Source organism: Miscanthus floridulus, chromosome 2 (genome assembly GCF_019320115.1).
Source record: "Miscanthus floridulus cultivar M001 chromosome 2, ASM1932011v1, whole genome shotgun sequence".
Classification (NCBI taxonomy): Eukaryota; Viridiplantae; Streptophyta; class Magnoliopsida; order Poales; family Poaceae; genus Miscanthus; species Miscanthus floridulus.
Genome location: NC_089581.1, coordinates 15,735,467 through 15,807,555, shown reverse-complemented (window position 1 = coordinate 15,807,555; position 72,089 = coordinate 15,735,467). Strand labels below are relative to the sequence as shown.

The window sequence follows — 72,089 nt, the reverse complement described above, 5'->3', positions numbered from 1 at the left end:
TATTTGAAATGAAGACCGGGCGGAGGCTTGCCAGTTTGTAGTGACTCCGTCTGTGTCGCTTAAGGACTGAATCTTGGAGCCTTTCCTGTTCATGTTGAATGCATGCCTCTCTCTTAGTTGGATGTGTCTGAAGACCGACCACGAAGCCGAGTAGCTCACCTCAGGCCGGGAGTCGATAAGTATAAAGTGTGCCTCGGAAGGGAGCCGTAGGCGTGAGTCCAAGGGCAGGTGATTTAAAAGTCCTGATCGTCCTGGTAGAAGGGTAATCCCTGAGAGTGCTGGCGCTGATCGAACCCGCGAATTTGGTTCCTGAGTTGTCCCAAAGGTGACCCATGGCTACCCTTGCAAAGTATGCCAGGGTGAGAGTTAGGAATACCCCCTCAGCTAAGTTGAAATTCGATTCGAGTCACCGTCTCTCACCGGTTAGTGAGAACTTGACGGGCTTATCTCCAAAGTAGATACACTAAATAACATAATGGTTCAGAAATGATGATATGATGATGACAGCCTTATTATACCTGCTATGGTTAATATTGTTTGCTCCTAATAAGTGAGTGCTCTAGTACAGGTGCTAATCTAGTGGACAGATAAATGATGATAAACTTGATGCTAAGTTTATATTGGTCACTATATTCATAAGCTCTTTTATGCAACTGTGTCAAGCTATCCCACCTCATAAGCCTTGCATGACCCTTGGTGTTATTTGTTTTGGTTTCCGACGAGTAAGTCTATGGCAGAACCTCCTAAATTATAGGGCCCACATGCACCTGTCACTGTCCGACGACCTTTGACATCTGTGCATATGTATCCGGTAACTTAAGAAGACTATCGGGTGTCCTCGGGGAACCCCAAATCATCCACGATTTCTGAGTAGGATCATGTTACAGAGTCATTGCAGTATTACAACATTTATTCAAATATCAATACCAGAGTAAAAACAGCGGAAGTCTTACAATAACATAATTTACAAAACAGTAGTTTCAAACCTCGCAACTAAGTTTGATGTTTATTACAAAACAAAATAGTGGAGTGGCATTATAATATAATATAAAACACACAAAGAAATTGCCCTGCCCAAGGGCCACACATTTACTTCACATCGTCATCACAAGGAACAACTATCATGCAGCACGATCCAAAACATATCTGCTCATGAGGCTCACCTGCAACAAGGGTCAACGAACCCTGAGTACAAAAGTACTCAACAAGACTTAACCGAAATAATAACTGATAAACTTAGGAATGCAGGCTCAGGGATTCAAGGTATGGCTTTAACAATAATCAAAGTTCTTTTGCGTAAAAGCTCTTTAACAAAATTCTTTACTTCAAAGGTAAAACTTTATAAGTACCACATATGAATCTGCCATGATCCGTAATGAGATCATGAACTTCATATCAATCTCTTTCGCAGACCTTTCTCAAGTTCCAGTTATTAATCTATGATGATGAACGGTGAGTTGAGTTTCCATAATTGAGGAGCAACGACGATTCGAACCGATTAAAACCCCAGCTGGGAATTCTAGACCACACGACATATGTAGGTCCCCGACCTACATATACCAACCTACACTCAGATCCTCTAAAACAAGAACGGGTCTGCGCCACCCGAGAATACAGTACTCCACCAATCCAGCCCATGGCCACATGGGTACACGCTATTCCCGCCATCTCTCCACTCCCAGTGCGCGAGTAGCCATTCTCATAATAGAATAGCCGAGTAAAGGCTTACCGGAGTATGTGGTTAGTACTACAAATTCTCACCTCATGCAATTCAATAATGGACGTGCCTTAATCGACACAGGCGGAAAGAACCCGCTCACAAGACCTCCATGTTTTGTGGCTCACACACACCGAGTCCGCCCGGTCTAGATTTATTACTCCACATTCCCATATCACATGATAACATAAGTAACCAAGGTTCCATTAAAAACTTGCAGGTGGTAGGTAATCACCCGACTTTCATCGTTCTAAGCATAGTTAAGCAAAACTAGGCATATACGAATTTAAAACTGGTAATATGGTAAATATGGAATAACAAGGTTGGTAATGTACCAATTTGGCTTGTACTTGACTCCTAATTACTTAATGCAGTAAAAAGAAGCAAAAGCGAAATCAATTTGTAAAATACAAGGTAGGGTTGTATGCATCCGGGGCTTGCCTTCGTTGACGAAAAAGTCTGGTTCCTACGACGTTTCACAAGTATTCGATCTGACCTCAACAGACGGAATAACTTCCTCCGCAACTTGATTAACTACTACGTGTTCACCTTCGTTCACTACACGTAGTAACAATGCCATGTTTAACATGATGCGGAATACGAAACATGATGCTCTATGATGGATGCAAAAATTAACAATTCGAATACAACTTTCCTTCGCGGTACAGTTGCAAGTCAAACTAACCAAATCTTTTTAGTACTACTTACATCAATTTCCAAGGATCATTATCGACAAATGACCCAAGGTTATCACTCAATCCAAAATTTCAAACAAAACCTAAATCATTAAAGGTTACTATTTGCTTTTATGAATTAATTATTTAATTCAAAATTATGAAATAAATCAACTTATTCTAATTGAGCTCAAAATTTTAGTAAATGTTCATTACATGATAAGTAAGTGGCAAAACAAATTTCATAATTTTTGGACAATTAAATAAGCCTAGAAAAATCATGAAAATCCATTTATTAATAAATTGAGCAATTTTTATCACATTCAAAAAGTACTGAAAAACATTATTTCATATTTTTCTTAAATACTATACATCACAGAGAAGTCACACAAAAATTTTCATAATTTTTGGAGCTCTAAATAAATCTACACAAAAATAACAAATTACATCACTATTCATTCAAATCTGAAAATAGAAAAATTCCATTTGAACGTTGAGTCACTGACAACCCGACCCCACCTGTCATCCCTAACCTCGCGCGCTGACCACGGCAACGACAGCGCTGACCGGCGATATATCGACAACGGCGAGACCAACGGTGACGACCAAGGTACCAAAACACTACCCTCGACTAGGCGCATCGATCTAGGGCATAAGCTGGACTAGCTACGAACTGGACCGAGCACTACGCCGGCCATGGCGGCCACGACGGCGCGGCTACGCTACGCTAGCGACGTGAGACCTATAAAGCTTAAACCGATGGCCTAGGAAGCATCAGCAGCTCACCCCAAACGCGACTGAGTAGAGCACAAGGCCAGAGGAGCAACGGAGAGGTGGGTCGACGTTCAGCGCAAGCATGGCGGAGCAAAACATCGTCGGCGATGGTGTACCGGCGACTGCAGTGGTCAAAATGAGCAACCAACTATGGATTAAGTACCACAGCATCGAGACGAAACGGAATCAACCAAAACCAAGGACGAAGATGCACCGTGGAGCTCTGGCCGCGGCGAATCGTGCTCGGCGGAGGGGTTGCCGACCGCGAGGAAGAAGACGATGCAACTCGAGTTCTCGATGAAGACAAGCCGAATTGGTGGGTCGGCTAGATGCATAAGGAGTAAGCGAAGTTGGAACTAGCTTATCAGCGACGGTGGAGCACAACAACGACGGCACGGGCTCAATGGAGCTGCGGCAATGGCGCGAGGAAAATAGAGGAAGGGAAACGGCGAAGAACGGCGACGGCTTAGGCCTAGTGTAACACCTCGGGTGTTTAAATACTAAAACAGGACATGTCATCATATGCATTGCAAAGCATTTGGTCATATGGAAAACTTTGATATGCATTCACTAAAACAAGTTTACATTTATGTTATGAGTGTTGCCTTGTATGGTTTGAATTGAGTTAAAAATTTGGTTTGGATTTTTAATTTTCAAGAAAACCTTGATTTTTCAGTATTTAAAGCCTACCCTGAAAAACTCATTTCAAAATCTAAGCATATTTTGGGGTTGAGCCTAAAAGCAAAAGTGTAGAGCTTGTCAAGTTATACAAAGTTTGTTTTTGGAGTTTTCAAAGTTATTTAGAAAAATTTGAAGTAATTTGAAAAGGCGAGATTCTTTAAATGTTCCCTTTTTGAATTCAAATTTGCATTTCAAAATGTAGACCGAATTTGGGTATGGTTAGAAAAGCAAAGTTGTAGAACTTTAAATTTGGAACAACTTTTATTTTTGGAGATTTTTGAGTTGTTACATAAATTTGGGAGTAATTTGGATTTTTAAATCGAATGGCAGTTTGGTAATTCTGATGAACAGTAACCGCGGAAGCCAACTCACCGTCTACGATCTTCCTTCTGCTTCCAGACGCGATGGTGGCCACCCTTGGCTTCGCGTTGGCACGGGAAAGGCTCCTGCGTGGCTTCTCCTTGCTTCTGAGCCACTCTATAAGGACTTCACCGTCGCCGTTTTTCGCCACTCTCCTCCTCTGTTTTCCAGTCGCCATCGTCGCTGCTCTATCGTGCGTTTACTGTCACCGTAGTGCCTCCACCATTTTGGCAAAGCTTGTTCTAGCTCCGCCTACTCCTTGCGCACCTAGCCAACTGAGTCTTGGTGTTTGATTCCACTAGGAACCCGCTGTGCACGCCTTTCTTCCTCGCGGCCGGCAACCTCACCGTCGTGCTTGCGCCGTCGTGGCCAGCGCTCTCCGGTGAGCCGTTGCTCTTGCTCAATGTATCTCCAGCTTTGCCTTGATGCCGTGGTGCTTAATACATTGTTGCTTGATAGTTTTGTCCACCGCAGTCACCGGAGCACCGCCACCGTCGACGTTTTGCTCCGCCGTGGTTGCTTGGATCGTCGACCTGCTTCACTGTTGCTTCTCCGGCCCTGTTCTTTGCTCTATCAAGTTCAGGGTAAGCTACTGGTGCTTCCTGTGCACGTCGAACCACTCATTCATTGTTCTTTCGATCTAGCTTTATGCTCTAGTGCGTTCGGGGTGAGCTCCAGGTTCTTTTCCGAGTTGTTTTTGTGAGCTCCAGGTTCTTTTCCGAGTTGTTTTTGTGAGCTCCAGGTTCTTTTCCGAGTTGTTTTTGTGAGCTCCAGGTTCTTTTCCGAGTTGTTTTTATGAGCTCCAGGTTCTTTTCCGAGTTGTTTTTATGAGCTCCAGGTTCTTTTCCGAGTTGTTTTTGTGAGCTCCAGGTTCTTTTCCGAGTTGTTTTTGTGAGCTCCAAGTTCTTTTCCGAGTTGTTTTTATGAGCTCCAGGTTCTTTTCCGAGTTGTTTTTGTGAGCTCCAGGTTCTTTTCTGAGTTGTTTTTGTGAGCTCCAGGTTCTTTTCGGAGTTGTTTTTGTGAGCTCCAGGTTCTTTTCCGAGTTGTTTTTATGAGCTCCAGGTTCTTTTCCGAGTTGTTTTTGTGAGCTCCAGGTTCTTTTCCGAGTTGTTTTTGTGAGCTCCAGGTTCTTTTCCGAGTTGTTTGTATGAGCTCTAGGTTCTTTTCTGAGTTGTTTGTGTGACTCCTGGTTCTTTCCGAGTTGTTTGTGTGATCGGGTGAGTTCAAATTGGAATTTTTCCTTTTTTCAGAAATGATTGAATAGTGCTGTAATTTGTTATTTTTGTGTAGATTTATTTAGAGCTCCAAAAATTATGAAAATTTTTGTGTGACCTCTCTGTGATGTATATTATTTAGGAAAAATATTAAATGTTACTTTTCAGTAATTTTTGAATGTGAAAAAAATTGCTCAATTAATTAATAAATAAGTTTCCATGATTTTTCTAGGCTTAATTAATTATCCAAAAATTATGAAAATTGTTTTGCCACTTAGTTATCATGTGATGAACCTTTACAGAAATTTTGAGTTCAATTGAAATAAGTTTTATGAATATGTTTAATTAGTTGTTAATTGGCATCCATCATCGAGCATCATATTTTGTATCTCGCATCATGTTAAACATGGCATTGTTACTACGTGTAGTGAACGAAGGTGAACACGTGGTAGTTAATCAAGTTGTGGAGGAGGTTAATCCGTCTGTTGAGGTCATATCGAATACGTGTGAAACGTCGCAGGAGCCAGACTTTTCCATCAACGAAGGCAAGCACCGGATGCATACAACCCTACCTTGTGTTTTACAAATTAATTTTGCTTTTGCTTTCCGTTATTGCATTAAGTGATTAGGAGTTAAGTAAAAGCCTAATTGGTGCATTACCACCCTTGTTATTCCATATTTACCATATTACCAGTTTTAAATTCGTATATGCCTAGTTTTGCTTAGCTATGCGTAGAACGATGAAAGTCAGGTGACTACCTGCCACCTGCAAGTTTTAAATGGAACATTGGTTAATTGGAACATTGGTTAATTATGTTAGTATGTGATATGGGAATGTGGAGTAATAAATCTAGACCGGGCGGACTTGGTGAGTGTGAGCCACAAGACATGGAGGTCTTGTGAGCGGGTTCTTTCCGCCTGTGTCGATTAAGGCACGTCCGTTGTTGAATTGCATGAGGTGAGAATTTGTAGTACTAACCACATACTCCGGTAAGCCTAAACTTGGCAATTCTATTACGAGAATGGCTACTCGCGCACTGAGAGTAGAGAGATGGCGGGAATAGCATGTACCCACGTGGCCATGGGCTGGAATGGTGGAGTACTGTATTCTCGGGTGACGCGGACCCGTTCTTGCTTTAGAGGATCCGAGGGTAGGTTGATATATGTGAGTCGGGGACCTGCATATGTCATGTGGTCTAGAATCCCCAGCTGGGTTTTAATCGGTTCGAATCGTCATTGCTCTTCGGTTATGGAGACTCAACTCACTGTTCATCATCGTAGTACTAATAACTGGAACTCAAATAAGGTTTGAGAAAGTGTTGGATACGAAGTTTCATGATCTCAATACGGATCATGTCAGCTTTGTATATGATCTTATGAAGTTTTAAATGTTGACATAAAGAATTTTGTTAAAGAGCTTTTACGCAAAAGAACTTTGATTATTGCTAAAGCCATACCTTGAATCCCTGAGCCTGCATTCCTGAGTCTTATCAGTGTTATTTCGGTTAAGTCTTATTGAGTACTTTTGTACTTAGGGTTCGTTGACCCTTGTTGCAGGTGAGCCTCATGAGCAGATCTGTTTTGGATCGTGCTGCATGACAGTTGTACCTTGTGATGACGATGAGAAGTAAATGTGTGGCCCTTGGGCAGGGCAATCTCCTTGTATGTTTTGTATTATATTATAATGCCACTCCACTATTTCGTTTGTAATAAACATCGAACCTAGTTGTGAGGTTTGAAACTACTGTTTTGTAAATTATGTTATTGTAAGACTTCCGCTGTTTTTACTCTGGTGTCGATATTTGAATAAGTGTTGTATTACTGCAATGACTCTGTAACGTGATCCTGCTCGGAAATCGTGGATGATTCGGGGTTCCCCGAGGACACCCGACAGTCTTTTTAAGTTAATGGAAACATATGCATAAATGTCAAAGGTCGTCGGACAGTGACAGGTGCATGTGGGCCCTATAACTTAGGAGGTTCTGCCACAGAATGGTATCAGAGCGATCGTTACAAGGTTTTTGTTGTATTGTTTTACAAAAACTTCAAAATAATTTGGATGACTAAATTTAACTTGCTAATTTGGTCCAAATTGCTTCTGACTTATCTTATTTCTTTCTCACCATTCCTTATTTGATTAAGGGGTCTTGTGTGGTGGAGTAGTAATCTTACTATGCCCTATATAAAAATAAATGTTGTTTATGTGCATTATAAACTTTGATGTTTTTGTTCGTAAGAACGATTCATGCATCATTATTAATTCACTCGTTACTTCCTTCACCTCTTAGTCTGGAGTGAGTAGTGAGACTGGTTTGAGTAATGTAATCCATCATAGCTGCTCTTTAGACTTTGATCAAATGGTCTTACTTGGATTAAATTAGTTTCCTACAGTATGGCTCATGCCAAGATGACGCCCCGTAAGTCCACTGGACCTAAAAGAGTTCCTCGTCACCAACTTGCCCCTAGAAACGATGGTGCTAGCAGTAGCAGTTCTAGGCCTGATCCCCAGGCGGAGATACAGAGAATTTCTGCAGAGTTAGCACAAGCTACTAGAGATAGGGCTTTGGATGCTATACAGGTAGGAGAATTACAGGATCAATTGAGGCGTCTCACCACCGCACATAGGAACTACGAAAGCATGTTAGTTCATACGGTGGAGGGACAAAATGAGGCTTGGCGTAGGGAAAATGTAGCTAGAGCTAGAACTCATGAGCTAGAATTCTATGTAGAAGATTTAGAAGAACATAATACCTATCTACATGAGGAAGTTCATAGGCTTAGCAATCTACTAAACCCGAATCATGAGCCTCAAGCTGATGCCATGGACCCAGGTGTCATCCTTGCCGATGAAAGTGAATCAAAAGAGGAAGAAGAAGAAGATCCTGAAGAAGTAGTAATGATAGATGAAAGTGATAATGAAGGCGGTAATATTTCCGGAATGGATACCGAGCCTGAAGTTTGAAGTGCTCAGGGAAAGGAGTAGAGTTGTGTAATAGAAGATCTAGTTAAGCTAGTAGTCTTGTTTAGATGTGTTCTTGTGTTTAAATAGGTGGCATCGATGTAATGCGGGTAGTAAGCTCTTTGATCTTTGAATAAAGACTTGTGAATAAAGCTTGATTTGTTATGAGCAGATGCGTCATACGCGGGGATCGCATATTCCTGGTACTTCACAAGATAATGATGATATCCCCAACCCGCCACCAATGCCGACCAATCTGGCTGATGCTATCGCTGCATTAGTCAATGTAACTGTGGAAAATTCTCGTTTGCTTCATGAGATGGCTCAAAGTAATCAGAATCAGATGCATGGAAACCGTGGCCGCAATCATAACAGGCATGAGGCTACCTATGTGGATTTCACGGATACAAAACCCCCGGTGTTCACCAAGGCAGATGAACCACTAGAGGCTGATGACTGGCTTAGGACCATGGAGCAGAAATTTGATCTTATTCACTGCACAGAGTTTCAGAAACCGGTGTTTGCTGCCCAGCAACTTAGAGGTGCAGCTGGTGCTTGGTATGCAAATCTGATGGCCATGCAACCCACAGGCGTTCCGTTAACTTGGACAGAATTTCGCACTGCTTTCAGAGCCCATTATATCCCAGAAGGAGTGATGGCTATGAAGCTGGATGAATTCCTTGCTTTGAGGCAAGGGGATCAAACAGTGATGCAGTATGTGGGAAGATTCAATCATCTGTCGCAGTATGCATCTGAACATGTCAATACGGATGCCAAGAAAAAGAAATGGTTCATGAGAGGTCTAAATACCAAACTACAGACAATGATGACAGCCTGTACCAATATCACTTATCATGAGGCAGTAAATATTGCAATTGCTTCAGAGGCAAAGTATCGGCAGCATAAGGAGCTCAAGAAGAAAAAGAATGTGCCGTCTGGACCTTTTGGTGGAAACCAAAAGAGGCAGAGAGTGATTTATCATCCAGTAAACCATTATCGTCCTCCTTATCGTCCGCCGCAGTTCCAAGCCGGGCAACAGTCAAATGTCCATCCTGCTATAACCTATCCGAACTCATAGTCAACCAATGCTCCTGGTGGTAATGCTCCAACGTCACAGGGTCACAACTATCCGTGTTACAATTATGGAAGGACTGGTCATTTCTCCAGGGAATGTCCATATCCTAGGCAGGCTAATCAAAATTATCAGAAGACCCCTGCCAATCAACAACAGGGTCAGGCACCAAACAAGAACCCCAATCAGAATGCTCAGAAGGGCAAAGATGAGAGGAAGACCGGACGGGTGTTCTATATTCAAGCTAGAGAAATTCCAGAGGGGGAGCCAGTGATGATGGGTATGTTTCCTGTTGCCAATCACCCTGTAGTTATACTTTTTGATTCTGGCGCATCGCATTCATTCATCAATAGAACATTTGTCATGAAGCATGAAATTTCAATTGGGGCAACAAAGGAAAGTTTCTTTATACAGTCGCCCGGGGGACGTCTATGTACTAAGGAAATGGTATACCAGGTACCCGTAAACCTGGGTGGGCATATTTTTCCCACTACCATGATTATCCTTAAGGATCAGGATATAGATGTAATCTTGGGAATGAATTGGATGTATCAGCATAAGGCTGTTATAGATGCTTTGAATAGGACTTTAAGAGTAAGTTTGTCTGATAGTAATTCTCAACTTCTCATCCAACTTCCAACCCTAAGAAGATCAGTGGGCAAGATTTGTGCAACTACTGTCAAAGAGATTAGAGATATTCCGGTAGTGTGTGAATTTCCGGATGTGTTTCCTGAAGATTTACCCGGTCTACCACCTGATAGGGATGTACAGTTTAACATAGAGTTACAACCTAGAATAGCTCCGATTTCTTGGAGAGCTTATAGAATGCCACCTAAGGAATTGGCCGAGTTGAAGGCTCAGTTACAAGAATTAATTAAGAAGGGGTTTATCCAACCTAGTTCCTCACCTTGGGGATGTCCGGCAATTTTTGTGAAAAAGAAAGATGAGACCCTAAGGTTATGTGTTGACTATCGTCCGTTGAATGAAGTGACCATCAAGAATAAGTATCCATTACCTCGGATAGATTTGCTTTTGATCAGTTGGCCGGAGCCAAAGTTTTCTCCAAGATAGATTTAAGATCAGGGTATCACCAAATTAAGATAAAGCCTGAAGATATTCCCAAAATGGCATTTACCACAAGATATGGATTATATGAATACTTGGTGATGTCTTTTGGTTTGACAAATGCTCCCGCTCATTTCATGTATCTGATGAACTCAGTATTCATGCCTGAGCTAGACAAGTTTGTAGTGGTATTTATAGATGATATACTAGTATATTCCAAGAATAAGACAGAACATGCAGAACACCTCAGAATTGTTCTGACTCGTTTGAGAGAACATCAATTGTATGCCAAGTTCAGCAAGTGTGATTTTTGGCTTAAGGAAGTGCAATTTCTTGGACATGTCTTGTCAGCCGAAGGAGTTGCAGTTGATCCTAGCAAAGTGAAGGATGTGCTTGATTGGAAACCGCCAGCCACAGTTCATCAAGTTCGGAGTTTTCTGGGATTGGCGGGGTATTACCGTCGGTTTATTCCAGATTTCTCAAAAATATCAAAGTCCGTAACTGAATTGTTGAAGAACCAAGTCAAGTTTGTCTAGTCATCAGATTGTGAAGAGGCTTTCCAGACTTTGAAAAGGATGTTGACTACTGCACCAGTGTTAGCTCAACCTGATATCGAGAAGCCATTTGACGTCTACTGTGATGCTTCAGGTATTGGTATTGGATGTGTGTTGATGCAAGAAGGCCGAGTCATTGCCTATGCATCTAGGCAACTTAAGCAACATGAAGAACACTATCCTACTCATGATTTGGAGTTAGCAGCTGTGGTTCATGCTCTGAAGATTTGGCGGCATTACCTGCTTGGTAATACGTGCCATATATATACCGACCACAAGAGCTTAAAGTATATCTTCACTCAGTCAAAATTAAACATGCGACAAAGAAGATGGTTAGAACTAATTAAGGATTATGATTTGGAAGTACATTATCACCCGGGTAAAGCAAATGTGGTTGCAGATGCCCTTAGTCGCAAAAGTTATTGCAATTGTCTGGCAGTGAAAATAATGGGTTTGACTTTATGTCAAGAAATGGAAAAGTTGAATGTAGAAGTAATTCAACAAGGAAGTTTGACCAATATAATTGTAGAAGCCACTATTCGAGATCAAGTTATTGCTGCTCAGAAGGAAAACAAGGGTATAGCCCATATCAAGAAAAGAGTCAAGAATGGGAAAGCAGAATGCTTCAGCATAGATGATGAAGATGTGTTGTGGTTCAAGGATCGCCTGGTGGTACCAAAGGTTCTTGAGTTGCGACAGTCAATTCTAGATGAGGCACATGCTACTAGGTTATCTATCCATCCGGGAAGCAACAAGATGTACCATGATTTGAAGCAAAGATTCTGGTGGACTAAAATGAAAATAGAGATTGCTAGATATATAGCAAAGTGTGATACTTGTCAAAAGGTGAAAGCTATACATTTGAGGTCTGCTGGTGAATTACAACCATTACCTATTCCATCTTGGAAGTGGGAGGACATAAGTATGGACTTTATTGTTGGTCTACCCAAGACATCAAAGGGATTTGACTCAGTATGGGTTATTGTAGATCAACTCACTAAGTCAGCACATTTTCTTCCGGTCAAGACAATATATCCTATGATCCAATATGCCAAAATGTACTTAGCAAGAATCATGAGTCTCCATGGAGTACCCAAGACTATAGTGTCAGATAGGGGTACACAGTTTGTCTCCAGCTTTTGGAAACACTTACATGCTTCGTTAGGTACCAAACTTCTGTATAGTACAGCTTATCATCCGCAGACTGATGGACAGACTGAAAGAGTTAATCAAGTACTTGAAGACATGTTAAGATGTTGTGTCCTTAACTATTCCAATAAGTGGGATGAGTGCTTACCTTTGGCCGAGTTCTCATACAACAATAGTTATCAGGAAAGCATTAGAATGGCTCCATTTGAAGCACTCTATGGTCGTAGATGCAGAACATCATTGAGTTGGTCTGAGCCAGGAGAGAGAAGATTCTTTGGAGTTGACCTTGTAAAAGAAACAGAAGACAATGTTAGGCAAATACAGAATAATCTGAAGATAGCTCAGTCCCGCCAAAAGAGTTATGCGGATAGACGACGGAGACCATTGGTATTCAACAAAGGAGATTTTGTATATCTGAAAGTATCACCAATGAAGGGAGTTAACCGTTTTGGTGTTAAAGGAAAGTTGGCACCCCGATACATTGGACCATATCAAATTTTGGAGAGGTATGGAAAAGTGGCATATCGCTTGAAATTACCTGAACATCTCACAGCTGTGCATGATGTGTTCCATGTTTCTCAATTGAAGAAGTGTCTCCGAGTGTCTGAACAGAATGTTGAAGTTGAAGGAGTGGAACTAGAATCGGATTTAACTTACTCCGAATATCCTATCCGAGTGCTGGATCAGAAAGATCGTGTTACTCGAAGACGGACAATCAAGTTCTATAAAATACAATGGAATCAACATTCAGAAGAGGAAGCTACTTGGGAATCAGAAGATTACTTGTTAGAAAAGTTTCCAGAGTTTCTAGCGTCAATATAGAATAGAGTAATGTTAGTTGAGTTCGGTTGTACAAGTTGTGTTTTGAATAAGAACCTCAGTTGTTTTATGGAAAAGTTCTGGATGTTTTTGGATTGACACATTTCCTTTTCCATTACTTACTGGCTTTGAATCTCGGGACGAGATTTCTTTTAGGGGGAAGGATTGTAACACCTCGGGTGTTTAAATACTAAAACAGGACATGTCATCATATGCATTGCAAAGCATTTGGTCATATGGAAAACTTTGATATGCATTCACTAAAACAAGTTTACATTTATGTTATGAGTGTTGCCTTGTATGGTTTGAATTGAGTTAAAATTTGGTTTGGATTTTTAATTTTCAAGAAAACCTTGATTTTTCAGTATTTAAAGCCTACCCTGAAAAACTCATTTCAAAATCTAAGCATATTTTGGGGTTGAGCCTAAAAGCAAAAGTGTAGAGCTTGTCAAGTTATACAAAGTTTGTTTTTGGAGTTTTCAAAGTTATTTAGAAAAATTTGAAGTAATTTGAAAAGGCGAGATTCTTTAAATGTTTCCTTTTTGAATTCAAATTTGCATTTCAAAATGTAGACCGAATTTGGGTATGGTTAGAAAAGCAAAGTTGTAGAACTTTAAATTTGGAACAACTTTTATTTTTGGAGATTTTTGAGTTGTTACATAAATTTGGGAGTAATTTGGATTTTTAAATCGAATGGCAGTTTGGTAATTCTGATGAACAGTAACCGCGGAAGCCAACTCACCGTCTACGATCTTCCTTCTGCTTCTAGACGCGATGGTGGCCACCCTTGGCTTCGCGTTGGCACGGGAAAGGCTCCTGCGTGGCTTCTCCTTGCTTCTGAGCCACTCTATAAGGACTTCACCGTCGCCGTTTTTCGCCACTCTCCTCCTCTGTTTTTCAGTCGCCATCGTCGCTGCTCTGTCGTGCGTTTACTGTCACCGTAGTGCCTCCACCATTTTGGCAAAGCTTGTTCCAGCTCCGCCTACTCCTTGCGCACCTAGCCAACTGAGTCTTGGTGTCTGATTCCACTGGGAACCCGCTGTGCACGCCTTTCTTCCTCGCGGCCGGCAACCTCACCGTCGTGCTTGCGCCGTCGTGGCCAGCGCTCTCCGGTGAGCCGTTGCTCTTGCTCAATGTATCTCCAGCTTTGCCTTGATGCCGTGGTGCTTAATACATTGTTGCTTGATAGTTTTGTCCACCGCAGTCGCCGGAGCACCGCCACCGTCGACGTTTTGCTCCGCCGTGGTTGCTTGGATCGTCGACCTGCTTCACTGTTGCTTCTCCGGCCCTGTTCTTTGCTCTATCAAGTTCAGGGTAAGCTACTGGTGCTTCCTATGCACGTCGAACCACTCATTCATTGTTCTTTCGATCTAGCTTTATGCTCTAGTGCGTTCGGGGTGAGCTCCAGGTTCTTTTCCGAGTTGTTTTTGTGAGCTCCAGGTTCTTTTCCGAGTTGTTTTTGTGAGCTCCAGGTTCTTTTCCGAGTTGTTTTTGTGAGCTCCAGGTTCTTTTCCGAGTTGTTTTTATGAGCTCCAGGTTCTTTTCCGAGTTGTTTTTATGAGCTCCAGGTTCTTTTCCGAGTTGTTTTTGTGAGCTCCAGGTTCTTTTCCGAGTTGTTTTTGTGAGCTCCAGGTTCTTTTCCGAGTTGTTTTTATGAGCTCCAGGTTCTTTTCCGAGTTGTTTTTGTGAGCTCCAGGTTCTTTTCCGAGTTGTTTTTGTGAGCTCCAGGTTCTTTTCCGAGTTGTTTTTGTGAGCTCCAGGTTCTTTTCCGAGTTGTTTTTATGAGCTCCAGGTTCTTTTCCGAGTTGTTTTTGTGAGCTCCAGGTTCTTTTTCGAGTTGTTTTTGTGAGCTCCAGGTTCTTTTCCGAGTTGTTTGTATGAGCTCTAGGTTCTTTTCCGAGTTGTTTGTGTGACTCCTGGTTCTTTCCGAGTTGTTTGTGTGATCGGGTGAGTTCAAATTGGAATTTTTCCTTTTTTCAGAAATGATTGAATAGTGCTGTAATTTGTTATTTTTGTGTAGATTTATTTAGAGCTCCAAAAATTATGAAAATTTTTGTGTGACCTCTCTGTGATGTATATTATTTAGGAAAAATATTAAATGTTACTTTTCAGTAATTTTTGAATGTGAAAAAAATTGCTCAATTAATTAATAAATAAGTTTCCATGATTTTTCTAGGCTTAATTAATTATCCAAAAATTATGAAAATTGTTTTGCCACTTAGTTATCATGTGATGAACCTTTACAGAAATTTTGAGTTCAATTGAAATAAGTTTTATGAATATGTTTAATTAGTTGTTAATTGGCATCCATCATCGAGCATCATATTTTGTATCTCGCATCATGTTAAACATGGTATTGTTACTACGTGTAGTGAACGAAGGTGAACACGTGGTAGTTAATCAAGTTGTGGAGGAGGTTAATCCGTCTGTTGAGGTCATATCGAATACGTGTGAAACGTCGCAGGAGCCAGACTTTTCCGTCAACGAAGGCAAGCCCTGGATGCATACAACCCTACCTTGTGTTTTACAAATTAATTTTGCTTTTGCTTTCCGTTATTGCATTAAGTGATTAGGAGTTAAGTAAAAGCCTAATTGGTGCATTACCACCCTTGTTATTCCATATTTACCATATTACCAGTTTTAAATTCGTATATGCCTAGTTTTGCTTAGCTATGCGTAGAACGATGAAAGTCAGGTGACTACCTGCCACCTGCAAGTTTTAAATAGAACATTGGTTAATTATGTTAGTATGTGATATGGGAATGTGGAGTAATAAATCTAGACCGGGCGGACTCGGTGAGTGTGAGCCACAAGACATGGAGGTCTTGTGAGCGGGTTCTTTCCGCCTGTGTCGATTAAGGCACGTCCGTTGTTGAATTGCATGAGGTGAGAATTTGTAGTACTTACCACATACTCCGGTAAGCCTGAACTTGGCAATTCTATTACGAGAATGGCTACTCGCGCACTGGGAGTGGAGAGATGGCGGGAATAGCGTGTACCCACGTGGCCATGGGCTGGAATGGTGGAGTACTGTATTCTCGGGTGGCGCGGACCCGTTCTTGCTTTAGAGGATCCGAGGGTAGGTTGATATATGTGAGTCGGGGACCTGCATATGTCGTGTGGTCTGGAATCCCCAGCTGGGTTTTAATCGGTTCGAATCGTCGTTGCTCCTCGGTTATGGAGACTCAACTCACTGTTCATCATCGTAGTACTAATAACTGGAACTCAAATAAGGTTTGAGAAAGTGTTGGATACGAAGTTTCATGATCTCAATACGGATCGTGTCAGCTTTGTATATGATCTTATGAAGTTTTAAATGTTGACATAAAGAATTTTGTTAAAGAGCTTTTACGCAAAAGAACTTTGATTATTGCTAAAGCCATACCTTGAATCCCTGAGCCTGCATTCCTGAGTCTTATCAGTGTTATTTCGGTTAAGTCTTGTTGAGTACTTTTGTACTCAGGGTTCGTTGACCCTTGTTGCAGGTGAGCCTCATGAGCAGATCTGTTTTGGATCGTGCTGCATGACAGTTGTACCTTGTGATGACGATGAGAAGTAAATGTGTGGCCCTTGGGCAGGGCAATCTCCTTGTATGTTTTGTATTATATTATAATGCCACTCCACTATTTCGTTTGTAATAAACATCGAACCTAGTTGCGAGGTTTGAAACTACTGTTTTGTAAATTATGTTATTGTAAGACTTCCGCTGTTTTTACTCTGGTGTCGATATTTGAATAAGTGTTGTATTACTGCAATGACTCTGTAACGTGATCTTGCTCGGAAATCGTGGATGATTCGGGGTTCCCTGAGGACACCCGACAGTCTTTTTAAGTTAATGGAAACATATGCATAAATGTCAAAGGTCGTCGGACAGTGACAGGTGCATGTGGGCCCTATAACTTAGGAGGTTCTGCCACATTAAGGAGCGGCCAGAAGCGCAAGGAAGCCACGTAGGAGCCTTTCCCACGCTAGCGCGAAGCCGAGGACGTCCACGCGCGTGCTTGGAAGCGAACCGAAGGTCGCCGACGGTGTAGCTACGGCGGTGAACATTGTTCATAGTATTTACAAGTTTGCCATTCGCCAAAATTCATAAATTACTCTCAAATTTTCATAACAATTCAAAAATCTCCAAAAACAAAAGTTGTTCAAAATCAAAAGTTCTACAACTTTGCTTTTATAACCAACTCCTAATTCAGTCTAGATTTTGAAATGAACTTTTGAATTCGAATAGGGAAATTTAACGAATTACGCCTTTTTGAATTACTCCAAATTTTTCTAAACAACTTGAAAAACTCCAAAAACAAACTTTGTTTAACTTGTCAAGCTCTACACTTTTTCTTTTGGGATCAACCCCAAAATATGCTTAGATTTTGAAATGAGTTTTCAGGGTAGGATTTAAATATTAAAAATCAGGATTTTCGAAATTTCAAATTAATACAAAAATTTCAAACTTGATTCAAACAATACCAAGCAATACTTATAACATAAATATAAACTTGTTTGAGTGAATGCATATCAAAGTTTGCAATATGACCAATGCCTTGCAATGCATATGATGACATGTCCAGTTTTTAATACTTAAACACCCGGGGTGTTACAATCCTTCCCCCTAAAAGAAATCTCACCCCGAGATTCAAAGCCATAGAGTAAGTAATGGAAAAGGAAATGTGTCAGTCCAAAAACATCCAAAACTTGTCCATAAAACAACTGAGGTTCCTTTACAAAACACAATTTGTAGCAACCGAGCTCAACTAACATTACTTTATTCTATATTGACGCTAGAAACTCTAGAAACTTTTCTAACAAGTAATCTTCTGATTCCCAAGTAGCTTCCTCTTCTGAATGTTGATTCCATTGTATTTTATAGAACTTGATTGTCCATCTTCGAGTAACACGATCTTTCTGATCCAACACTCGGATAGGATATTCGGAATAAGTCAAATCCGGTTCAAGTTCCACTCCTTCAACTTCAACATTCTGTTCAGGCACTCGGAGACACTTCTTCAATTGAGAAACATGGAACACATCATGTACAGCGGCGAGATGTTCAGGTAATTTCAAGCGATATGCCACTTTTCCATATCTCTCCAAAATTTAATATGGTCCAATATATCGAGGTGCCAACTTGCCTTTAACACCAAAACGGGTAACTTCCTTCATTGGTGATACTTTCAGATATACAAAATCTCCTTTGTTAAATATCAATGGTCTCCATCTTTTATCCGCATAACTCTTTTGGCGGGACTGAGCTATCTTCAAATTACTCTGTATTTGCCTAACCTTGTCTTCTGTTTCTTTCACAAGGTCAACTCTAAAGAATCTCCTTTCTCCAGGCTCAGACCAACTCAACGATGTTCTGCATCTACGACCATAGAGTGCTTCAAATGGAGCCATTCTAATGCTTTCCTGATAACTATTGTTGTATGAGAACTCGGCCAAAGGTAAGCATTCATCTCACTTTTTGGAATAGTTAAGAACACAACATCTTAATATATCTTCAAGTACTTGATTAACTCTTTCAGTCTGACCATCAGTCTGGGGATGATAAGCTGTACTGTACAGAAGTTTGGTACCTAACGAAGCATGCAAGTGTTTCCAAAAGCTGGAGACAAACTGTGTACCCCTATCTGACACTAAGGTCTTTGGCACTCCATGTAAGCTCATGATTCTTGCTAAGTACATCTTGGCATATTGGATCGTAGGATATATAGTCTTGACAGGAAGAAAATGTGCTGACTTTGTGAGTCGATCTACAATAACCCATACTGAGTCAAATCCCTTTGATGTCTTGGGTAGACCAACAATAAAATCCATACTTATGTCCTCCCACTTCCAAGATGGAATAGGTAATGGTTGTAATGCACCAGCAGACCTCAAATGTATCGCTTTCACCTTCTGACAAGTATAACACTTTGCTATATATCTAGCAATCTCTATTTTCATTTTAGTCCACCAGAATCTTTGCTTCAAGTCATGGTACATCTTGTTACTTCCCGGATGGATAGATAACCTAGTAGCATGTGCCTCTTCTAGAATTGACTACCGCAACTCAGGAACTTTTGGTACCACCAGATGATCCTTGAACCATAACACATCTTTATCATCTATACTAAAGCATTCCGCTTTTCCATTTCTGACTCTTTCCTTGATATGGGCTATACCCTTGTTTTCCTTCTGAGCAGCAATAACTTGATCATGAATAGTGGCTTCAACAATTATGTTGGTCAAACCTCCTTGTTGAATTACTTCTACATTCAACTTCTCTATTTCTTGACATAAATTCAAACCCATTGTTCTCACTGTCAAACAATTGCAATAACTTTTGCGACTGAGGGCATCTGCAACTACATTTGCTTTACCGGGGTGATAATGTACTTCCAAGTCATAATCCTTAATCAGTTCTAACCATCTTCTTTGTCGCATGTTCAACTCTGACTGAGTAAAGATATACTTTAAGCTCTTGTGGTCTGTATACATATGGCACGTATTACCAAGCAGGTAATGCCACCAAATCTTCAAAGCATGAACCACAGCTGCTAACTCCAGATCATGAGTCGGATAGTGTTCTTTGTGTTGCTTAAGTTGCCTGGATGCATAGGCAATGACTCGGCCTTCTTGCATCAACACACATCCAATACCAATACCTGAAGCATCACAATAAACATCAAACGGCTTCTCGATATCAGGTTGGGCTAATACTGGTGCAGTGGTCAACAGTCTTTTCAAAGTCTGGAAAGCCTCTTCACAATCAGATGACCAGACAAACTTGACTTGGTTTTTCAATAGTTCAGTTATGGACTTTGATATTTTAGAGAAATCTAGAATAAACCGACGGTAATACCCTGCCAAACCCAGAAAACTCCGAACTTGATGAACTGTGGTTGACGGTTTCCAATCAAGCACATCCTTCACTTTGCTGGGATCAACTGCAACTCCTTCGGCTGACAAGACATGTCCAAGAAATTACACTTCCTTAAGCCAAAAATCACACTTGCTGAACTTGGCATATAGTTGATGTTCTCTCAAGCGGGTCAGAACAATTCTGAGATGTTCCGCATGTTCTTTCTTATTCTTGAAATATACTAAAATGTCATCAATAAACACCACTACAAACTTGTCTAGCTCAGGCATGAATACTGAGTTCATCAGATACATAAAATGAGCTGGAGCATTTGTCAAACCAAAAGACATTACCAAGTATTCATATAATCCGTATCTTGTGGTAAATGCTGTTTTGGGAATATCTTCAGGCTTTATCTTAATTTGGTGATATCCTGACCTCAAATCTATCTTGGAGAAAACTTTGGCTCCGGCCAATTGATCAAAAAGCAAATCTATCCGAGGTAATGGATACTTATTCTTGATGGTCACTTCATTCAACGGACGATAGTCAATACATAACCTCAGGGTCTCATCTTTCTTTTTCACAAAAATTGCCGGACATCCCCAAGGTGAGGAACTAGGTTGGATAAACCCCTTCTCAATCAATTCTTGTAACTGAGTCTTCAACTCAGCTAATTCCTTAGGTGGCATCCTATAAGCTCTCCGAGAAATCGGAGCTGTTCTAGGTTGCAGCTCTATGTTAAACTGTACATCCCTATCAGGTGATAGACCGGGTAAATCTTCAGGAAACACGTCCGGAAATTCACACACTACCAGAATATCTCTAATCTCTTTGATAGCAGTTGCACAAACCTTGCCCACTGATCTTCTTAGGGTTGGAAGTTGGATGAGAAGTTGAGAATTACTATCAGGCAAACTCACTCTTAATATCCTATTCAAAGCATCTATAACAGCCTTATGCTGATACATCCAATTCATTCCCAAGATTACATCTATATCATGATCCTTAAGGATAATCATGGTAGTGGGAAAAATATGCCCACCCAGGTTTACGGGTACCTGGTATATCATTTTCTTAGTACATAGACGTCCCCTGGACGACTGTATAAAGAAACTTTCCTTTGTTGCCCCAATTGAAATTTCATACTTCACAACAAATGTTCTATTGATGAATGAATGCGATGCGCCAGAATCAAAAAGTATAACTGCAGGGTGATTGGCAACAGGAAACATACCCATCATCACTGGCTCCCCTTCTAGAATTTCTCCAGCTTGAATATAGAACACCCGTCCTATCTTCCTCTCATCCTTGCCCTTCTGAGCATTCAGATTGGGGTTCTTATTTGGTGTCTGACCCTGTTGTTGATTGGCAGGGGCCTTCTAATAATTTTGATTAGCATGCCTAGGATATGGACATTCCCTGAAGAAATGACCAGTCCTTCCACAATTGTAACATGAATAGTTGTGACCCTAGGACGTTGGAGCATTGCCACCAGGAGCATTGATTGACTGTGAGTTCGGATAGGTTATAGCAGAACAGACATTTGACTATTGCCCAGCTTGGAACTGTGGCGGACGGTAAGGAGGACGATTATGATGTACTGGATGATAAATCACCCTCTGCCTCTTATGATTTCCCCCAAAGGATCTAGATGGCATACTCTTTTTTTAGCTCCTTGTGCTGCCGATACTTTGACTCTGAAGCAATTGCAATATTTACGGCCTCATGATAAGTGACATTGGTGCAAGTTGTCATCATTGTTTGCAGCTTGGTATTCAAACCTCTCATAAACCACCTCTTCTTCTTGGCATCAGTATTGACATGTTCAGATGCATATTGTGACAGGTGATTGAATCTTCCCACATACTATATCACAGTTTGATCTCCTTGCTTCAAAGCAAGGAATTCATCTAGCTTCATTGCCATCACTCCTTCAGGGATATAATGGGCTCTGAAGGCAGTACAGAACTTAGCCCAGGTTATTGGAATGCCAGCTGATTACATAGCCACTAAGTTTGCCCACCAAGCACTTGCTGCTCCTCTAAGTTGCTGAGCGGCAAACGCAGGTTTCTGATACTCCGTGCATGGAATAAGATCAAATTTCTGCTCCATGATTCGAAGCCAGTCATCAGCCTCCAATGGTTCATCTGCCTTGGTGAACACCGGTGGTCTTGTGTCTGTAAAATCAACATATGTAGCCTCCTGTCTGTTGTGGTGGAGACCACGGTTTCCGTGCATCTGATTCTGATTACTCTGAGCTATCTCATGAAGCAACCAAGAATTTTTGGCCGTCACATTGACAAGTGCGGTTATAGCATCAGCCAGATTTGTTGGAACTGGTGGCGGATCTGGAATACCATCCTCATCTTGTGAAGTTCTAGGAATATACGAACCCTGCGTACAACGCATCTGCTCATAACAAACCAAACTTTATTCACAAGCCTTTATTGAATTGCACAAAAGCTTACTCCAGACACATTACATAGGGTTCACTAATATAAACACCAGAACCTGTAAGTACCAAAACAAGACTACATAACTTAACTATAACTAACTATTATACAACTCTACTCTTTTCCGTGATTACTTCAAACTTCAAGTTCGGTATCCATTCCGGAATTATTACCGCCTTCATCATCACTTTCATTGATCATTACTAATTCTTCAGGATCTTCTTCTTCTTCCTCTCCCGATTCATCATCATCGGCAAGGATGACACCGGGGTCCATGGCATCAGCTTGGGGCTCATGATTGGGATTTAGTAGATTGCTAAGCCTATGAACTTCCTCATGTAGATAGGTATTATGTTCTTCTAAATCTTCTACATAGAATTCTAGCTCATAAGTTCTAGCTCTAGCTACATTTTCCCTGTGCCAAGCTTCATTTCTTCCCTCCACCGTACGAACTAACATGCTTTCGCAGTTCCGGTGCGCGGTGGTGAGACGCCTCAATTGATCCTGTAATTCTCCTACCTGAATAGCATCCAAAGCCCTATCTCTAGTAGCTTGTGCTAACTCTACAGAAATCCTCTGTATCTCTGCTTGGGGATCAGGCCTAGAACTGCTACTACTAGCACCGTCATTTCTAGAGGCAAGTTGGTGATGAGGAACTCCTTTGGGTCCAGTGGACTTACGGGGTGTCATCTTGGCACAAGCCATACTGTAGGAAGCCAATTTAATCCAAGTAAGACCATTTGATCAAAGTCTAAAGAGTAGCTAAGATGGATTACATTACTCAAACTAGACTCACTACTCAACTCCAGACAAAGAGGTGAAGGAAGTAACGAGTGAATTAATCATGATGCATGAATCGTTCTTACGAACAAAAACATCAAAGTTTATAATGCACATAAACAACATTTATTTTTATATAGGGCATAGTAAGATTACTACTCCACCACATGCAACCTTTTTAATCAATTAAGGAATGGTGAGAAAGAATTAAGATAAGTCAGAAGCAATTTGGACCAAATTAACAAGTTAAGTTTAGTCATCCCAAATCATTTTGAAGTTTTTGTAAACCAATACGACAAAGACTTTGTAACAATTGCTCTGATATCATTCTGTGGCAGAACCTCCTAAATTATAGGGCCCACATGCACCTGTCACTGTCCGACGACCTTTGACATCTGTGCATATGTTTTCGGTAACTTAAGAAGACTGTCGGGTGTCCTCGGGGAACCCCGAATCATCCACGATTTCCGAGCAGGATCACGTTACAGAGTCATTATAGTATTACAACATTTATTCAAACATCAATACCAGAGTAAAAATAGCGGAAGTCTTACAATAACATAATTTATAAAACAGTAGTTTCAAACCTCGCAACTAAGTTCGATGTTTATTACAAAACGAAATAGTAGAGTGGCATTATAATATAATATAAAACACACAAAGAAATTGCCCTGCCCAAGGGCCACACATTTACTTCACATCGTCATCACAAGGAACAACTGTCATGCAGCACGATCCAAAACAGATCTGCTCATGAGGCTCACCTGCAACAAGGGTCAACGAACCCTAAGTACAAAAGTACTCAACAAGACTTAACCGAAATAATAACTGATAAACTTAGGAATGCAGGCTCAGGGATTCAAGGTATGGCTTTAACAATAATCAAAGTTCTTTTGCGTAAAAGCTCTATAACAAAATTCTTTACTTCAAAGGTAAAACTTTATAAGTACCACATATGAATCTGCCATGATCCGTAATGAGATCATGAACTTCATATCAATCTCTTTCGCAAACCTTTCTCAAGTTCCAGTTATTAATCTACGATGATGAACAATGAGTTGAGTCTCCATAATCGAGGAGCAACGACGATTCGAACCGATTAAAAACCTAGCTAGGAATTCCAGACCGCATGACATATGCAGGTCCCCGACCTACATATACCAACCTACACTCAGATCCTTTAAAACAAGAACGGGTCCACGCCACCCGAGAATACAGTACTCCACCAATCCAGCCCATGGCCACGTAGGTACACGCTATTCCCGCCATCTCTCAACTCCCAGTGCGCGAGTAGCCATTCTCATAATAGAATAGCCGAGTAAAGGCTTACCAGAGTATGTGGTTAGTACTACAAATTCTCACCTCATGCAATTCAACAACGGACGTGCCTTAATCGACACAGGCGGAAAGAACCCGCTCACAAGACCTCCATGTCTTGTGGCTCACACACACCGAGTCCGCTCGGTCTAGATTTATTACTCCACATTCCCATATCACATGATAACATAAGTAACCAAGGTTCCATTAAAAACTTGTAGGTGGCAGGTAATCACCCGACTTTCATCGTTCTAAGCATAGTTAAGCAAAACTAGGCATATACGAATTTAAAACTGGTAATATGGTAAATATGGAATAACAAGGTTGGTAATGTATCAATTTGGCTTGTACTTGACTCCTAATTACTTAATGCAGTAAAAATAAGCAAAAGCGAAATCAATTTGTAAAATACAAGGTAGGGTTGTATGTATCCGGGGCTTGCCTTCGTTGACGGAAAAGTCCGGTTCCTGCGACGTTTTACAAGTATTCGATCCGACCTCAACAGACGGAATAACTTCCTCCGCAACTTGATTAACTACTACGTGTTCACCTTCGTTCACTACACGTAGTAACAATGCCATGTTTAACATGATGCAGAATACGAAACATGATGCTCTATGATGGATGCAAAAATTAACAATTCGAATACAACTTTCCTTCGCGGTACAGTTGCAAGTCAAACTAACTAAATCTTTTTAGTACTACTTACATCAATTGCCAAGGATCATTATTGACAAATGACCCAAGGTCATCACTCAATCCAAAATTTCAAACAAAACCTAAATCATTAAAGGTTACTATTTGCTTTTATGAATTAATTATTTAATTCAAAATTATGAAATAAATCAACTTATTCTAATTGAGCTCAAAATTTTAGTAAATGTTCATTACATGATAAGTAAGTGGCAAAACAAATTTCATAATTTTTGGACAATTAAATAAGCCTAGAAAAATCATGGAAATCCATTTATTAATAAATTGAGCAATTTTTATCACATTCAAAAAGTACTGAAAATATTATTTCATATTTTTCTTAAATACTATACATCACAGAGAAGTCACACAAAAATTTTCATAATTTTTGGAGCTCTAAATAAATCTACACAAAAATAACAAATTACATCACTATTCATTCAAATCTGAAAATAGAAAAATTCCATTTGAACGTTGAGTCACTGACAACCCGACCCCACCTGTCATCCCTAACCTCGCGCGCTGACCACGGCAACGACGGCGCTGACCGGCGATATCTCGACGACGGCGAGACCAACGGTGACGACCAAGGTACCAAAACACTACCCTCGACTAGGCGCATCGATCTAGGGCATAAGCTGGACTAGCTACGGACTGGACCGAGCACTACGCCGGCCATGGCGGCCACGACGGCGCGGCTACGCTACGCTGGCGACGTGAGACCTGTAAAGCTTAAACCGATGGCCCAGGAAGCATCAGCAGCTCACCCCAAACGCGACTGAGTAGAGCACAAGGCCGGAGGAGCAACGGAGAGGTGGGTCGACGTTCAGCGCAAGCACGGTGGAGCAAAACGTCGTCGGCGATGGTGTACCGGTGACTGCAGTGGTCAAAATGAGCAACCAACTATGGATTAAGTACCACAGCATCGAGATGAAACGGAATCAACCAAAACCAAGGACAGAGATGCACCGTGGAGCTCTGGCCGCGGCGAATCGTGCTCGGCGGAGGGGTTGCCGGCCGCGAGGAAGAAGACGATGCAACTCGAGTTCCCAACAAAGACAAGCCGAATTGGTGGGTCGGCTGGATGCGCAAGGAGTAAGCGAAGTTGGAACTAGCTTATCAGCGACGGTGGAGCACAACAACGACGGCGCGGGCTCAACGGAGCTGCAGCAATGGCGCCGGGAAAACAGAGGAAGGGAAACGGCGAAGAACGGCGACGACTTAGGCCTTAAGGAGCGGCCAGAAGCGCAAGGAAGCCACGCAGGAGCCTTTCCCACGCCAGCGCGAAGCCGAGGACGTCCACGCGCGCGTCTGGAAGCGAACCGAAGGTCGCCGGCGGTGTAGCTACGGCGGCGAACACTGTTCACAGTATTTACAAGTTTGCCATTCGTCAAAATTCACAAATTACTCTCAAATTTTCATAACAACTCAAAAATCTCCAAAAACAAAAGTTGTTCAAAATCAAAATTTCTACAACTTTGCTTTTATAACCAACTCCTAATTCGGTCTAGATTTTGAAATGAACTTTTGAATTCGAATAGGGAAATTTAACGAATGACGCCTTTTTGAATTACTCCAAATTTTTCTAAACAACTTGAAAAACTCCAAAAACAAACTTTGTTTAAATTGTCAAGCTCTACACTTTTTCTTTTGGGCTCAACCCCAAAATATGCTTAGATTTTGAAATGAGTTTTCAGGGTAGGATTTAAATATTAAAAATCAGGATTTTCGGAATTTCAAATTAATACAAAAATTTCAAACTTGATTCAAATAATACCAAGCAATACTTATAACATAAATATAAACTTGTTTGAGTGAATGCATATCAAAGTTTGCAATATGACCAATGCCTTGCAATGCATATGATGACATGTCCAGTTTTTAATACTTAAACACCCGGGGTGTTACAAAGTCTGGCTGAGTACCTTCTCGTACTCAGGGTTTATCCCATCATGTTGCAGGTGAAGTTCTCGGTCTGTGAAGATGGTGGCTAACCGCCGATGGGCTCGGTGATTCTATAGTTACTTCTCGTCTATATGCTTTTGTCGGATGATGTCACTTATGCTAGCAATGTATTTGGAACATATATTAATGTAATCTTTTGAAAGCTATGTTGTTTTCACTAATCGGTTTTGAAACCCAAACTTGTACTATTATTTGTGAATTCATTTGTAATATTATTTTCCGCTGCAACCCTGCGTATGTGATGTGTATTTACTTAATCACGCGATCTTGGTTGTGATGTTGATTTACCGAGGTCTTTCGGGACACTCGGCGGACTACCGGGTTTATATGAGTGAAAGTATGTGTGTGTCAACGTGTTAGCGGGGACAGCCGTACTTGATCTTGTATAAATTGGGCGGTTCTGTTACACCTATTCGATCAGGCTATTCTAGGCAAAAAGCCTGGTATGACAGAAGAACTCTATTTGGATTAGAATTCCTATTCAAGTTACCTTAAGAAACCCCATATATCAGCTGCTTTTGGGTAATCAGATGCAAAAGCACCTCTCCTCCTCCTTTCACCTGCCACTGGTTACGAGATACCGGTTGGTTTATTTTCGTTTCTGTTCCGTCCGCTGAGTCGCGTCCGGGCCTGGGCTAGCGGCGGCGCTCACCCTTCACCGGCGCGCAACGCCCCAGACTTCACCGGCGCGCGGCGGCCAGGCACCATCGGCGCGTGGCGGCGCCAGAGCCGCTCCTCCCAGGCAGCGGTGGTGCCCAACCTTCACCGGCGACTTCGGCGGAGGTCCACGTGAACCTCCGGCGAGGCCCCATGGACGGCGCGAGCTCCTTTCCCTCCCCTGTCCCTCCCATGGACGGCACGAGCTGCCCCTGCGCCGGCTGCCCAGATCCGACGGGTGCGGGGCGAGCACAGCCGAATGCGCACCTGCCCTAGCTCCGGCGGGTACAGCCCCTGCGACGCGACCAGCGGCCGCAACGAGGCCATCCCATCGAGCAGCAGGCGCGACCCCTCCCTCTCTGGCTTCCGAGCTGCCCTCCCTCTCCAGTTGTCCCTCTCCTCAGATCCGTGACGGTCGCGCCGGCGTTCATCGACAGCGCCACCGCCCAGAGCTTCTGGTGGCGCAGACCCGTCCCCTGCGGTGCTGCCCGACCCGGCGGTTGGGTGAGCCGGCCATCCCCGTGTCGAGAGGAAGGAGAAGATGCCTGGCTGTCTATGACATGTGGGGTCCGCTTGTAAGGGAGGGAAGCTTTTCCAAAAGCCACCTGTGTCAACCAAACGGGCTTCCAGATTACATTCCAAAGCAGCTTTTCTAGAAGCTTCCAACCAAATAGGGCCATAAATGTTTACGTCTGTGTTATGACAAAAGAAAACATCAAAATAGATTCCCATGTGACATGGGTCATCACACAATGATCAAGCCGCAGATCCCTAATCACTCGTCATTCTCATAAATAAAGCTGAAAAACAGATCCAAGTGGGCACGCACTTGGACTTGGCCTCTTGGAGTGGGCGACACGCCGGATCGGCACCTAGTACTCGACTGCTACCGGGAACGGTACGGTGGAAGCAGGCGCCTGTCCCAGTCGCGTCCGTCCCTCGGCTTGTTGGCCTTGGCCGTACGTGCCCCTCTGTCCCTTCCCCCTCTCCCCGTGCCATGTCCCATACTCCCATGTGAATGTGAATTGTGATCACCCCCCATTCATCAGTCATTTTCCCGCACCCGCACAGCGCTACGCAACAACAAAGCAGGTCCGCTCGTCTCGCTCGTCTCGTCTCCCTCCCTCCCTCCCTCCCGCGGCTCGGCTCGGCTCACCTCACCTCACTCCCCCTCGTGCGTCGCCTCGCTGCCGCGTCGAGCCAGCGCGTGAGGCGTGACTGGGCTCTCTTCGGCGCGCGACCGAGGGGCGGCGGCGATGGGGAAGAATATGCGCATCAAGACGGTGCCCAAGGCGAACCGTGTCCCCCTCCTCGGCGACGGGGTAGGCTTCTCTCTCTGCGCCTCCCAGCCGCAGCCCACAGGCTCCTCTTCGAATTTGGTTTCAGACGATTGCGCTTGGAATTTGGTTTCTGATGATCGAGCTGGTGCTTGCGGTGCGTGCAGGAGACGTCAAGGGCGCTCACCGACCTGGAAGAGGGCAGCAACGTCCAGGTTAGACGCCCAGCCCCTGCCCTCCTACCCCTTCCTTTCTCCATCTGCCGCACAAGGACAAACCTCCGAATTACAACCGCCGGCTGCATAATAACTAATCCTCGCCTTTTTATTTTATTTTGTACCTCAGCCAGCGAACGTCGGCTTCTGTCGGGTCATCAAACTTGTGAGTGAGCGCTTCTCTCTTCGATTTTTAGCTCTTTCTCTTGTGGTGATGCTGGTCATGCTGAACTGATGAGCACGGGTTTGCAGGCCAAGCATGACGCCGGGAAGCTGGTCCTCGCCACTATGGCGCTGCTCGTCGCCTCCCTCAGCAACCTTCTCGTTGTAGGTACCTGCCACTTGTTGGAAAGAAAACTATCGATGCTAATGTTTTTTTTTTTGGGTAACCTTTTCACTTTTTGGAACAAGGATAGCGGTAAGCCTTTCCTGTCTTCATGAGGGCTTGAGCACAGCATGCAGAAATCTGGTTCCTCTGTTAGCAATTAGCATGTATGTTGAATTAAATTCAGCTAGCACCACAAGTCTTGGTGGAATTGAAATAAGTCGAGTCTCTAGATATTTAGAGGCTTTTGTTCAAACTGTTGCTAGTATGAATCAGTGTCCAATGATGAGTAGAATACAACCACTTTCAGGGCAATTGTTATTTTCTTTCTTGAAGAGGTCATGACTCATGAAACATTTGTTTTCATGTTGTAATGCATGGATCATCTTGTGATGTCCTACAGCCGAAATATGGTGGCAAGATAATTGACATTGTGTCAAGAGATGTTCGGCGACCAGAAGATAAGGCGCAAGCCCTGGAGGATGTGAAGGGCACAATTTTGTACATTGTGACAATCGTTTTAGTCGGGTATCTTTCTTTCTCTGAAAAATTGACTATGAGAAATCATCAGGATGCTGTATACTGAAACTTTACAATCTTCTGTTTATTCACTTTATGTTTACTGGATCTGAGTTATGCCACAATCTTATTTTGTACTAATTAAACCATATTCACTAAATACTTTTTCAAATTTTTTTCTTGAACAGATACTTTCTCATTTAGAAAACAGGGTTCTGCTTATATAATATACCGAGTTGGTTTTTTTTTGGCAGATGCTTTGAATCAATAAAAACCATGTCTTACCTTGTTTCAGTTCAGTTTGCACGGCTCTTCGGGCATGGCTATTCAATTCTGCTAGTGAGAGAGTAGTCGCTCGACTAAGGAAGGACTTGTTCAGTCATCTCATAAACCAGGCAAGCAAGTTTCTTCTATCCAAAGTTTATCACGTATAGTTCTCCATACAGCAACATTCTTACTAGTAAGAATTGTGCCACCGCAGGAAATAGCGTTTTTTGATGTGACTAGAACAGGAGAGCTCTTAAGCAGGCTTTCTGAAGATACACAAATAATAAAGAATGCTGCTACAACCAACCTATCAGAGGCACTGCGCAATGTCACTACTACAGCTATTGGTCTTGGTTTTATGTTTTCAACTTCATGGAAGTTAACATGTAAGTAATATGTTTTGTACTCTATATATAGAACTCAGTTGGCATTTTATTCTTATTTGGAAGGCTATTGTGCACAGAAGCTTTATATGCTTAGCTGAACTTCACAAAGGAACATGGCTGAGCATGTGATAATTGTCAAACCATCAACATTTATTTGAGCATTTTTCTTTAATTTTGTGTAAACCCTCTGCATATGATCAAGTCAATCTCATTGGTTGCTATCTGCACAGTGCTGGCACTTGTAATTGTCCCCGTTATATCAGTTGCTGTGCGTAAATTTGGACGCTTTCTTCGTGAGCTTTCACATCAGACACAAGCTGCTGCAGCTGTAGCTTCATCCATAGCTGAGGTTTGTACACCAGAGCATCTTGTGGCTTGTGATTGACTAATGGACATGTGAGGAGGTTTCCGCGAACCCTTTATTTGGTTACTGTCACCAAAAAGAAGCAAATTGATGTTTTGACTTTGGATTGCATGCATATAACAGAATCGTTTTTTCCTTTCTATTTATGCCTTGATATAAGTCTATCTACTACCATTCAGGAATCGTTTGGTGCCATCCGCACAGTAAGATCCTTTGCTCAGGAATCTCATGAGATTTCACGCTATGGTGGAAAAGTAGAGGAGACACTTAAACTTGGTCTGAAACAAGCTGTGAGTGCCCTACCATTCATGTAAAATAGCACCACATTCCATAAATTAATGGTCTGATTCAATGCAAATCATTTGTAGAAAGTTGTTGGCTTATTTTCTGGAGGGCTTAATGCAGCATCAACCTTGTCAGTGGTTATTGTTGTTATTTATGGCGCCAACTTAACCATCAATGGCTACATGACAACTGGTTCTCTTACATCATTCATCTTATACAGCCTTACAGGTACTTTCCAGCTTAACAGTATTTATACTGAACCTAGCATCATGCCTGATTTTGTCACTGTAAATTTTAAAGGAAGCATATAAGCGTTGTTTACACAGGTTGGCACATTGTTTTTTAAATGTATAGTTTATGGTTTATTGATATTTATGAACAATTCAATTTCTTGTGTATGCAGTTGGTTCGTCAGTATCTGCCTTGTCAGGACTATACACAACTGTAATGAAAGCCTCTGGTGCAAGCCGTAGAGTTTTTCAACTTCTGGACCGTGTTTCCTCAATGACGAACTCTGGGGACAAATGTCCAATAAAGTTAGTTTCTTTGTCTATCAGCTTTCTAGAGTGGTTCTGCTTACTCAATAGCAGTGCACAGTACCTTTAATTAATGACCATTCATTTTTTCTTTTTAGTGAAAAGGATGGGGAAGTTGAGCTTGATGATGTCTGGTTCGCATATCCTTCTCGCCCTTCTCATATGATTCTTAAGGTACCTCCCAGAATACTGTGCAACTGACATGGCCATTTACCAGATTTGTCATTTTCCTTCCTTATATATAAACAGTGTATATGTAAAGAGAAACTAGGAGCCTAGCTTGCTCCAGCTTCCATCCATATTCTTGTGGGCTCTTGGTCTTCGGACCACGGTGTTTTGGCACCTTAGGTGTCATGTGTACATAAACCTCTTTTCACTACTTAATTGAGCGGCAGAGCTCCTGCCTTTTACTTTCAAAAAAAATTCTTGTGGGCTCTTCTGGGTTACCTGATTAGTGGGCTCTCTTTTTTAAAGGAATAACAATCCATTCCATTGTGTTTTTCCACGTTTTGTTTTATTGTAGTTCATTCCTCTGTGATCCCAGGTGAGAAGGCCATTGCAATTTTGTGAACGCAGTTGGGGCTGTCGAGTGCCAACTCTGTTTACTCTTATATTAGTCTGTGTACTTTAATGTAGGGCTGTAGGCAGAGCTCTAGCCCTTTTCACTCTACAAGGAAAAAAAATATAACGGCATACATGAGTTCACATTACAACATTAACAAAAGTTCTAACTTAGCTTTTGTTTCAAAAACATTGTGTTTTGACTGGTTCATATGGAACTTTTTAGGATGACATATATGGGAACTTCATCATTAGCTTGATTTTTTTTTTTGTGAGGACATTTGCTTGAATAATATTTGTTGTGCTAGTGGCTAGTTTTCGTCATGGGAGCATTGTAGTTATGCTTATGCTTGCTATCAACAATATTGCAGGGAATAACGCTAAAGTTAGCTCCAGGTTCAAAGGTTGCACTTGTTGGGCCAAGTGGTGGTGGTAAAGTAAGTTTTTTTTTTTTGCCCATACTAATTACATGACACACTTTATCTTAAAGTAGAAAGTGTCTTCAAACTGCAGCCTCAATTATAGCATTAACTTTTGCAGACCACAATAGCAAATTTGATTGAGCGGTTTTATGACCCTCTAAAGGGAAGGATATTGCTTAATGGAGTACCATTGGTACAAATTTCGCATCAATATCTTCACAGCAAGGTATGTCATGCAACTATTTTCTAGTTATATTGTGGAAAAAATATTATCTAAGCTAGGGTAGTGTTGCAAGGTTCACAATTCTGGTGGATGATGAATTGATGATACGTTATTGTCCTGAACTGACTATAGCTAGTTCGATCCTTTCATTTGTGCCAAAATTTCATTTCATTGTTCCACCTAATAATCTGGATTCTGGTGAATCCAGTAATTTTGGCTACTTTAAGGCCTTGTTTGGATGCTATTCACATCAATCCACATGTGTTGAGGTGGATTAGAGTGGAAATTAGTTTAGTTTCCACCTCAACACAAACAAGCCCTAAACAGTAATTTGGAGTAGCACTGGTATGAAATTTGGTGAATTGGGGAATGTGAAAGTATTTTGGTTGGTAACTCAAACCAGCATTATCATCATCTGTTCAAAATTCAACTAGTAATGAGCACTTATAATTCTATAGTCTGTACTATGCAATGCTGAGTCCTGAGTGTTGAAAAAAAGAAGCAACCACCCATCTAAATCTGTAGCTTGAACAAGAACCTATAGGTTTCTATTTCCAGTCGATTTTAATCATGACATGCCTATTTTAAACAGCCATGTGTCCTTTTTCCGAAAAAATAATATTTCTTTCATGGTTTTTCAGATTATTAGTTGGAAAAAAATCCAAATTGTAATTATGCTCAACATTCAGTTCACAAACCAACAAGCAAATCCAGAATTTGCTAGAGTTAAATGGAAGTCCTTGAAAAAGTTGTGCTATATGAGCTCTACAATAGTGCAGTTTACCATGAGATTATTGTTCTGGCAAGTAGAATATCCTTATTTTTTCCAAATGTTTATGGACTGATTTCAGGTAAGCATAGTCAGTCAGGAGCCTACACTCTTTAACTGCACCATCGAAGAGAATATTGCTTATGGATTAGAGGGCAAAACGGACTTTGCTGACGTTGAGAGTGCAGCTGTAAGTATCTGCATTCAGAAACACTAGTGCACGACTGCAGGATTGTACATCCTTATCAACTATCTCTCTGATGCAGAAAATGGCGAATGCACACAACTTCATATGCAGTTTTCCCGACCAATATAAGACTGTCGTTGGCGAGCGAGGGATCAGGTTATCCGGCGGGCAGAAGCAGAGGATCGCCATTGCGAGAGCTTTGCTTATGAACCCACGAGTGCTTCTCCTGGATGAAGCTACCAGTGCCCTGGATGCTGAAAGCGAATATCTTGTCCAGGTAAGCACGAACGGCCATCTCCTAAACTGCTGGTGCCAGCAAGAAACAAACAACACTCTTAACTGCGAACCCATCTGTGATAGTATCAGTCAAATGTGCTTTGTTTCTTGCTTGGCGAGCTGGAACGTGACGTTGTTTTTTCCCCTACATGTGCCACAGGATGCAATGGACTCCTTGATGAAAGGGAGGACTGTCCTTGTGATAGCTCACCGGCTCTCGACCGTCAAGAGTGCTGACACCGTCGCCGTCATCTCTGACGGCCTAATCGTGGAGAGCGGCACACACGACGAACTCCTGGACCACAACGGCATATACACAGCCTTGGTGAAGAGGCAGCTGCAAGGGCCGAAGTTTGAGGCCACCAGCAGCATCAACGAGGCCAGCGAAATTGAAGCCGAACCCAAGCAGTACCCCCGCTCCTTATATTAGGCAGACCACAGTTCATTTGAATCCACTGAAGTTGTATGTAACCTTGATCTTGATGTATGCCACTGCGAATCACGCGAAACCATTGATATCACACGATGCTACAGTTGGGGCAGGAGTGCCTAGCTAATTGGCTAGTCCTACACATATGGCTAATTGGCAGGAGTTTGTGTTTATGCTGTGCGAATTTCTTGCTGGTGCACTAAGCGGATCCGAGTTGCATCACTTCGTTACACAACGACGTTGTGTACCTGAGTGACATTCGGTGTTGTTTCTATCTAAAACATCTCTTCAAAACATGAAACGAAAGCATGATGTGCCTTGAGATTTCGATTATATATGACTAGCTGCCGGCCCCTAAAAAGCGTTAAACGTGTTGAAACAAACTCCTTCCGTTCTCAAGTAGATGAGGGATCGATGTGTATAGTAAAACTTTATAGAGTTTGACCACTAATAACATTACAAATATATTAAGATTTGTAATATGAAATTATTAGTTCATCCCGAAATAATGCTTCCATTTTCATAGATAATCTATTTTTCCCTTTAGAATGACAATAGGTCTTTCTATTTATTAAGATAATGCGTTTTCGTAGAAATTGCAAGTTAAATGGGATGTTGTTCGATCAGATTAGTACATGTGCTTGTCTCCGTATTTCCTTCTTTATGTGGTAGTAGAGTGTTAGTCCCAACTTCCACCCATCCCTATTTGTCCCTCCATCAGCTATCGTAGCGCACAGCACCCCAATTACTCGTACAATGGCCCATATGCAAAACATTCACTCATACATTGATAAGAAACATTAGCTGATTTAAGCTCAAGATTTGGTGAAATTGTATAAAGCTATAATTTATACGTAGAGACGATCCTTGATGCGACGGTTACATATCATGTTCGTAAAAGCTAAAATTAATGTAGCCCCTTTGCGACGGTTATTACTTGTCATGTTCTTCTATCTTCTAAGCATTTTTTTGTCGTACATGTTGCTTTTGGAATTTTCTTGTTTATGGAAACCATTTATCGATTTCTACTGACAACATTTGCCCTAGTGTTATTTCTTTTTTCTTTTTATATACCACAACTAAATTGTACCTAAACTTGTGCTCCAAGAGTGAAACAGTGGCTCTCACGTTCGGGACCGGTACACTGTATGCACGTATCTCGAGAGAGAGAGAAAAAAAAGGAAATGTGTCGCACGGCGGCACACGGTTCGTGTAGACCGTCTCATCTGGGGACAAAAAGCTGTGCCGACTCGAACCATTCCCTCGGCTTCGCAGTTCGTACGCGCACGCCTGGCCCGTCCACTTTGAGCTCTCGAGTCTCGACCTCGGGGAAGAGCACGAGAGGCTCTCTTTAACGCGTCAAACCTACCGTGCCTTCTGACCTGTGCCCAGTGCCCGGACGCCGCCCCTTTCCTTTTCGGGGTCTCCCTCGGTGAACTAGATCGGATGGACCCGCCGCCGGCGAGGCGCGCGGCGTCCAAGCGGCGGGACCGTCGACGGCGCCGCCGGCAGAGGCAGCGGACAGCCGCAGCTGCAGCCACGGCAACGGGGGTCAGTGCGGCCGTGCTGGCCGTGGAGCCGCAGAACGCAGCGGCCACAGCCCCGGTGGCTCCGGCCGGCGCTGCTGCCACGCCGGCGACGAGGGGCAGGAACCGGCGGAGGTCTCGGAGACGGTGTGATCGGAGCGCCCGCGCGGCTGCGGCGGCGGACGAAGCACCAACTGCGTCCCCCGTTTCAGGTATGCCGCTACTGCCTTGGCGTGCCGCGCCGCGCCATCCGCCATGGATAGGCTTCATGGCCGCGCCGCTGTGAATAAAACAAGAAAGAGAAATTTTCAGGCTGGGAATAAGGCGCTACAAGATTCTGCGGCTGATGGTGCTGCCTGCTCTTCTCTTGCCCGCCGTGAACATTCTATCAGAGAAAATGAAGCCTCAAGGAGCAAGATATTTAAAAGATCCGATGTAAGGTACCCGATTAATAGTTGCACTGCACGAGGAACTGATATGGATTATCACAAGATGAAGAGTGCCGATTTGCCAGGGAACCTGGAAGAAGTATACCAGAATGGCCTCCTCTCTCTGCAGAAGTCGGAAGAATATGAGGAAAATGAAAATGTTTCTTCTCTCAACTCCAGCAGTTTACAGGAGGGAAAAAGGAGAAGGAAAAAAAAGAGGCGGGAAAAGGCATAATCGTCGCAAAAAAGCTACTTCACAGGATTCTCCAGCACCAACTTCTGCTGATAATTCTGGTTTGATGATGTTCCTTTCTGAGAACTGTATTTCAGGTCTTAAACCAGAGGAACAGAGTAAGAAGCAAGATCAGAAGAAGGCACCCATGGCTAACTTAGTTTTAGTCAACAATGCAAAGAAATCAGGACCATTTGCTGTGAATTTGGAAGGCGCTATTGAAAAGAGCTGTGAACTGGGAACGAATAGTTTGGACAACAGCTTTGAAAATAAGTATGGTCTGGCAAAGAATAATTTGGACTGCACAAATGTGGTGAGAAATGGATTGCAAGAGCAAGACTTAGCATGTTTGTCAAGCAGTCGCAATGTTAACTACCTGATCCCTTCCGATTTGGCTGAGGAATATATGGAAAAGCTCAAACTTGTCTTTTCGCCGGGAAAGTCCTTAGGGTTACCGAAGAAAAAGCTTCTCATTTTAGATCTTAATGGTTTACTTGCGGATATCAACGAAGACTACCACAATACTCACATGGCTGATGCCAAGGTTCGAAGAAAATTAGGTGAAATTTCTAGTATTATCACCTATAGTTATTATTTGACACATTGCTGATCCAGAATGTGGTTGAAGATGTTTATATATGATATGATAATATATTCCTTTTATCAGTCTTCCAAAGGCCTTACTGTGATGATTTTCTCAACTTCTGTGCCCTGAATTTTGAGCTAGGCATATGGTCCTCAAGAAAAAAAGTATGATTTCTTTTCATCTTTCTCCATTTTGGATTTCCTATTTTGTTTTGCTTGGTACTTATTGTGGCATTCTAATTTGTGCAGAGAAAATGTTGCTTCGGTTGTTGATATTGTTATGAGTGAATTCAAACCGCGCCTACTGTTTTGTTGGGTAGGTCAACTAAACAAATGCTTGTTCTCTTTCTGAGTTTTTCTTTGCTCCTAATATATTTATTTATGGCCTTAATATGTCCAGGACTTGTCTAAATGCACATTCACCGGACACAAAACACTAGAGAATAAGCACAAACCATTAGTGCTGAAGGAATTGAGAAAACTATGGAACATGGAAGAACCAGATCTTCCATGGGAAGAGGGGGACTATTCACCTTCAAATACATTACTAGTGGATGATTCTCCTTACAAAGCTCTGCGCAATCCTGTATTTGTCCAACATCTCCTATATGCCAAGCTTTTCAACGTTCACTTATACTGAATATGACACACAACTGCTTTTGTCTATCTTGTGCAGCCATATACTGCAATTTTTCCTCTCTCCTACGTTACTTGACAGTGAAAACTAGCTAACCACAGGACAGCTTACAAATATCAGGCGCTAAACTGCACTGTTTTTTCCGTGCTCCATTTTGGTTTATCCTTGTAAATGTTTTGCACGTTTTATTTGCTTTACCACCAGTAACTTTGTGCACGTTTGGCTTACTACCCTTGTTCAGGCACGTGTTGCAAGTTTGCAACAAGGCTCTGAACATGCAAATGCAAAACGAGCTCGTTTTAGACACAGTAAACTTAGCCTTGCCACGGTTACTACTTACTAGATGGCCCTATAAAATCTTCGTTCCCCCATGGCAGACTTCAGATCAATCCACTAGCAAGTCGCCTTCTTCCCATTCCTTTCCATCAACATCAAGCAAAAGACTGAATCGAAAGCTAAACCCCAGTGTTTACATTACATATACAAGAAAGACACCAACGACACCAAGACCCCAGGAACACTGTGAAACGGCAGGCAGCTGGATCGACCGATCCGGCGATCCACCGTAATCACCATGGGATTCTTCCATGGGAAGACCTCCAAGCAGACCTCGAGGGTTAAGAAGCTTCTCGAGCTCGCCTTGTCGCGCCTCGCCATTGCACGCCGTCCCCGCCTTGCTCGCAAGTCAATCTGCCGTAGCGATGTCGGCCAGCTCCTCTCCCTCGGCTACCTCCACCGTGCTCTCCTTCGCGTACGGACCTACGATCTCTCTAAACACACATCAAATGAAGCGTCGTACTCGTCCAACGCGGGAGCACTAACGAACCAATGCAACCTTGATTTCTCCGTGCAGGCAGAGCAGGTCATAGAGGAGGATAACATGATGCAGTCGTTCGACATCATTGAGCTCTACTGCAAGCGACTCGTTGAGCATGCCACGCAATTAGACAAACCGCAGTAAGTTCATTTCATATGGTACTTAGCATCTTAACTTGATCGCTTGAAGCATTTGGCATGATCTGCTATTCTATTTGGTTTCTCGCCTGTTTTTCAGTTGCATGACTACTGTGTTGTGCTTCATGTGCAGGGAGTGCAGCGAGGAGATGAGGGAGGCGGCCGCTGGGATCATGTTTGCAGCCAGGTGGTGCGGCGATCTGCCGGAGCTGCAGTTCGCACGCACCATCCTGGAAGACAAGTTTGCATGGTAGCGACTTGGCTGCGATTGCAAAGGAGGGAACCGGCATTGTCGATCCCATGGTAACTAGCATGAACTTTGTCTAGCATATCTTATCATGGATATGGAACTGGCAAAAGGTATTCCTAACATTTACAGGGTTGGTTTGTGTTACCGTTGCAGTTGGTGTGGAAGTTATCCGGCGACAAAACAAACATGGAGCTGAAGAAGAAAGTGGTCAAGGAAATCGCAACGGAAAACAATATCATGGTGGAGTTCTCCGAGCTCCAGGAAGCAATCGAGCACGACAGCATTGGCAGAAGTCCATGCTAGGAGTTCGACCATGAAACAACGTCTCAAGAAGTGAATGGATGAAAGTTCATAGTCAGATAAGGTCTTCCTTTCCCCACAAAGGACGAATAGTCTTGGAGCCAGCCCGGGATCCAGGGAGCAACGAGGAGAAATGGAGAATGCATTTGACAATTCCAACTCTTATGATCAAGCAATTGTCAAATTTTTGCTCTTAAAATTGGATGTTGTGTCAAAATAATGTAACACTTTGGTTGTATGCGGTCGCAAAGACCGAAATAATTTCTTTTTCAAAACAGACGCATGTATGGAGGCATGGAGAAAGGTACAAGTGTATTGGATCATAATTTGGAAACGGCAATATATGCACAGGTTTGCTATTTCGGCTTCCTGCTTTGATACAGCAGTACTAATACGTAATTACAACGGTTTTAAGACATGAGGAATACTGTGCCAATTGCTGCTTATATATATTCTATACAACCACATAATGCAGGCTTGGTGTTCATTAATACTGAACCACAGCCCACAATACTAAGCAAGGGTAGCAAGGGAAAGTAATAAGTCAAAATTGTTATTCTGCTCCAATTTTAAAATCTCCTAATTGACATCTGTGATCCCAGTTACCTAAATTAAAAGGCAAGGACCAATTGCAATATGGATTAGTTCAGTTGTATCCCATTTGTATTACCCGAAATTGCAGGAACATTCCCTCTGGTAATCCATGCAATCAATTGAACATTTCAGTTGCATTAGATATTGCAAGTGAGCCAGTAACCCTGACGGTCTTCTCCAACCAGCCCAAAGGCACTTCATCTTCCGCACACCCAACAGCGGGCATGGGCCTTTTCAAAGAGAAACGTTGCCACCGCCTGGCCCATTAATGAACCCTGTCCTTGATCTCTATAAATGAGAAACCCTAACACCTCTCGTGTCCACTTCACCCGCTCCCCCAGCCACTCCCAACCCTAGCGCCGCCGCCGCCTCACAGGTAAGGCCGCCATGGTCTCCGGTTCCGGCGTGTGCGTGAAGCGCATCGTGGTGGACGCGCGCCACCACATGCTCGGACGCCTGTCGTCTATTATCGCCAAGGAGCTGCTGAATGGGCAGAAGGTGGTCGTCGTCCGCTGCGAGGAGATCTGCATGTCGGGCGGCCTCGTCCGCCAGAAGATGAAGTACCTCCGCTTCCTCCGCAAGCGGATGAACACCAAGCCGTCTCACGGCCCCATCCACTTCCGCGCCCCCGCCAAGATCCTGTGGCGCACCATCCGCGGGTATGTGAGCAACGCAACGCCGCCCGGATCCGTCTGATTTTGTTTTTGCGATGCGTTGTGGGATTTATGTGTGCTGCGGTTGTGTTTGCAGTATGATTCCGCACAAGACCAAGAGGGGAGAGGCGGCTCTGGCGAGGCTCAAGACCTACGAGGGCGTCCCGCCGCCGTACGACAAGACCAAGCGCGTGGTCATCCCTGACGCTCTTAAGTATGTGTTTTCATTAGTGTTCGAGACTGATTGCTGGTTGATCTTAGCTTGTGATGTTCGTGTCTGATGGTGTTCTGTTGTTGTGGTTCGTAGGGTTCTGAGGCTGCAGCCTGGGCACAAGTACTGCCTCCTCGGCGAGCTCTCTAAGGAGGTCGGATGGAACTACCATGACACCATCAGGGTAAGCGTTTTCCCACACTTATTTTCTTGTATAAGTATGTGGCATCGTTTTGCACGAACACTTTGTGCTGATGTTATGATTGGTATCTTTTTCTAATTGGAAATGAACTGTCTTGCCTTTTGTGCTGATGTTATGATTAGTCTGGTGATTCAGGCATTACTAGAAGTTCCTTTAGTTTCGTCTGTGCTGGACACCTTTTATTACTGAGAATTTATTCACATTTGTTGTTGAATTCTTGTTGCTAGAATAGCCTTTTTTCATCTTGGTTGAGATATTATGCTGAAATGTGCATGATTCTGGATGACGAAGAAAAATCAATCGGATTCCCATTGATTTTACAATATGATTTTAACAACCAGCTACTTCTGACAAAATCATGCCACTTCAGACTATACTTGCCTCTGGTTTGGAAATCTGATGCTTTTTGCTGATGTTTGTGTCATCTTGATTGATTATTTGATACATGCATTTGTTATGGTGATGCGCCATTTTCATATCATACGAATGGTTCTGTATGACCTTAACTCCTTTAAATTTAAATCGATTCGTTCATTTGTTTTTATTGTGATGTGCCTATGATGTGATCAAAATATTTGCTACTCTTGATGGGTGTTCCCATTTGATGATCTTAACCACCAAGATCTCTGAGGCCCATCACATTGCTATTAGAAAGACTCAGTTCATGTGATCACTTCAGAGTGGCAGTAGGAGTTGCTGATGTTTTATCGTTGCGTTCTTTTACATTGTAATTTAACCTACTGTGTAGTGATTTCTGACCGCCCTTGTTTGCTCTATCAGGAACTTGAGGAGAAGAGGAAGGAGAAGGCCAAGGTTGCCTATGAGAGGAGGAAGCAACTGGCCAAGCTGCGTGTCAAGGCTGAGAAAACAGCCGAGGAGAAGTTGGGATCTCAGCTGGAGATTCTTGCCCCGATCAAGTACTGAGAAGCTGTGCTTTCTATCAGTTTTGTGGAACATCTGGTCCATTGTTTTAAGTAGTTTGGTAAAAGTTTGTGACAGTATAATCTTGAGTGGTAAACCGTGTTATCCTTCTGTGACTCCAATTTTGAACACATTTTCTAGCCGGTGAATGAACTGTTTGGTTTATCAGATGTATGGTTCGCATTCTCATTCTGGGAGACAGGTCTCATGCGTCGCTGACTCTCACTACCACATGCTTCCATAGAACTGTCTCCCTCCACACGATTATCAATTCAGGAGTGGTGATTAACCAAGTTAAGTTGGGCACTGGCAGAACCCTAATGCTCTGCTGCTCAATGCTGACACAGTTGCACAAGCTCTATCAGATCAAATCCCAGCTGCACACTCATCAAATCTCTGTATGGACTAGCAGCAGACTCCAGTCTTTAGGCCTCTACCTCAATCCAGATGTGTTGTAGCGTATTGGGATGGATTTTCCAATCCACATCCAATGTTGTAGTGGATTGCGATGGATTTTTCAATCCACATCCAAAATGCCCTTAAGCGGCACATGACGAATTGCCTAGTAAGCACAACTGCGAGTTTCTCTGTATTGCTAATTGAGTGTGGCTTGGAAAGCGCTGGGCGAGCTCCAGACACGAGTAGCGCTTGGACATTGCAGTCGCAGGAACAGGTGTAATTGATCATCAGGTTCGTCACAATGGATCCTGCGATAAATTAGCCTGCGGATGTAGTAAGTTCAAGTTGCAGGCTTGCAGCCGAATCTGATGGAGCTCCCGGCACTGAATTTTACTTTCCAATGCAAGGTTATGGATGCCATTGCCACTACCAGTGGTCATCTTCGAATGCCCCCACCTAACCCTTAGTATATGTCTTCGTATGAGCTCACGAATATCAGCACTGTTACAAGGTTACAGGTACGCGTGTAACAAATAGTATCTCCGGGCCTATGTCATTTACATTCAGGCCTGGAGAAATTTATCTACATCCACACAAAAAAAAAAGCTCTGGAGATATGTTATTTTTCTGTTGCGCACAACAAAATAACTGTTTACTACTCCAAGTGCCGGGACCGGGACGAGAAGCTATGGTAATATGTTAATCGTTGAGTAACTTTATACAGAAAAGACGCTTCAGAGTGTTTATACAGAAAGAAGCTAGTAACACTAAAAATGCACACAAGTCCATACTAATAAAGTCAACAAGTATAAGCCTCAACGTGCATCAGGGGTTTCTTCCTGCAGCAATTGTGTTTCAAGCCAATGAATGCCAAGCAAAATGAAACAGCAATTGCATGATGTCCCTGAACCTGAGCGAAACCCTTGCCTACCGCTTCCGTCAAAACAGCTGCATCCATCTTCTTACGGTCTGTTTGGATCTACCAACTAAATTTTAGTTGGCTAAATTTAGTTGATAGGGATCCTAAAAGACCAGCTAAAGTTTAGCTGAGTTTAGCTACTTCAGCCAAGCTAAACCCAACTAAAGTTTAGCTGAGTCTATTAGCTGAAGGATTGAAACATCCTAGCTAAAGTCTAGCTTGGAGAACTTTTAGCTGGCTAAAGTTTAGCAATGAAATTTTAGCTAGCTAAATTTTAGTTAGGTGAATCCAAACAGGGCGTCTTGTATGTTGCTAGAGAATGTGTCAGAAGTTATGTTAAAAATGGGAAACAAGGATCACGGCTCTATCGTCGTCTTTCACCAATGAAGCCAAGCTATAAGTGACATTTTTGGTTAAAAAAACTATAATTAATAATACATATATCAGGAGATATTTTGGTTAACATGCCTAACACAAACAGAGTAAGTTACCATTTTGCCACAGCATGTAACATTTTGTCTGAAATTAGACGTGCACACGACAAGAGCAAGCCTATATAGGCTTATCTAAAGCATGGAAAAACTCAGTAAAATGCCAGGGACAAAATTGTCAATTTGAGCAAATACTGCCCATTTACAATATGATGATGATGATGATAGTGACCCATGATACAAATAAATATTGTTCACATAATTTGAGTGAAAGATGTTTCTATTTCGTACAAGAGAAATATTAACAAGTGCACACATATGTAACATTAGAGGATTAACTGCAAAAAAAACTTGAGAATGAAGCTTAGAAATGCAAAGGGTCCAGACCATGAGCACCGATTTTAGTGGCAATCTGCTAGTCTTGTTCACTGACAGGAGAGGAACTTAGTTCAGTTCCAATTAGGAGCCTGCAAGAGTGATGGAAATTTACATTGTAACTAATTCATTTCTCTTCTGAGAAACTGTAACCCACCCGAATCCTGCAATAAAGTTGTATGGTAGTTCAAGGTAAAGTCTAAGCCTAACCAATGCGTGTATTAAGGTATCCTCAAAACGCGGCTGATCTCTTAAACCTTGGTCCACCATGGTTTGCCTGTTGGATATCAAGTATTTGTATTTGATCACAAAAAATACTGGAAAAGTAGCAGCTAGATAACCAACATGCTTCCAACGGAATGGTTCATTTAAACTCAACATTGACTCCGTGGCCCAATGGACAAGGCGCTATTAGGTAACCAGAGATTCTGGGTTCGATCCCCAGCGGAGTCGATATTAGGTAGGGTTCGATCCCCAGCGGAGTCGATATTAGGTAATTTTTTAATTTCTTGAAATCCACATTTCCTGTCTGGTCCCTGAGTTAAATCCACGATTCAACATTTCAACCTGTCTGGTCTCCAACACATCCTTTTTTTTAATCCACATTTCCGACCACTCGGCCCTTCAGCTTGCAAATCGATGCAATCACTCATCAAAGCAAATCGAGCAAATAAAATTATTTTCGGCTATTATCAGTATGGACAGAATGGCAAGACAGCTGCATGCCTGCATAATGAATGCCAGAAAGTAGTATTGAACAATTACAAAGGCCAAGAAAGTAGTTTGTACAGTTACAAAGACTAAGGTAATCAGTGATTTGATACTTTTAACTGCTATATATGGACCACCATGTTTAATATGAATTCACATGGCTTTGTTTTGATTGGCCATATGTTCTATCCTTCCATGTCCTCGCGCATGTCAGTGGCTTCCAGATATATGGCTTTGCTTTGATAGATATGTTTTTCCAATGACTCAAGGTGGTCGATCTCCGATCAGGAGAGCAGCGAGGCTCGTTGCGCCGAAATAATTGCACAGCAAGGCATATAAATGTATCCTGTTAACTGGGTCGGCAATGCCTCATCCAGTCATCCTGAACAGGGACAAAGACAGAGGGTGTCGCTGGGTGAGACCTTAGTGTGCCAATAAAATTTCGAAAAGAAACAACAGCGTGGCAGATATCTGGGAATATCAGAAGTCTTCTTACAGATTTGGCAGGCATGTAAGAACTAAGAACTTCCTCAGACATCCTCGATGCTTGCTTGCAGTGGCATTGAAGCGATATCCATGACCACATAACCAATAAGGGTTAAATACCATGAATGTCCTGCTTGACCCGTTGAGAAATGACATTTGAATTGCTTGCCACCAGTTTGTTTGGAACATTACTGGCTGTTGCAGTCACCAAAACAGCCAGCAGCCTACATTCCTAAAAAAACAGAACATTTCAATTTTGATGACGCACATTCAGAACATGTAAACTTGTAAAGTAATTTTATCAATAAAAAAGTGCATAAGAAAAGGTAAGTATAACTATAAAAATTTGCATTTTATCAGCAAGTGACAATTATATCCAGCTCATGGCTCATCTTCTGTCATCTACAAGACAAACTAGCTAAATAGCAAATCATCTGATCAAGAATACAAGTCCTGCATTACATCCCTCATATAATGAATGAAGAAGAAAAAATGCTACTCAAACACAGGTCCCATGGCTTCATCTTTAAGGAGGGGAGTATCGAACCGTAGCTGTCCAGGAAACTCACTCAAAATAGTTCAGGGAGGAACAGGGGTGGAGCCAGAATATTAAGCCACTGGGTCAAATACACTTTGTGGTTCACTTAGAAGGGTGATTTGCTAACCTTAAAGAACTTCAAATGGAATTTGAAATTTTCATCGGGTCAGCTGAACCCAACGAATACACAGAGCTCTGTTCCTGGGGTGGGACACACAAGGGACACTTGTCCATGGACACTTGTATTTATAAAGGTTCATGATTTCTAAAACACAATCACGTGCAAGAGAATGATCTAACATTTTTATGATAAAGAATTTAAATATCACTACATCAGTACATTAATCATAATCGGAATTTGTTACTATTTGGTCAAGAGAGTTAGACAGCAAATGGGAAGGAAAAATAGTTTATATACCTTGGTCTCAATTTGCAGAAGGAAGCCAATCTCTGCTTGCTATTCCTAGTATGACGGTGGTCTGAGTTCCTTAAGTCGCCGAACAACTTGCTTCATTGTGGGCCTAGAAGAAAGAGAATCAACCGTACACTTGATGCCCAGGTGTAGAATCTCAACAAGGTCGTCATGTGGGGCCACATCCCACAGCCCTTCTATAAAGAATTCACGAGCTCGACCCTTTTGTAGAAGCATGCAAGCCCAGGCAACTATGTTGAATCCATTCCCGTAAGGAGAGAAAGAAGGATCCAGTGCCTTTTTGTCTGAAATGAGTTCAAGAAGTACAACTCCATAGCTATACACATCTGCCTTATCAGAAACGCGGCATGTCATCGCATACTCTGGAGCTACATACCCAAAAGTACCTGCCACGCCAGTGGTTGCATGTGTTTCTGAATTTCCAAGCAGCCTTGCTAATCCAAAATCAGAAAGGTAGGCAGTGTGATCATTGTCAAGCAATATGTTACTTGGTTTGACATCCCTGTGCAAGATGCGTGGGACACAATTGTCATGGAGATATGCAAGTGCACGCGCAACATCTAGAGCAATTTTGTGAAGCATTCTCCAATCAATTGGTCTCTTATTCCTTTCTTGTATGAACCTTTCCAAATTGCCACCAGGCAGAAAATTATATATTAGAAACATCTCTGAATCACTGAGATGGTATCCTATGAGTGTTACAAGATTGGGATGGCGACACCTCCCAAGTGTTTTGACCTCTGCTTGGAACTGCTGAATGCCTTGGAATCTTCCAATAGCAAGCCTCTTTATTGCCACCAATTTTCCTGGTGCAACCTCAGCTTTGTACGTTGCTCCAAAGCCACCACTTCCAATGCAATTACTTGCATTGAAGCTTCCACTGGCACGTAAAACAGTCTCATATGTCAAGGGAGCACCAATATCAACAAAAACAGTGACTTCCCTTCTCCTTAGAGAACGTCTTGATGGTCTTGATGCACATTTTCGTGTGTAAATGTAAAGGATGACCAGAGCCAGGAGAACTGCAACAATTGCTGAGGCCGAAGTTATGGAGGCAATCTCTATTTTGCTGAATCCGCCACCGCTACCATTGCTATCAGGGGCTGTATTGTCAGGTGGTGGATTATTGTCTGCCTCACTTAGTGCTCGGGCATTCACTAATGGACTAGAGAGCGTTGACAGTCCACAGGGTTGGAGGGATGGATTTCCACGAATACTGTCGCATGTCAGTGAGTGAATTTTTGAAGGCAGTGGCCCAGACAAGTCATTGAATGAAACATTGAATATGGACAGTGAACGTGAAGAGGCAAGATCAGGGATGTTTCCAGAGAGCTTATTATTGTTGAGTAGAAGCACAGTGATGTCTCTTAGTGTCACAAGGTTATTTGGGATCTGACCTGCAAGAGAATTAGATGAGAGATCTAAAACCCTCAGTGATCTCAACTGACCCAAACAGGATGGTATTCTGCCACTGAGGTTGTTCCCAGCTAATGAGAGAAACTTCAAGCTCTTGAAGTCTTCGAAACTGGCAGGTATTTGACACTCCAGAAAGTTTCTGCTCATGTCCATCTTGACAAGTGCTCCTAACAAACCAACATTATCAGGCATCATTCCTGATATTTGATTGCCAGCTAAATCCAGAGCTCTGATAGCACTGCATTTTCTGCTAAACTCTGCTGTGAGCTGACCAGATATCTTGTTGTCTCGGAAGCTTACAACCAGCCCCTTCAAGTTGCTACATTGTTCCAACAGAATTGAATCCAACGATCCAGTGAATTTGTTGTGATCAACAACAAACACATATGTCGTCTTGTTACCAAACCTGTCAGCACTGAATGGCAAGGATGTAAGATGACCTTCAAGATTGTTCTTTGCAAAATTATGATACACAACAGAACACTCCCCAGAGTTGCAAAAACCCGATGGCAGTTCTTGTAGAGTTTTGGACATGAGGAGTGAAGAATAACTGGATGACATTTCATCCAGCATCAGCTGAAATGCACAGACTTTATTCAAACATGCTGGAATTGATCCTGAAAGTTCATTTCCACTGACATCAAACACAATCATACAATGCGGACAGAGATCCTTATCCAGCAAACCAGATAATCTATTCGAGCTAAGGTTGAGAAACTTGAGGTTACTGCACTGTCCTAGCTCCCTTGGGATTGCTCCAGAAAGTAAATTTCCCCCCCAGATTAACCATTTCTAAACTAGAACACCTTCCCCAGTTGTTCGGGAGAGTTCCTTCCAGGCCCGCCCTCGGCACCCATAGCACCCTGAGTCTTGGCAAAGCTGTCACACTCTCTGGAATCCCTCCTTTAAACAGATTGAACTCATGTGACTTTACTGAATTGGACTGGCTAGACAATATGAGAACTGACAAATCTGAGCAATTCCCCAGCTCCGGTGGCACCAGGCCACTCAATCTGTTTCTCGATACGTCCAATACCCGTAGTTTCCTCAGCCTTCCAATTCCCGCTGGAATTGAACCATGTAATGAATTGGAGAACAACCGCAGCGAGCGGAGCTGCCTGCAATTCCCCAGACCAGAGGGGATGCCCCCGGCAAGAAGGTTTCCAGACAAGTCAAGCCACTTCAGCTTGGTCAGGGCCGCCAAGCGCTCCCGGCACCGATCCAGTGAACCGGTTGCCTGAAAGATCCAACCTCTCCAAGTCTTTGCAGGTGGAAAGGGAGGAGGGGATCTCACCGTGAAGCAGGTTGGAAGCGAGGGAGAGAACCCTCAGCCGCGGCGGGAAGGCGGCAGGAAGGGCGCCCCGGAGAGAGTTCCCGGGGAGGTTGACCACCTCGAGCTTCTCCAACCGCCAGATCTCACCGGGGATCTCGCCCCGGAGGCCGTGGAACGGAAAGGAGACCTCTTTCAGCTCGGCGAGGAGCCCAACCGCCGCAGGCAGCTCGCCGGCAAGCTCCCGGCCGGGTCCGGAGCGCCGTGAAGGAGAGGGCACCTCCAGTGCGACGACCCGGGAGCTCGAGTCGCAGGTTACCCCCGGCCAGGAGCAGTGGTTGGGTCCGCCAGAGTCCGGGGACCACTGCTTGAGCAGCTCTACGGCAGGAAAGGCGTTCTTGATCTGGAGCAGCGCCGATCTGTCCTGGTCCTGACCACGGCGCAACCCGGAGGAATAAGAGATGGAGACCGCAGCCGGAAGCAGCAAGAGCAGCAGGAGCGCGCAGGTGGAGGCCGTGCCCCGGCGAGCGGTCACCATATCCGGCTAGCTAGCCGACGGCGGCGACCCGGATGTGGACCTGAACTGTAGGAGGCTTCGCTTCCGGTACGGTAGGTGCAAGCGACGACGAGGGGAGACTTACATGGGGGAGAAGGACCGGAAAGTAATTAGCTAGATTCCGGAGGGGAGAAGGCAAGTTTTTGCCGGCAAATTCCTCTCTCTGATCTCTCGCTGGCTTCTCTCCTCTCCTCTGATCTGGTTGGTGCTAGTCTTCGTTCTGTTGCTTCCTACCAGCTCTTTCTTCTTCTCCGCCACCGTCCCCTACTCGTCCAGGTCCAGCGACAACTCTCTCTTTCTTTATGCATTGATCTTTAAGGTACTTGACGTGACGATTCTGCCCTTGGAAAGATTGGTTTTGTTTGTTGATGGAGGTAGCTGCGGGCTGCCAGCCCATGCTTTGGGGCTGTTGACTCGTTCACCCCTCGTGCTCATGTTTCCTATTGGAGCAAACAAATTTGAGAAGGGAGGCGGCGATAATAGAATTGCTTGATACTCCATTAGCAGTACGGAAGTACCTCGTCGAGGTACCAGAAGTACTTCGCTGCTTGATGGCTCTGCTAATTATTTTTTAATATGATGATTTACTTTCTCTTGAAACCGAGACAGGATGTAGAAATGAGAAATGATTAGTATGCATCGTGGCTTTTTGTAACTGAGAGCAAAATTCACCGTCGGTCCCTAAACTTGACCGTCAGTGTCATCAAGTCCCTAAACTTCGAAAGTGATATCTGTGGATCTCTAAATTTGGCGTAGATCTCTAAACTTTCAAGGTGATCACAGCAGGTCTCTAATGACGGTGTCATCTCGATCCCTAAACTTTTAAGATGATCACCGCAGGTCCCTAAACTTGGCAAACGATGTTATCCCTGTCCAAATATAATAATATTAAAGTTACCTATAGGATTAAAAGTTACTTCTAATTGCATTATTATATTAAAAGTTTTAATAGTGGTATTATAGAAGTAACTTTTCTTTGTTATTAATACTATAACATTTTTTTAAAACTTTTAATATTATAATATTATTATTAAAAGTTCTAATACTATAATACTACTATTAAAAGTATTATATTATTTTAATACTTTAATTTATTTTTTGCTGATGTAAATTATTTTAAATAATTTATATTTTCATGATAAATATTATATGAATAATGATTGATTAATTGACATATGTAGGATCCACGTCTAACGTATAGTCAGTGTGCCAGGCCAGCTTATGGAGCAGGTTAGACCACATTTGGATAAGGATGATACCGAGTGCAAGTTTAGGGACCTGCGGTGATCATCTTGAAAGTTTGGGGATCGGGATGACACCGCTAATCAAGTTTAGTGTGGCAGAACCGTCAGAAATAACACGTTTTCAAAGGCGCTCGTCTTCACTAGACACTAAGCACCTTGAAAGTGAGCTACATGTGACAGTTCCATCGAGCACACCCCAAGAGAGAACTTGAAACAATCCATGTTTTACTTTCAGAATACAATAATGAGTACGAGCTTACAATATTTAGACTATTTCATACAACAAGAGTTCTTAGAAATTATTTATTACAATACCAGAGTTAAGAGTGCGATAATTAAACAGCGGAATGAAAATAAACATTTAGCGGAAACGATATAAGGATATGTTTGTGCCCACCAGAAGAATCCTCCACACAAGAGCTACTCCTCAAGCTGCACCTGCAACAGAGGTAAATAAAACCTAAGTACACAATATACTCACAAGACTTATCCGACTAGGAGAAATAGTTTCTCGACTCTCAAGGATATGATAGGCAATATGAGTTTGTTGTTTTCTTTTTATTTATGAAAAGCATTGCTAATAATTCATCCTTACAGTCAAGTTTTATTAGCAGTCATGATTACTTCATTAGCTAACCATTCTAGGTAAGCACCTGTTCTACTTTTAAGCAAGGGTTAAGCAATCAGAACCATTTTATCATCTTTTATCTTCCAGTTCTTACTACGATGCTAGACCATAGCCAAGTTGTACTGTCTCACGAAAATGACGATTTACGAACCAATGTATCCTAGCTAGGTACCTCGAAACACACGTCCCGTTTGTACCCCAGGCACAAATAAGCCCAACCAATTCCACTCCTATCACGGGGTTCAGGTCCCTGTCCAAACTTAGACCTCAAGCCCCCACACTAGGGACCTAATCTTAATATGATGCTTAGACCTTCACCTTTTCTCGCCTCCAATCAATCGGTCCGAAAAGAGCCGAAATCCATGACAAGAGCATAATAAGTCTTTTCGCTCACATAAGCAAGTATATGCTCAGGATAATAAATCTATGACCTGACTACCATCCACAACAATGGACGGTCCTTAATCGACACGAATAGGAAAAATAATGTAACCAAGCTAAGCCCCGTTGGCCATGGAACCCAACCTGTTACACCCACCAATACACATACCATATCTCTGCCATGTCTCTATTTTTCCTTTCATTATTTTATTATAAGAGTAATAATAATCACCTATTATGAATAACGGCAGGTTACTCACGCTACCAAAAACCTAAGCATAGCAGCTATTCGAACCTGCACTAGTAAGACTCTTAGGACAAGTATATCTATGCATGTGGTTTCCATAAAATTCCTTATAATGTAAATGCATATAACATATATAAACAGTGATTATAAAAAAGGGTTATGTACCAGGAGCTTGTCCTTAGGCAGGCGTGGTGTCAGCTGAAGTCAGTTAGTGGTGGCTTCTAGGACCTCCTCCTATACGAGAATCTCCTCCTCGTACTCCTCGACGATCTCCTCAAACTCGCGATCACCGATGGTCACAATCTCCGCCAACTTGTTCTCTACTATGCATGCGATGATGATACAACACTTAGCATTTAAGCAATAGCAACTCCTAAACTAAGAATACACATACTAAGCTACTAAGCTAGCTCTAATGACTAAGGTACTAAACTAACTATCATCTTTACCAAGCAAAGTGCTGGGTTCAACTAACAAACACCTAGCTTTACAAATGAAGAATATATCTTTATTTCTACTAATGATTTAATGTATATTGAAATAAAGAGCATTTAACTACCCTAATGCTTAGTCTATTGTAAAGCTATAAAAATTACAGTGAGCACATAATAATACAATGAAGCTACCATAAATTTTTCAGGACCAAAGCTATCACCAATTTACCATAAAAATTCCTACAATATTTAACCTAATAATATTAAACACTCTCAAATGATTTAATAGCTCCTAATATCAACATGTATATATATGAACTAAATACATTAATAGATAGAGCACAATTTTATGAACCTAACAAAATTTATTTCACAATTTTCGGACACCTACATGATTTTATATAACTTACCAAAGATCAGCTCAAAAATAAATTAGAAAACTATTTCTAATTTCTTATGAAAAAGAAAAAAACGAATTCGCTCGCGCGGCCCATGCGGAGACGGCCCACGCCAGAGAATCCCGAGCGCGTCGAGGACTTTGCAAAAGAGACCTCGCACTTCTCCCGAATTGCAACTAAGTCCTAACGCTATTTCCCCCTATCTCAGAACTTCTCACTTAACCCCCTGGCCTTTCCCTAATTCACTCGCACTGCACCCTCGGCGACCTAGTGCACTGGCGGTGTGGCTGAAAGCTTTAGTTTGGTTTTGGTTAATTAATGAAACCCTAAATACTAACCTAGTTTATCAAAGTGATTATGAGATTGGTAGCACTATTCCAAGTGGTGAAGCAAATAAAGATCATAACATGATGATGGTGATTACATGGTGATCATCAAGTGCTTGGACTTGAAAAGAAGAAAGAGAAAAACTAAAAGGACTCAAGGCAAAGGATATAAGTTGTAGAAGCCATTTTGTTTCGATGATCAAGACACTTAGCGAGTGTGATCATATTTAGGATCGATAGCCGTACTATTAAGAGGGGCTGAAACTCATATCGAAATGCGGTTATTAAAAGTGCCACTAGATGCTCTAACTCATTGCATATGCATTTAGGATCTAGTGGAGTGCTAACACCATTGAAAACATTTGTGAAAATATGCTAACACATGTGCATAAGGTGATACACTTGGTGGTTGGTGCAATTTGAGAAAGGGTTAGAAACTTCACCGACGGACTATTCGCCCATAGAGTATGTACAGTCTATTCGCCCATAGAGTATGTACAGTCCGACAGTGCCACCGACGCCCTATACAGAAAAGATAGGGGTTCACAGAGTGACCGAACGCTGGTGGCGTAGGGACCGGACGCTTGGAGCTTGCTTTGTAGATTAAGTTCATCTAATAGAGCTCTTTAGTGTAGCAAGTGTGAGAGCTCTTAGTGAGTAGTGACATAGCAAATTGTGTATTTAGTGATCATAGCAACTAGAACTGTTGGATAGGTGGCTTGCAACCCTTATAGAGCTAGAGCAAGTTTGCATTTCGCTTTTTATTATAGTAATTAAATTGCTCTACTTGGTTTGTAGATTTTTAAATAGGCTATTCAAACCCCCTCTAGCCATATTAGGACCTTTCAAGTGGTATCGGAGTCTTGGTCACCGTTTGATTGAAGGCTTAACAACCTCGGCGTCAAATTATGGCTCAAGTTGTGTTCAACCATGTGGGGGCAAACCACCGTTCTTTGATGGCATATGCTATGGTTATTGGAAGAGAAAGATGAGGGTGTATCTTTGTTTAATCAATGATCAAGTATGGGATGTAACCGGAAATGACTATGCTATCATTGATCCCGACAATCTCACCAACCAAGATAAGACCAACAAGCAATGCAATATAATGGCTCTCAACACCATATACAATGCCATTGATTCCAAGGTGTTTGAGCAAATCAAAGATTGTGAAAGAGCAAATGAGGTGTGGAGGAGATTGGAGGAAACATATGAGGGCACACCGGTGGTGAAGAGTGCCAAGTTGTATGAAGGATGATCAGATCATTCTAGAAATGTTCCATCAGTTGTAAGTAATTGTCAATGACTTGAAGGCTTTGGGAGAGAAGATCAAGGATGATGATGTCTCTCATCGGTTCTAGATGTGCCTACCTCTGAGATTTGAGATGTTGAGATTGCTTATCATAAGAGGAGGATTGAAGGAGATTACCCCTAACTAAGTACTAGGTGATATCATGACATAAGAGACATACCGTGTGGAAAGGGACAGGATTGACAAGGATGACAAGAAGGAAGATGAAGACAAGAAGAATAAGAGTGTAGCATTCAAGGCTAGCTCATCATCCAAGAACAAGGGCAAGTCCAAGAAAGAATCAAGTGATGATGATGATCTTAGTGATATTGATGATAAAACCATGGCTCTCTTTGTGCGTAAGATGGGCAAATTCATAAAGAAGAAAGTGTATGGTGCAAGAAAGAGAAGAGATCACACGAAAAACAAAGAATATGTTAGAAGATGCTACAATTGCAAGAGCCCCGATCATGTTGTACCTGATTGACCCTACAAAAGTGACAATGATGAGGATGAAAAGAAAAAGCACAAGAAGGACAAGAACGAAAAGATGGAGAAGAAGGAGAAGAGGATGACCTTCCAAAAGAAGAAGAAGGGTGGAGGATATGTGGTCACTTGAGATAGTGATGGCTCTTCGGATAGTGATGACTCTAGTGATGATGGCAAGAAATCTATCAAGAAAGCACTAGCAAGCATCGCCATTAAGAACAAGCCCTCCATCTTCGACACTCCATCGACATGCCTCATGGCAAAGCCTACCAAGGCAAAATATGATGTGAATGATGATGATGAATATGAAAGTGATGCTTGTAGGAGTGATGATGATGATGAGGAGGAGGAGTACACCAAGGAGGAGCTCTTGGATATGTGTGAGCAAGTACACACTTGCATTGAGATAAAGAGAAAGGAGTACAAAGAATTACGTAAGAAAGTCAAATTTCTTGAGCAATTCTTTGATGAGCTCAATGCCACTCATAAGAGGCTAATGGAAGCCCATGAGAAGCTTGGCAAAGCTCACTCTAAGCTTAAAAGGCTCACTCCTCTCTCATCGAGCAAGTCAAAATAGAGGAAGCCAAGAAGGTGCAAGTGATTATGTCTTGTGATGATGGGACTAACATAGTGATATTATTGATGAATCTTTTTATAAACCCATTGTAGTTGCTCTCACTAACACTTCTTGTAGCACTACTACTTCTACTTCATCTTTGAGTGATGGTCTCACTTGTGATGCCTCACTAATGGTGGAAAATGAGACCCTCAAGAAGGAGGTAAATGAGTTCACTCATGCCTTAGGCAATGCCTATGGTGGAGATGCCCGCTTGCTAAAGTACTTGGGTAGCCAAAGATTTTTCTCTCAACAAAGAGGGATTAGGCAATACCCCCAAGAAAGGCAAAGCAGCCTTTATCACTCCTAAAGTTAGCTTTGTGAAGGGCAATGGTCGGTTTTGTAATAGATAAAAGCAAGTTGGGCATATAGAGCAATATTGCAAGACTAATAAGAACAAGCTACCTAATATATCCTCAATTGAATTTGATTCTTGTTACATACTTGTTAAGGGTGTCAATGGTGTGAAAGCTAAGTTCATTGGTACACCAATTGTGGGCCCAAAGAAGAAGGCCATTTAGGTACCAAAGACCTTGGTAACTAACCTTCAAGGACCCAAGCAAGTTTGGGTACCTAAAAAGAATTAATCTTCTTTTGTAGGTCAATTATAAAGCCAGAGGAAGGCATTGGGTGCTTGATAGTGGGTGCACACAACACATGACCAGTGATCCAAGAATGTTCAATTCAATCAATGAAAACAAGAGCAATGGGATTGATAGTATCATATTTGGTGACAATGGCAAAGGCAAGGTCAAAGGTCTTGGTAAGATTGCAATATCCAATGACTTAGGCATTTCCAATGTGCTACTAGTAGGGAGCTTGAACTTCAACCTATTATCGGTAGCTCAATTGTGTGATCTTGTTTTCAAGTGCATATTTGGTGTGGATGATGTAGAGATCATAAGTGTAGATGGCTCTAACTTGATATTCAAAGGCTTTAGATATGAGAATCTGTACTTGGTTGATTTTAATGCTAGAGAAGCTTAATTGTCAACATGTTTGATCACAAAGTCTAGCATAGGTTGGTTATGGCATAGAAGGCTTAGTCATGTTAGAATAAAACAATTGAATAAGTTGATCAAGCATGACTTAGTTAGAGGCTTGAAAGATATCACATTTGAAAATGATAAGTTATGTAGTGCATGTCAAGCCAGAAAGCAAGTTGGTAACACACATCCTAAGAAAAGCATGATGAGCACATCTAAGGCATTTGAGTTAGTGCTCATGGACTTATTTGGACCAACCACATACACTAGCATTGATAGAAACAAATACGGATTTGTGATTGTGGATGATTTCACTAGATACACATGGGTGGTCTTTCTTGTTGACAAGAGTGATGTGTTTGCAACATTCAAATCATTTGTTAAGGGCATTCACAATGAGTTTGAAACAACCGTCAAGAAAGTGAGAAGTGACAATAGAAGTGAGTTCAAGAACACAAGAATTGATGAGTTGTGTGATGAATTTGGAATTAGACATCAATTCTCGGCCAAGTACACTCCACAATCAAATGGCCTAGTTGAAAGAAGGAATAGAACTTTGATTAACATGACAAGATCAATGTTGAGTGAGTACAATGTGAGTCATTCATTTTGGGCCAAAGCAATCAACATGGCTTACTATTATAGCAATCGACTCTATTGTCACCCCATGATGGAGAAGACACCTTATGAGCTATTGAATGGAAGAAAGCCCAACATAGCATACTTTCGGGTTTTTGGTCGTAAATGCTATATATTGAAGAAAGGCACTAGGTTGAGCAAGTTTGAAAAGAAATATGATGAAGGTTTCTTGCTTGGTTACTCCACTACTAGCAAAACATATAGAGTTTGGAATTTGGCTAGCGGTACTATTGAAGAGGTTCATGATGTGGAATTTGATGAAACAAATGGTTCCCAAGAGGAAGATGAGAATCTAGATGATGTAAGAGGCACTCAATTGGTCAATGCAATAAAAAACATGGACATTGGTGATATAAGGCCTAGAGAGGTGATTGATGTTGAAGATGACAAGAATCAAGTGCTCTCTAACTCAAATGTGCAAGCTAGTGGTTCTCATGATCACGTTCAAGCAAGTACTAGTGATGACAAAGTGTAAGATCAACAATAAGTGGCTAGTTTATCATCTCAACCAAGTGATCAATCAAATGCAAGCAATCAAGTGCAAGTGCTTCAACCAATCAATGTTGCAAGAGATTATCCATTGGACACTATCATTGGTGATATTTCAAGAGATGTGCAAACTAGATTAAGATTGGCTTCATTTTGTGAGCATTTCTCATTCGTGTCATCCATTGAACCTAAGAAGATAGATGAAGCTTTAAAGGATGTTGATTGGGTGAATGCTATGCATGAAGAGCTAAACAACTTTACAAGAAACCAAGTATGGGAGTTAGTTGAGAGGCCTAAAGATCATAATGTGATTGGAACCAAGTGGGTCTTTCGGAACAAGCAAGATCAAGATGGGATAGTCATAAGGAACAAAACAAGATTAGTGGCTCAAGGTTACACTCAAGTTGAAGGTCTTAACTTTGGAGAAACATATGCCCCGGTTGTAAAATTGGAAGCAATTAGGATCTTGTTAGCCTATGCTTGTACCCACAACATCTAGTTGTACCAAATGGATGTGAAGAGTGCATTTCTTAATGGGTACATTAATGAGCTTGTGTATATTGAGCAACCTCCCAGTTTTGAAGATGAAAAAAAACTCAACCATGTTTATAAGTTGAGAAAGGCTTTGTATGGATTGAAACAAGCACCAAAAGCATGGTGTAAGAGATTTAGGGATTTCCTACTCTCTAAGGGATTCAAAATGGGAAAAGTTGACACCACTCTCTTCACCAAGAAGCATGGAAATAACTTGTTTGTAATGCAGATCTATGTTGATGATATCATATTTGGGTCAACAAATCAAGAATTTTATGAAGAGTTTGGCAAGATGATGGCAAGTGAGTTTGAGATGTCCATGATTGGAGAGCTTAGTTACTCTCTTGGTCTTCAAATCAAGCAAATGAAGAATGGCACATTTGTGAGTCAAGGCAAGTATATCAAGGACATGCTCAAGAAGTTTGGAATGGATGATGCTAAAGCTATTAGTACACCAATAGAGACAAGTGGAAGCTTGGATAGTGATGCTAGTGGAAACATGGTGGATCAAAAGATGTATCAGTTTATGATTGGAAGCCTACTCTATGTGACCGCATCAAGGCCAGACGTGATGTTTAGTGTATCTATGTATGCTAGATTTCAAGCCCCACCAAGAGAAAGTCATTTGAAGGCAACAAAGTGAATATTGAGGTACTTAAAGTATACACAAAATATTGGATTGTGATATCCCAAAGGAGCAAGATTTGAGTTGATTGGATATTCGGACTCCGATTATGCGGGATGCAAAGTTGAGAGAAAGAGCACGTTGGGCACATGTCAACTCTTGGGAAGATCACTTGTGTCTTGGTCATCAAAGAAGCAAAATAGTGTAGCACTTTCAACCATTGAAGCAGAGTACATTTTGGTCGGTAGTTGTTGTGCTCAATTACTTTGGATGAAGGCTACTTTGAATGACTTTGGAATCAAATTCAAGAAAGTGCCATTGCTATATGACAATGAGAGTGTCGTAAAGCTCACCAACAACTCAGTTCAACATTCAAGAACAAAGCATATTGATGTCCGCCATCATTTCATAAGAGATCACCAACAAAAAGGGGACATTTGCATTGAGAGTGTGGGCATCGAAGATGAATTTGCCGATATCTTCACCAAGCCACTTGATGAGAAGAGATTTTGCAAGCTAAGGAATGAATTGAATATACTTGACTTCTCCAATATGTGTTGATGCACCCTCTCCATTATATGACATGTCTCTCCTTCGAGCAAAGCAAGGTAAAGTTAATTGACATGTCATCCATCCATTGCTAAGGAATTGTTTAGTGCATCTAGTCATTCCTATCATGCCCTAGGCTCATTCATAAAAATTAAATGAATTTGATGCTTGTATGGTACCACTATTGCTTGTATATTTGAAATGATCTAGTGGTAGCATATGACATGTTTGTGGGTTTATAAACCTAGTGTTTGATCTAGAAAATAAGCTCTAAGTGTTTAACTCAACATGGTACAAGATAACCCTTATTTAGAGGTGTGAAGAAGCTTGTCCTTGGATCAAACCGAGTTAAATATCTTTTACAAGTGATCTAGATTGAACCAAATTAGGAAAATAATCCTCATTTCACAAGGTTTCACCCCAACATATCTATAATTTGAGCTCGCCTTTTTATGCTAATTGTTGACAAAGGGGGAGAGAAATTCACAAAGATAGTAAGATAGGAGGAGCAAACGAATGAAATGATATTGTAAGGAGATCAATAAAAAATGCACACAAGTAGGGGGAGCAACCTCATAAACTTGTATGTTGTATTTGAATGTGCATTTTATATATTTGCTTGCATGGCACAAGTTTTAAATTTCAACATCCATGCTTGTGTGGTGTATGCTAATTATATGCTTGAATGGTGAAATAAAAAACTAGCATGCATATGCTAAAGCAACTAGACTTATGTTCATTTTATGAAAACTAAATCCTTGCTTGTAATGTTGATCTCATAGGGTATTCTTGTTTTGTGTATGTCTAGTTACTAATGGTGCTAAGGATGGTATATTGGTGCACTCCGATTGGTATCATGCTTCAAAGGTCCATCTCTTATACCTTATCATCATTTGGTAGACATTGTCTCCTATATTTCCTATCTAAGCATATGTGCAAGCTTCAATCCAAACTCTTAGCACATATGTAGGGGGAGCAATTGCTACCATATGGGATTCATGAAACTTGTCCATATCCTTTTACACATGGTAAATATGCTTGGGCAAGCAACGTGGATTCAATTAATTCTCAATTCATATCTTTATGTAAGGGTTGTCATCAATTACCAAAAAGGGGGAGATTGAAAGCTCTAGTTTGGTTTTGGTTAATTGATGAAACCCTAAATGCTAACCTAGTTTATCAAAGTGATTATGAGATGGGTAGCACTATTCCAAGTGGTGAAGCAAATGAGGATCATGACATGATGATGGTGATTCCATGGTAATGATCAAGTGCTTGGACTTGAAAAGAAGAAAGAGAAAAATAAAAGGCTCAAGGCAAAGATATAAGTTGTAGGAGCCATTTTGTTTCGGTGATCAAGACACTTAGCGAGTGTGATCACATTTAGGATCGATAGCCATACTATTAAGAGGGGTGAAACTCGTATCGAAATGCGGTTATCAAAAGTGTCACTAGATGCTCTAACTCATTGCATATGCATTTAGGATCTAGTGGAGTGCTAACACCCTTGAAAACATTTGTGAAAATATGCTAACACATATGCATAAGGTGATACACTTGGTGGTTGACATGTTTAAGGAAGGGTGAGAAACTTCACCGGTGGCCACCTGCGCCCTATATAGAAAAGATAGGGGTTCATAGAGTGACTAGACGTTGGTGGCATGGGGATCGGACGCTGGGGTCCTATGTCAGGTCAGTGGCACAGTGAAGTCCGCCCTCGGTCTCTTGACCAGACGCTGGCGCGAGAATTGACCGGACGCTCAGGGCCTGAGTCCAGTCATTATGACATATGATGACATATGTGGTGCACAGGGAAGACGTTGAGTGACCAGATGCTGGGTGAGTCTGGTCAGGCATGATTTTTTGCTTCTGGATGCTTACTAGAAATGACCGGATGCTGAGGTCATGCGTCCGATCACTTCGAAGCAGCGCGTCCAGTCACAACTTAAATGTACTGATGACCGTCGAGATCAGGCGATCAATGTTTGAAGCAGGGGACACGTGGCCCACATTGCGTGACCGGACACTGGGGTCCAGCATCCGATCAATCTGACCTGCGCGTCCGATCGCCCCAATTTTTAGTGGATTGAGGAGCCAACGACTCTATTTCGTGGGAGCTTCTATTTAAACCCTATGGCTAGCTCAAGCTCACTCTCTTGGCCATTTGCATTGACATAGCAACCTTATGAGCTTAGCCAAAGCCCTCCCACTCATCTCCATCATTGATTCATCATCTTTGTGAGATTGGGAGAGAATCCAAGTGCATTGCTTGAGTGATTGAATCTAGAGGCACTTGGTATTCATGTTTCACTACAGGATTCACTTGTTGCTCTTGGTGGTTGCCACCATCTAGACGGCTTGGAGCAGTGAAGGAGGATTGGCATGAGTTGGTGATTATTCGTGGCCATCTCCGGTGATTATGAGGGGATTTGTACCTTCCCCGGTAGAGCGCCGAAAGGTAACCCTAGTGGATTGCTCATGTCATTGAGTTACCTCACTTGTGGATAGGTTCTTGCGGTGTCTAATTGTGTGGACAAGGTTCGTGCAACACCTCTTAGCCGTTAAACCACCAAGTGTTGGTCGACACAACGGGGATGTAGCGTGTTGACAAGCACGTGAACCTCGGGAGAAAATTAGTTGTCTCTTGCCCTTTGGTATTCTCCTGGTGATTGATTAAGTATTCATCTTATGATTGGTTCACTCCTCTACACAGCGGTATAATCACCTCACTTACTCATTTATATTCCCGCAAACTAGCTATAGCAAACTCTTTAGTGTAGCTAGAATTAAGAGCTTGCTTTATAGATTAAGTTTATCTAGTGGAGCTCTTTAGTGTAGCAAGTGTGAGAGCTCTTAGTGAGTAGTGACATAGCAAATTATGTGTTTAGTTATCATAGCAACTATAATTGTTGGATAGGTGGCTTGCAACCCTTATAGAGCTAGAGCAAGTTTGCATTTTGCTATTTGTTATAGTAATCAAATTGCTCTACTTAGTTTGTAGATTTTTAAATAGGCTATTCAACCCCCCCTCTAGCCATATTAGGACCTTTCAAGTGGTATCAGAGTCTTGGTCACCGTTTGATTAAAGGCTTAACAACCTCGGCATCAAATTATGGCTCAAGTTGTGTTCAACCATGTGGGGGGCAAACCACCGTTCTTTGATGGCACATGCTATGATTATTGGAAGAGAAAGATAAGGATGTATCTTGGTTCAATCAATGATCAAGTATGGGATGTAACCAAAAATGACTATGCTATCATTGATCCCGACAATCTCACCAACCAAGACAAGACCAACAAGTAATGCAATACAATGGCTCTCAACACCATATACAATGCCATTGATTCCAAGGTGTTTGAGCAAATCAAGGATTGTGAAAGAGCAAATGAGGTGTGGAGGAGATTGGAGGAAACATATGAAGGCACACCAGTGGTGAAGAGTGCCAAGTTGTACATCCTCAAGGATAAGTTGACAAGTTTCAAGATGAAGGATGATGAGAGAATTCTAGAAATGTTCCATTGGTTGCAAGTAATTATCAATGACTTGAAGGCTTTGGGAGATAAGATCAAGGATGATGATGTCTCTCATTGGTTCTTGATGTGCCTACCTCCAAGATTTGAGATGTTGAGATTGCTTATCATAAGAGGAGGATTGAAGGAGATTACCCCTAACCAAGTACTAGGTGATGTCATGACATAAGAGACATACCATATGGAAAGGGAGGGGGTTGACAAGGATGACAAGAAGGAAGATGAAGACAAGAAGAATAAGAGTGTAGCATTCAAGGCTAGCTCATCATCCAAGAACAAGGGCAAGTCCAAGAAAGAATCAAGTGATGATGATGATCTTAGTGATATTGATGATGAAGCCATGGCTCTCTTTATACTAATCAAATTGCTCTAGTTGGTTTGTAGATTTTTAAATAGGCTATTCATCCCCCTCTAGCCATATTAGGACCTTTCAGCGGCGAGCAGTGGCACTAAGCGCCTACGCCGACCACCTAGGACCTATGATAGACCACCTTGAAAGCATCTAGGCCCCTAGTTGGCTTTCGGTGATTAATGACAATATATGATTACTATGACTAACGTGTGTTTTGCAGAGGCAATTAAGTTAGGTCATGGTAATGGAGATCAATTAGGCAATCATGGTGGTCAAGCCCCTACGATGGAAATTGTTTCGGTTTTCAAAGGATGGACGACAAGGTTAAGGATGGACTAGTTTTAAGCGTCGATTGGAGTTGAAGAGACACTTAGAGTAGTTTAGGACTTTGTTTTTCCTTTGGCCATACTATTAAGGGGGTATGGATGGGTAGCTTGACCTAGGTGAGTCTAGTGAGTTAGGTGTGGTGCACACTTATTAAAACTAGCACTAGGTAGCTCCAAAACAGCCCTTAGATCCAATGGAGCAAACTTCATTCACGTATGATCGAGAGTTGGAAGTGAATGGAGGGTCAAATACTGACCGGATGTTGGCTCCGGCGTAGAGTCTGGTCAGTTCATTTGACCAAGGTGAAATCATCTAGCATGACTGGACGCTGAGAGGTGAAGTGACTAGATACTGAGGTCCAGCGTCTGATCGACATCAGTAGGGTTCCAATGAGACTAAATTGCGACCGGACACGTCCGGTCAGTGCTGACCGAACGCTGGCCTACGTCTGGTCACACTGTAATCACTGGGTTTCGAGGTGAACTGATCGGTGTGTCTGGTCAACATGACCGGAGCATCCGGTCACCCCGTAGAGGCACATAACGGTTCGTTTTTCAGCCCATGTTATAAATACCACCTCCATTCGTGTGTGGGGGTACTTTTGCTTATTCCAACAGCTGAGAAAGACGTTTGAGAGTGCCAAGAAGAGCAAGGTCCTAATGAGATGATTGAGATTTGAGAATCTCAAAGAGAGCCCTCATTAGTGAGATCAAGAGTAGCAAAGTGTGTATCCACCCTTCTCATTAGGCTTGTCGTGGTCAAGTGAGAGTTCGTGCTTGTTACTCTTGGTGATTAGCATCACCTAGATGGCTTGATGATGATTAGGAGTTTGGTGATCATCCGGCGGAGCTTGTGGGTGATCCAACTCAAGTTGTGAGCGGTTGTGGGTGATTCACCACAACGGAGTGTCAAAGAATCAACCCGTAGAGAGCACTTGATCCTTGCGCGGATCAAGGGGGAGTTACACCCTTACACGGGTGCTCCAACAAGGACTAGTGGAGAGTGGCGACTCTCCGATACCTTAGCAAAACATCGCCGTGTTCCTTCTCCTCTCTTTACTTTAGGCATTTACTTTGAGCAATTCAATACTTGTCGTTTACATTCTGAGAATTACCATGCTAGAGTAGGATTGGAACTTAGGGTGCTAAACTTTTGTGTGTTAAATGAATAGAAATACTTTCTAAGCACAAGGGGTTAATTGGGCTAACCATACGTTTTGATTATTGCAAAGAAATTTGTAATTAGCCCAATTCACCCGCCTCTTGGGTATCTTGGTCCTTTCAATTGGTATCAGAGCCTCGTGCTCACGTATTTAGGCTTAACCGCGTAGAGCAAGATGTCTCACGGGAATGGACCTCCTCCTATCTTTGAGGGAGATGATTTTCCTTATTGGAAAATTCGCATGGAGGCATATCTAGAAGCTCTAGATGTTGGTATTCTTAGAGCCGCCTCACATGACTTCCTAAAACCTTAGGATGCAACTCACCTACAAGGCAATAAGGTGAACTACGAGAAGTGGAATGCAAAGGCTTGAAACACCATCTTTAGAGGCCTTTGCAAAGATGTGTTCATTTGGGTGAGGAACCACAAAGATACCCATGCACTATGGTCGGACATTTGTGCGCTCCATGAGGGAACTAAGAGTGAGCATGAGGAACTCTATCATCTTGTCATGAAAAAGCTCAACTCTTTTGAAATGCTTCCTAAAGAATGTGCTAATGAGATGTATTCACGTTTGAATGTTCTTATAGAGGAAGTCAATGGGCTTGGACTCACTCAAATGCAACCATCCGATGTTGTAAGAAAGATTTTGAGTATCCTCCCCATTGATAAATATGGGCATATTGTGACCGTGCTTCATCAAGGTGATATTTCCACCGCTACACCAACACAAATTTGGGGAAAGATCAATGCTCGTGAGATGTACATGCACATCACGTCACAAGATGGCTCATCCTCTACCAAGAAGAAAGATAAGGACTTAGCATTCAAAGCTTGCTAAGAGAAGGGTAAAGCAAGACTTGAGTATGAGAGCTCAAGTGATGATGAAGTTGATGATGAAAGTCTTGCTCTCATGGTGAAGAAGACCGCCAAGATGCTAAAGAAGCTCAACAAGAGTGGCATCAAGTTTGATGGCAAGAAGAAGAAGAAGTTCTTCACTAGCTCTAGAAGGAAGCCAATTTCCGAGATGGATTGCTTCAATTGTGGAGAACTTGGTCATCTAGCACACCAATGCACTAAGCCCAAGAAAGACAAGTTCAAGAACAAATACAAGGGCAAGAAAGATGACTCAAGCAATGAAGAAGAAGAAGAAGAAGAGAATAAGAAGAGCAAGCTATACAAGAAGAGAGATAGCAAGAAGAAGGACTTCCATAAGAAGAAGAATAGTGGAAAGGCATACATTGTCGGTGATTAGCTCACGGACATTGATTCATCTAGTGCCTCATCCGATGATAATAGTGACAATGAGAAGGTGGCCGCAATTGTTATAAACTCTTCATCATCTTCATCGCCACCATCGCCATCATCCTCTACACACCTATGCCTTATGGCCAAGGGTGACCGTAAGGTATCTAACAATGATGATAATAGTGATGATGAGCATGCTAGTGATGATGATAGCGATAGTGATGATGATGAATATAAATCACCTTCTTATGATGATCTTACTAGATTGCTAAAACAATACACTAAGATCATTATAAAAACTAGAGCTAAAAATGAAAAGCTAGAAGCTAAAAATGATTCTCTTTTAGCCAAATATGATATAGTGGAAAAGGCTAGTGTTGAGCTTAAAGAAGCAAATGATGCTATATCATCCAAACTCAAGGAGCTCAAATCTTCTAAGAAAGAGCTTAAAGAAAAATATTATAAACTTGAGAGGACACATAGTGAGCTCATCACTAGCCACAACAAGCTAAGAGAAGAATATACTACTCTTAAGGTTAATCATGATAATCTTATTATTGCTCAAGAATTCTTATCCAATGAGCCACATGATGCTACTAACGATGTTGTTAAGATTGATATAGCTACATCTTGTGATGACTTGATTATTGAGAGCATTGAGCAAAGTTCTAGTAGCAAGGGCAAGCAAGTGGTTGAAGCCAATGACTATGATGAGGTTGTCAAGCTCAAAAATGACAATGAAAAGCTCAAGAAAGATCTTGAAGAACTCAAAACTACTAAGTCTATTGTGCTAGAAACTATTATTCATGATGATAGTTTTATCCTTGAGAATGAGAAGCTCAAAGATGAGAACAAAAAGCTCAAGGAAGAGAAAAACAATGATGCTCTTAAGGAAGAAAACAAGAAGCTCAAGTTGGAGAAAGAGCATCTTAAGATTGGATTGAGCAAGTTCACTAGAGGCAAGCATCTTCAAAATGAGCTACTAATGAACACTGTTATGAAGATGGATAGAAGTGGCATTGGGTACTTGGCAAACCAAGAGAAGAAGGCTCAAGCTCAACAACAACATAAGTCCAAGCCAAAACCAAAGAGATGTTTTAAGTGTGGACAAGAAGGCCATTTTGCTCGTGAGTGCCAAACTCCACTACCACAACCCTTGCCCAAGCATGCTAGACCTTTTGCCTTCAATGCTCACTACATGCTTAGAAAGGATTCTAGTGGAAATATGAAAGTGATGTTCTTAGGACCTCCCAACAAAAATAGGCCTAAGAAAATTTGGGTTGTAAAGTCACTTGTTAAGAAGGTGAAGGGCCCTCAACAAGTTTGGGTTCCTAAAGCTTGATCTCTTGTGTGTAGGTGAACTACAAGACTAGTGGAAGTCATTGGGTTATTAATAGTGGTTGCACACAACATATGACCGGTGATCCTCGTATGTTCACCTCACTAGATGAAGAAGTAGATGGACAAGAAAGAATCATATTTGGAGACAACTCAAAGGGCAAGGTCAAAGGATTGGGCAAAGTGGCTATATCAAATGATCATTCGATCTCTAATGTACTATATGTTGCTTCATTGAGTTTCAACTTGCTATCCGTTGGATAATTGTGTGATCTTGGCTTCCAATGCTTGTTTACCGAGAAGGAGGTTGTTGCATCCAAGAAGGATGATGATCATGCGATATTCAAAGGATTTAGATACAACAACCTATATCTAGTGGACTTCACCTCCGAAGATGCAAACTTGAAGACATGCCTATTTACCAAAACAACACTTGGGTGGCTATGGCATAGAAGACTTGCTCATGTTGGGATGAGCTCACTCAAGAAGCTAATAAAGAATGATTTGGTAAGAGGGTTGAAGGATGTGAAGTTTGAGAAATATAAGCTTTGTAGTGCATATCAAGCCGGCAAGCAAGTTGCAAATACCCATCCAACAAAAGCTTTCATGTCAACCGCAAGAGTGCTAGAACTCCTTCATATGGATTTATTTGGACCTACAACATATAAGAGTTTGGGAGGAAATCTTTATTGTCTTATGATTATTGATGACTATTCAAAGTATACATGGGTATTCTTCCTTCATGACAAATCCAAAGTTGCATCTTGCTTTAAGAAGTTTGCCAGGAGAGCACAAAATGAATTTGAAGTGAAGCTTAAGAAGATAAGAAGTGACAATGGGAAGGAATTTGACAACACAAATATAGAAGCCTATTGTGATGAAGTTGAGATCAAGCATGAGGTCTCCACAACATATACTCCTCAACAAAATGGTGTAGTTGAGAGGAAGAACCGGACATTGATCACCCTTACAAGAACAATGCTTGATGAGTACAACACCCCCGAAGCTCTATGGGTGGAAGCTATCAACACCGCATGCTATGCATCAAACCGCCTATTTCTTCAAAAGTTCCTTGGCAAGACACCTTATGAGTTGCTCAATGGGAAGAAGCCGAACGTCTCCTTCTTTAGGGTATTTGGTTGCAAATGCTACATCTACAAGAAGCGCCAACACCTAGGGAAGTTTCAAAGACGTTATGATATTGATTTTCTTATTGGTTACTCATCAAAGTCCAAAGCATATAGAGTATTTAATCATGCCACCGGCTTGGTTGAAGAAACATATGATATGGAATTTAATGAATCTAATGGCTCCCAAGGAGCACATGTGGCAGAACCTCCTAAATTATAGGGCCCATATGCACCTGTCACTGTCCGATGACCTTTGACATCTGTGCATATGTTTCTGGTAACTTAAGAAGACTGTTAGGTGTCCTCGGGGAACTCAGAATCATCCACGATTTCCGAGCAGGATCACGTTACAGAGTTATTGCAGTATTACAATATTTATTCAAATATCTACACCAGAGTAAAAACAGCGGAAGTCTTACAATAACGTAATTTACAAAACAATAGTTTCAAACCTCATAACTAAGTTCGATGATTATTACAAAACAAAATAGTGGAGTGTCATTATAATATAATACAAAACACACAAAGAAACTGCCCTGCCCAAGGGCCACACATTTACTTCTCATCGTCATCACAAGGAACAACCATCATGCAGCACAATCCAAAACAGATCTGCTCATGAGTCTCATCTGCAACAAGGGTCAACGAACCCTGAGTACAAAAGTACTCAACAAGACTTAACCGAAATAAAACTGATAGAACTCAGGAATGCCGGCTCATGGGATTCAAGGTATGGCTTTAACAAAAATCAAAGTTCTTTTGCGTAAAAGCTCTTTAACAAAATTCTTTACTTCAAAGGTAAAACTTTATAAGTACCACATATGAATCTGCCATGATCCATAATGAGATCATGAACTTCATATCAATCTCTTTCGCAAACCTTTCTCAAGTTCCAGTTATTAAACTACGATGATGAACAGAGAAGTGAGTCTCCATAACCGAGGAGCAACGACGATTCGAACCGATTGTTAACCCAGCTGGGAATTCTAGACTACATGACATATGCAGGTCCCCGACCTACATATACCAACCTACCCTTGGATCCTCTAAACAAGAATGGGTCCGCGCCACCTGAGAATACAGTACTCCACCAATCTAGCCCGTTGCCATGTGGGTACACGCTATTCCCGCCATCTCTCCACTCCCAGTGCGCGAGTATCCATTCTCATAATAGAATCGCTAAGTTAAGGCTTACCGGAGTATGTGGTTAGTACTATGAAATAAATCAACTTGTTCCAATTAACCTCAAAATCTTTGTAAATGTTTATCACATGATAACTAAGTGGCAAAACAATTTTCATAATTTTTGGATAAATAAATAACCCTAGAAAAATCATGGAAATTCATTTATTAATTAATTGAGCAATTTTGATCACATTCAAAAAGTACTAAAAAACATTATTTCATATTTTTATTAAACACTATACATCACAGGGAAGTCACACAAAAATTTTCATAATTTTTGGAGCTCTAAATAAATCTACACAAAAATACCAAATTACATCACTATTCATTCAAATCTAAAAATAGAAAAATCCATTTTGAACTACACAGTCACTGACATCCGGGTCCCACTTGTCATCTTCAACCTCCAGCGCTGACTCCGGCGACCCGCGCGCTGACCGGCGATTCCTCGCCGTCGGTGAGACCAACGGCGAAGGCAAAGGTACCACTGTGATCACTACAACCAGGCGCAACTATTGATGGCACAACTGAGACCAAACGTGGCCAGGACCGAGCACTTCGCCGGCCATGGCGGACGTGGCGACACAGCTGTGCTACGCCGGCGACAGGAGCCTGGTAGCGTTTGAACAAAGTGCACGAGAAGTATCAGCAGCTCACCCCGAATACGTTGGAGCAAAGACCGAGACCAGAGGAGCAACGGAGAGGTGAGTCGGCATGTACAGCAACCACGGCGGCGCAAACGACGGTGATGATGATGCTCCGGTGACTGTAGTGGACAAAAGGACCAATCAACCAGTGATAAAGTACCATGGGCACAAGGTGAAGCTGACGGTACGCTCAGCAATGACAAAGACGCACCGTGAAGCTCCAGCCACGACGAATCGTGCTCGACGGAGACACTGCTGGCCGCGAGGAAGAAGAGCGCGCACCGTGAGTTTCCGGTGAAGACAAGCCGCAAGGACTGGTTGGCTGGACGCGCAAGGAACTAGTGGAGTTGGGACATGCTTTGCTGTGATGGCGCAGGCACTGGTTCGATGGCAAAAGCTCAATGGAGCTATGGCAACGGCGGCGGTGAAAACAGAGGAAGGGAGCGGGGGCAAACGGCGACGGCCAAGGCTAAATAGAGCGGCTCAGAAGCACAAGGAAGCCACACAGGAGACTTCTCCGCGCCAGCATGAAGCCAAGGACATCCACACGTGCGCCTAGAAGCGAACCGAAGGTCGCCGGCGGTGTAGCCAGAGCGACGGCCACTGTTCACAGAATTTTCAAAATTGCCCTTCGTTTTCAAATTTAAATTACTCCCAAATTTGTGTAACAACTCAAAAATCTCCAAAAATAAAAGTTGTTCAAAATCAAAAGTTCTACAACTTTGCTTTTATAACCAACCCCTAATTCGGTCTACATTTTGAAATGAACTTTTGAATTCAAATAGGGAATATTTAACGAATTACGCCTTTTCGAATTACTCCAAATTTTCCATAACAACTTTGAAAACTCCAAAAACAAACTTTGTATAACTTGACAAGCTCTACACTTTTGCTTTTGGGCTCAACCCCAAAATATGCTTAGATTTTGAAATGAGTTTTTAGGGTAGGATTTAAATACTGAAATTCAGGGTTTTCACGAAAATTCAAATCCAAACCAAATTTTTGACTTGATTCAAACAATTCAATTCAACACTCATAACACAAATGTAAACTTGTTTTAGTGAACGCATATCAAAGTTTGCAATATGACCAAATGCCTTGCAATGCATATGATGACATGTCCTATTTTTAATATTTAAACACCCGGGGTGTTACAATCCTTCCTCCTAAAAGAAATCTCGCCCCGAGATTCAAAGCCATAGGGTAAGTAATGGAAAAGGAAATGTGTCACAAGAACACATACAAAATCTGTCTATAAAATAGTTGAGGTCCCTTTACAAAACATAACATGTACAACCGAGCTCAACTAACATTACTCTATTCTATATTGACGCTAGAAGCTCTGGAAACTTTTCTAACAAGTAATCTTCTAATTCCCAAGTAGCTTCCTCTTCTAAATGTTGATTCCATTGTATCTTATAGAACTTTATTGTCCTCCTTCGAGTAACACGATCTTTCTGATCCAATACTCGGATAGG

At 42.1% G+C, this 72,089-nt stretch overlaps 2 protein-coding genes, 2 non-coding genes and 3 pseudogenes across 5 annotated transcripts; 6 read left to right on the top strand and 1 right to left on the bottom strand.

The window, feature by feature from the left end:
- Positions 1-28,862: 28,862 nt before the first annotated feature.
- Positions 28,863-34,962, top strand: LOC136517997 (ABC transporter B family member 25-like). Of its 2 annotated transcripts, XM_066511654.1 has the most exons (17): positions 28,863-29,069; positions 29,192-29,239; positions 29,370-29,405; positions 29,492-29,566; positions 29,968-30,092; positions 30,379-30,478; positions 30,565-30,736; positions 30,967-31,085; positions 31,280-31,390; positions 31,469-31,613; positions 31,789-31,921; positions 32,020-32,095; positions 32,854-32,919; positions 33,023-33,130; positions 33,979-34,086; positions 34,163-34,360; positions 34,520-34,962. In XM_066511654.1, the coding sequence occupies exons 1-17, from the start codon at positions 29,004-29,006 to the stop codon at positions 34,787-34,789; spliced, it is 1,956 nt and encodes a 651-aa protein (XP_066367751.1). In that variant the 5' UTR covers positions 28,863-29,003; the 3' UTR covers positions 34,790-34,962. The 2 variants fall into 2 exon arrangements, with proteins under 2 accessions (XP_066367751.1, XP_066367758.1); XM_066511661.1 differs by lacking the exon at positions 29,968-30,092 and having other exon boundaries at positions 29,492-29,570; positions 30,384-30,478.
- A 590-nt stretch (positions 34,963-35,552) lies between these two features.
- LOC136518014 (uncharacterized) lies at positions 35,553-38,212 on the top strand (annotated as a pseudogene).
- Positions 38,213-38,771: 559 nt separating this feature from the next.
- Positions 38,772-40,033, top strand: LOC136518058 (uncharacterized; annotated as a pseudogene).
- A 575-nt stretch (positions 40,034-40,608) lies between these two features.
- On the top strand, positions 40,609-42,452 carry LOC136518049 (large ribosomal subunit protein uL13w-like). The gene is made up of 4 exons (XM_066511705.1): positions 40,609-40,954; positions 41,046-41,162; positions 41,256-41,343; positions 42,142-42,452. Exons 1-4 carry the CDS (start codon positions 40,683-40,685, stop codon positions 42,283-42,285), a joined length of 621 nt encoding a protein of 206 aa, XP_066367802.1. The 5' UTR covers positions 40,609-40,682; the 3' UTR covers positions 42,286-42,452.
- On the top strand, positions 41,638-41,717 carry LOC136541041 (small nucleolar RNA R12). The gene has a single exon (XR_010780148.1). It is a non-coding gene; the product is annotated as a small nucleolar RNA R12 (small nucleolar RNA).
- LOC136541141 (small nucleolar RNA SNORD24) lies at positions 41,914-41,995 on the top strand. Its single transcript, XR_010780236.1, has one exon. It is a non-coding gene; the product is annotated as a small nucleolar RNA SNORD24 (small nucleolar RNA).
- A 3,171-nt stretch (positions 42,453-45,623) lies between the features above and the next one.
- On the bottom strand, positions 45,624-50,097 carry LOC136517975 (LRR receptor-like serine/threonine-protein kinase RPK2; annotated as a pseudogene).
- Between the last annotated feature and the right edge of the window lie 21,992 nt (positions 50,098-72,089).

What these genes read in the sequence shown, in the direction of transcription:
- LOC136518049 (XM_066511705.1), top strand. Translation starts at nt 40,683, where the DNA reads ATGGTCTCCGGTTCCGGCGTGTGCGTGAAGCGCATCGTGGTGGACGCG. An exon ending in CTGTGGCGCACCATCCGCGG is followed by an intron (nt 40,955 to 41,045) that starts GTATGTGAGCAA and finishes TTGTGTTTGCAG; the next exon opens with TATGATTCCGCACAAGACCA. An exon ending in GTCATCCCTGACGCTCTTAA is followed by an intron (nt 41,163 to 41,255) that starts GTATGTGTTTTC and finishes TGTGGTTCGTAG; the next exon opens with GGTTCTGAGGCTGCAGCCTG.
- LOC136517997 (XM_066511654.1), top strand. Translation starts at nt 29,004, where the DNA reads ATGGGGAAGAATATGCGCATCAAGACGGTGCCCAAGGCGAACCGTGTC. An exon ending in GTGACAATCGTTTTAGTCGG is followed by an intron (nt 30,093 to 30,378) that starts GTATCTTTCTTT and finishes ACCTTGTTTCAG; the next exon opens with TTCAGTTTGCACGGCTCTTC. An exon ending in AACTTGGTCTGAAACAAGCT is followed by an intron (nt 31,391 to 31,468) that starts GTGAGTGCCCTA and finishes AATCATTTGTAG; the next exon opens with AAAGTTGTTGGCTTATTTTC.